At 38.3% G+C, this 72,089-nt stretch overlaps 1 protein-coding gene across 8 annotated transcripts; it reads left to right on the top strand.

Moving 5' to 3' along the window:
- Positions 1 to 5,821: 5,821 nt before the first annotated feature.
- ITGB8 (integrin subunit beta 8) lies at positions 5,822 to 54,391 on the top strand. 8 transcript variants are annotated; one of them, XM_053938041.1, is made up of 15 exons: positions 5,827 to 6,417; positions 21,155 to 21,240; positions 23,862 to 24,036; positions 26,492 to 26,738; positions 28,301 to 28,466; positions 31,171 to 31,329; positions 36,078 to 36,173; positions 36,268 to 36,357; positions 38,963 to 39,097; positions 41,980 to 42,385; positions 43,486 to 43,711; positions 45,225 to 45,328; positions 46,429 to 46,592; positions 53,901 to 54,026; positions 54,267 to 54,391. In XM_053938041.1, exons 1-15 carry the CDS (start codon positions 6,288 to 6,290, stop codon positions 54,351 to 54,353), a joined length of 2,397 nt encoding a protein of 798 aa, XP_053794016.1. In that variant the 5' UTR covers positions 5,827 to 6,287; the 3' UTR covers positions 54,354 to 54,391. The 8 variants fall into 8 exon arrangements, 7 of the variants coding, with proteins under 7 accessions (XP_053794040.1, XP_053794062.1, XP_053794016.1 ...); XM_053938072.1 differs by lacking the exon at positions 5,827 to 6,417 and adding an exon at positions 20,469 to 20,557; XM_053938065.1 differs by lacking the exon at positions 38,963 to 39,097 and having other exon boundaries at positions 5,822 to 6,417.
- The last annotated feature ends 17,698 nt before the right edge of the window (positions 54,392 to 72,089 follow it).

Genomic DNA, 72,089 nt, shown 5'->3' on the forward strand with positions numbered 1-72,089 from the left:
CTATGTTGGCTCTCAGCACTGAGTGGAGATTACATACCTTTTTCAAGTACCAGAGAGACAGGTAGGACACAGGCAACAAGAACAGAAGGAAATGGGTGGAGGTAAAAGAAACACATGGAGTGCCAATGTTCTGTGGACAGTCTGAGCTTGCAATAATAACAAAAAAAAAAAAAAAAAAGTGTGTGACTTAATAAACTTCACAGTGGCTGTTGTTTCTCTGTAGAAATAAGAGTGCTATTTGTGCATGTCACAAGCTATTCTGTGAAATGTGTGTTTTCAGAGTTCAGTTGACTCAGTGTCTGTGGATCTATACTTAGATCTATCAATATGAAACCTGGTCTTCACCCATCCTCCATGGAGCTGGAAAACATCGCTTCAAAGAAGCTATGACTGTTTTCAGGTGGGCTGCAGTCCTTTGTGAATATAAAACTAATAAAAACAATATGCTCTTCTTTCTCTGTTGGTCACTGAAGGAAAACAGGAAAATGGTACACAGATTAGTAACACAGGGTCAGGTCTTCAGCCCTTCAGCCAAAGTCCCACTGAAATAAGGTTAACGAAATAACTCATCTGTTCTTCTGTCTTTTCCTTTTGGAAATCAAGCCATGGTGCCTATAAGCCCATGAAGTAATATCTGGAAAGTATTAATGACAGCATATAGAAGAATCCCAGGTAATTTTATACTTCGAAGATAGACCACAGGGGACCTTACCTCTCTCAAATCAGAAAGACTCTCAAAACAGTGTATTTGTCAAAAGAAAACACTTCTGTCTAAAATATCAGTTCTGTCACATAAAAATACATAGTGGAAGTACCAAAAAAATCTTAGTGAAACATTGTTCTTTAAAACTCTTCATGTGACAACAACTGAAATGTTCTTCTTTCAAAATACATCTGTTCAACTAAATATACTACTGGGGTTTTTTAGTAATTACTTCCAGAAAGAGATTTTAAGACCATTTCAATAAACAACTTCAGCTTTGACCACTTGTTACAATACATATTTTTATGGTTTTGAGTATTCTAGGGGGACTACATAGATAATTTCTTATGCTTCCTTGTGTCTAGAAAAATCATCCTGTTCTTTCTTAACCAGAGGACAGAGACACCTTCATTGAGGCCCCCCCCCCCCCGAGAGCTAATTTACAGATCAGATGTCTGAACTACAGATCTCTTTGGAAATAAGTGTGTAAAACTTAAAGCATTGGGCTTAACCTAATAAACCCTAAACAGAATGATACCTTCTCTGTCTCAACTGCTTGCTGACCATTTCTGTTGAGAACCCATCTGCATTTTTTTTTTTTAATAGTCTGAAATAGCTCAGGTTTATTGTCTTATAACACAGTCTTCTTCAGTGAACTTATCAGAAGCATTGAACATAAGAATATGCTCTGGGATTTCAGGAGGGTTACATACTTTATTTTTAATATAAAAATTTTACAATTGAATTGGTTATATAAACAAGAAAGAAAAGTGTACCAGTATGATATTGCAAGTAATTTTTTCAGAAAAGCAGAATGGAGAAATTTCTGCCACACAGACCAGAAAAGAAAATCATTTTATAGCTAAAGTTTTCCAAATAAATTAGGAATAACAACAACATTTAGATGCAGTATACAAAAGTCACCAGGCTGAGTATATGGAAAATAAGTAGTGGCATTCCACCTGTCTCTGCATGACATTGACCAAACTGTTGACACAAAGAGGGTAAATGCAAAAAGGTATTGATTCAGATGTTCATGCAGGCCTACTAAAGTTGCAAACCTAAGTAAGGTTTGTAAATTCCCATAAAATGTCCACCTGAAATCAGTGTAAGCCTTCTCAAAAAAAAAAATAGATTATTGGACAATGTGGATTACTGTTTTATGGTAAAATGGACCATTTTCTCTTTGTGCCATGGACATCAGGAAGTTCAGTAGCATGGGCTGGTAACTAAGGTAGGTATTAATGAAAAAAATAATGAAAAATACTATTTTGGGAAGTAAAGACTTTTCGAGTTTGGAAACTGGCATTGTCAGTTCTTACAATAAGAACTGAGCCTAGGAACTAAAATCAATGTGCACAGTTTTAATATCTTATAAGGAAATGTATCACATTTTCATCAGATTTTCTTTTTCAGAATCAGAAAATAAAAGCACATTTTGTTAAAAGGAATGTGTACTGCATTAGGCAGCGGGAATTATATATAGAATTTTTCTGCATATAATAAACAGCATAGGTGGATTGTTCATAGTTTGCACTTCTGAGGAAGAGGCCTATGACTTCTTGGCAATTGTTTTTTGGAAATAGTCATTGATTTTGAATTGTTCATTGATGGGTTATAATGGATGCGCACAATACACTGACTTTTTTATATGAAACAGATGCAGTTTTAGATTCAAATATTGCATAAAGAAATTAATCCAAATGATAGCAAATGCAATTGTATTTAACAGACATGCATATGATTCCTTTAGTTAGTTATACTGCAAAAAAAATCAGATTTGCATGTCAGTGGGGTCAAGTGAACCCAACAAATCCAAAACAATTACTGTACTCTTGCAGGATTCTATACTATTAAAATAGGGAAGTTGGAGGAAAGTAGAACTAATTTAACATTACCAAAATGCTTCTTATGGGGATTTTAATTATGTCTAAGATTCCATGATAACGTAAGAAATCACAAGATTGGATAAATAACACTTTTTATTTTAAAAAAGCTTTGATATTAGTTGCAAAACACCATCAATTTTCCCTTTGCAGTCCTGGTTTGGACTCTCCCCCATGAAATGGCACATTAAAGAAGGTTGGAAACATTCAACCAAAAAAGGAACATGGTTTTTGTAAGAAAAGTTTTGGGGTTTTTGACCAGCTCTAGTTAACATTCATTGTAGATGTAATATTTTCAAAGCTGTTTCCTGAAAAAAAGAGACTATGCACCAACAATGTGACAGACAATTGCATTTTGTTTCAAATAAGCAAATGTAAATACTGGAAAAGCCACAGTTATAACACTTCAAGAAATTTGGGATACATGTAGTATAATAACACATGTAATTCCACCACAAAAATTTGTAGAATAACTTAGGCTGGAAAAAGTCCCCTGAGGCCCAACCATCCCTCTGCTCAAAACAGGTTCAATTAGTTCAGTCTGCTTGGGAACATGTTCAGCTAAGTTTCAACTCTCTCCAAGGACAGAGATGCCACAAACACATTGCTTCGAGGTTTCACAGCCCTGTGGATAGGACAACGGATTGAGACTTTAAATCCATTTCCAGTGGTGTTAAATTCCTTGTTACAGGATTTTAAGAGTTACTTACTCTCATATGTGACCTTGGATGATTCAGTTTCTCTGCAAGCCTAGAATTATTATTCAAAACTCCCGCCTAATTAATTGTATTATTGCATGGTAAACACTGTCTAAATAACAATAAATTCAAAGATGCTATCACTGCAAAGTAGATGTTTTTAAGTCCTTGGATTCCACCACAGGAAGAATGAAGCTAAAGAAATAGGGCATTTTACATAAAACAGCAGAGCTGTTTTTAAACTCTTACAGCAGCCTCTATACATTGAGGCCTAAACCCATTGGTATCTTCAATTCTGGACTTTTTTACTGGTGATTTTATTCAGAGTGCATAGTTCTCACCCAACAATGGCATCCTTTTCGTTATGTTTTCAGGGTTTAAGTTAATGACCAGAGTGGTTTCATTTTGGTAACCTTATTATCAGATTTTATATGAAAATTATCCATTTTTATTTTTCCACAATAAACTGCAGGTATTGTCTTTCTGCCCAGAATACAAAATCCTTGCATGACGTTTTCATCAGAAGTAGTGCATGTAATGACTGATTCCCACTTGTATGATGAACAGCTTTTGCTTAGAAATTCAGAAGATAATTCATGCTGTTGAGGACATAGCCATTTTCTTTATGCTGCTTATGCTAATTTACATTCTGAATAATAAATAGTTTCATACACAATATATCTGTATGGGATATCAACTGTATCATTCCTCCCATCAGAACCACTTAGACTATGCAGGTGAAAAATCTAAAATAGGGAGATCCCAGTTTCTGTCACTTTTGCTTCTGCTGGAATTTTGTTTAAAGATATTTCCTTGAATTTCTTGATGTATCATCTGAATCCTTTTTTTCCAGATACATTTGAATCACCATAAATTTGCAACATTATGATCTATAAACTAGACATTACAGGACCCAACAGGAGTAAATTGAGTTTAGTTCACCTGTCACCAGTGTATCTTATTTCAAATAGCACCCAACTGAGTTCTCAAGGAACATGTAGCTCTCCACCTACAGTGTTTGAGATTGTGACCTCTGAAATCATAGAGCTTTTAGGTTAACAATGCCACAATATTTGAAATCCTGCAGATACTACACTTCTTTCTGAATGTCATTGCATATGGCTTTCTCACATCCCATATCCCCATTTGGGCTGTGACCACTCAAGGAATGACAGTCAGATGTCTGAAATGGGGGATTTTTCCAAAATGAAGCAAAAAAGATGATACATCACTTAAAAACTCCCAAGAGTGGGACCATGAGATTGCTTCATTGCCAGCTCTTCCTCAGCACTCTTGAACAAACTCACCATGCTCAGCTTCTGACCTCTGACATTCAGATACTAAACCATCCATAGCTTCTCAAGGCTTAGCAAGGGATCTGAAAAGGTTTCCGCAGCCCTTCATTCGTAAAGACAGTGAAACAGCACATTATTTACACTGGTTGCATTTGCAGTATTTATAAACGTACCCTGCACAGACAGACTTGGACACAACACAGAGATGCTTTTAAGATCCTGTGCGCACTGTCGTGTGTTGCCGGTATCAGAAATGAAGGATGCCACCCGGCTGGCCATCAGAGACCCGAGGTCGGCACACCTACCCCGTAACGCAGCCGGGCGGAGGCCCGGCCACCGGCGTGTGATAGGGTGAGGTGGCCAGGTGGGTTTTACCTGCCGGGAAAACGCCTCCACCCACAGCCTCCGCGGGGAGCGGAGCCCTCCAGACGAGCACAGGGACAGGAGCTGCAGGGAGCTCCTCCGTGGAGCGGAGCTGGGCCGGGCGAAGCGGCGGCCGAGGTCGCACCTTGGCCCGGTGGGGCTTTCCTGGCGCGCACGGCGCGGTACTTTCCGGACACGGTTAACCTTTGCGTTACTCCCACTGCACCCGGAGGGGTGGAAACTCCGGGCAGAAATGATTCGGGGAGAGCGGTAAAAGAGGAGAGGTGCTTTTAGGTAGTGAAGTTTTGCCGGCCAGCACCAGGGGCCGGTGCGCTCCTGCCAGCGGGACGCCCCGGGGAAAACGGCGGCATTCCTGGGACCGGTGGGCAGCGCCGCGACTTACGGAGGTGCTAAAGGCGAGGGTCGCACAAGCAAGCGGCGGTGGGGTCACATGCAACGAGGGCCGGCCCAGCCGGCGGGGCGGGGCGGAGCAGCTGCCACAGGGCCAAAGCGGCGGGCGAGGTGCGGCGGGGGCCGGCGCCGCAGCGCTCTGCCCGCGGCCTTCACCCGCCTCCCCGCCTGTGGGCAGCGGCCGTACCGAGCTCGGGCAGCTGCGACCGAAGCCGCCGCCGAACAAAGGCGCGGGCGGCCGCGGTGACTTCACCGCCGGGCCCGCCCCCGCACTCCCGCTCGCGGAACCTGCCCCGCTGCCGTCTCCTGGCAACCTGCGGGGACCCGCACCCTCCGCGCTAGGGCCGGACAGCGCCGCGCAGCGCCGCCGGCCGCGGTCTCCTGCCCTCCCCTCCCCGTCCTCAGCAGACCCCGTCCCCCCGCGCGGAGACGCTGCCCCGGCGGCGCCTCGGGACGGCGGCGGGCAGCGCCCACCTGCCCCCGGCGGGGGCGGGCAGGGGGCGGCCGTCCCCGCCCCCCCCGGCAGCCGCCCTCTTCGCCCGAGGGAGGTGCGGAGCTGCCGCCGCCGCTCCCCGCGCGGTGCCAGGAGCCTCCCCGCGCCCCCCAGGCAGGGCGGGCGGCGAGGCGCCCCTGGCACGCCGGGCTGGAAGCGAATGGAGGGAGCAAAGCTCCGCGCTCGGCCGGGGCCTCTCTACCGCCGGGGGGGGGCCGGTCCTGGCGGGACGCGGAGGCGCGGCAGGCGCTGCCCCCGAGATGCGGCGGCCCCCGCCCGCCCCTCCGAGCTCCCTACCTGTGCCGGGCCCGCCGCTGCCCCTCCCCCGGCCCCGCCGCCGCCGCCGCCCCCGCGGGGGCCGGGACTGAGCGCGCCGCGGCGCCGAGACACGGCCCCGAGAAGAGGGCGAGGGAGCGGGAGCAGTGCCGGCTGCGGCGCATGATGTGGGTGCCGCTGCTGGCGTGCCTCACCGCGGGGATCGTCTCCGTGCCCAGGTGCCAGCGCGGCCCCGGAGCCTTCCTCGGGGCGGCCCGGCTGCTGGCGGCCGTGCCGGGACTCTGCCAGCGCTGTAAGTGTCCGAGCGCCTGGGGCTGCTCGCCGTGCCCCGGCTGGTTGGGGCTGTGGCCGGGTTTGGTTCTGGCGCGGGGTCGTGCGTGGGCGGGGGGGCTTGCCGGGGCTCGGCCGCTGCCGTGGGGCACAGCGCTGACAGCTGGGACCGGCCGGCGCCACCGGCACTCGCCGGCCGGGCGGGCCGAGCTGGCGGGCGGACGGTACCTGCAGGGAGAGCTGGGCTGGAGCGGCCGGCTCCTGTCCAAACCTCACACCGCCAGGGCCAGCCCGTGATTTCACTGCCCACGCCGGGGGCGTCCCGCCTTTAGGGAAGCCATGGTAGCTCCCGGGGAGCCGGCGGGACTATCTCGCTCCAGGGTGCTTCGGATCCTGAAGTGCACCCTCCGCAACACTCCGTGAAGCGGCACGCGAACCGAAGCTAGGGATGAACGGTTCTTGGGGATGGTAACACTCTGTTTTACGTCGTTCATATGGCATGCAGTGGCAGGGTTAAATAGGGATAGAGCTACGAGAGGATTGTCTTCTGTTTACCTTGGGATAACGTGCATGTTGACAGTTCCCCGGGAGCTGTGGTTCTGGGGTGAAAAAGGCTCAGGTAAATGTGGGTAACCCCTCGCGTTGTGGAATTGCTTCCCAGAGCCCCCAGCATCAGTTTTAATGTGTGCTGGCTGAGGGGAGTCTGTGCAAATGTACCTTAGATAGTGCAGCAGTTGACAGAGCAAGCAGGTTAGTCAAGTATTTCATAAAGGATCTTATTTAGCTGACAGTGATCATACAAACAGATCTGGTTGGCAGTCATCTTTCTGTATTTTTTCTGCTTGTGGAATAATTGGCATTTCCCAGCTTAAGCCTGGAGCTGATTTAAAATGTTAACATGTAACCTCTGAAACTGAGATTTACAATGGGAACAATGTATTAGTCTTAAATTCTTTATTGCATATGTGACAAATTCATGCCTAATTCAGTAGGATTTGCCCAGTGCTATTAAAAACAATGGAATAATTTGTTAACTTTCATAGGATAATTTATTTTACTTTTTTGGCTTCGTACTTTGAATTCAGAACCGAACTAAATGTCAATAGGAAAAATAAAATATATTATTAAATTTCTTATGAAACATGACATCTTGTATGTAGTATCCCAGATTTTTTTAAATCCAGTGCAATTGAGTTGAAAGGCTAATTGAAACTTTATGAAGAGGATGGTTCTGTGCCTGAATGCAGTGTTGTGCTTGCTCGTGAGTGTAGTTCCTGGGTACACACTACTGCAAGTAAAGCATCAGAACAGAATGCCACAGGGGGGAGGTTGTGCATGGAGCTTTTGTGCCAAAGGATGCTTGCTGTCTTTGTTGTGCTTCATAGTGAAAATATATATGGGCGATGCGTCATGGGTTATGTGTTTATTGTAACAACAGCTCTCAGATTGTAACTCACATAGACCTTGTTTTTTCATTTGAAACCTCTGCTAATTCATGAAAGCTGAAAGGCACACTGAATTCTTTCCTTCATACATAATCACTTTACAGGCTACAGCCGCAGTTGAAGCAAGAAGAGTGTTTTGCTTTGTTTGTCTGTGAATGAACACGTGATTTTTTTTGTTATTATTAATGTTGTTTGTGATTTTTACATTTGGTTGTGATAGCCAGTGCAGCACCACCTGGATTCTTTGAATGTCTGCAGGCTGCTTTGAGAAAGACTGGGCAGCAGCTCCATGTACAGATATTTGGCAGCACGGCTTTGTTCAAGCAGCCACTCCTCTTTGCTTCTGCATCGACAGTGCTGGGCATGGAGCAAAGCATCATGCTGTTCCTGTGCCAGCAGCAAGTCCAGTTTATTTATGTGCAGAGTTGGCAGAACCTGCATATCTCTTGCACTGAATCTCCAGTTCTAAAAGAGACTGGAATTAATATGAAATGTACATGGAACTCAAATTTATTTCATTCTTGTTGAAGCATTTGTGGCTCTTCTAATTGAAACATTAAGAGCTTGATACTACTTGAGGTATTTGTTCTGCAAGCTGTAGTTTGAGATGTGAGTCATTGCCTGGGGATAAGTAAAGGTAGAATTTGGCATAGGGTTTGCAAGGAGCGCAAAAGCAAATCTCACAATGCTGTAAATTTGTAATTCCCAAATTACAGGTTCTGTAAGCTCAGATAAAAAGAGTAGTGTTGCTGCCTTCTACAAAGGGTCCCTTGTTCAATAAGTCTCACCAACATGAAATTTGCAGTTAAGTAAGCCAAATGTAACAAATACCTGACATAAGAATTGAGCTAGTTCTGTAGGGATTTCTACAGATCCCTACATTTATGTTTGAACATTAAACCTGACAAACTCGTAAAGATGTAAACCAGTGAACTGAATAAAAGCTGGATTCTACAGCAAGAGCATGTGTATGCATTGTGCTAACAATTGAGTAAGTGCTCACTTCAGTGAAGGCAGTTCTCTTGCCTTGTTCAGAAACCAACTGCTGAAACTCTTATTTTTTACCTGATGTATAAGCACATGGGTTATATGGGGCTTAAGTACAGAAGAGTGACTGATTGGTCAGGGTTAACAAAGGACATTGATTCAAATCTCTGCAGTGTCCCAAAACCAGTTATAATTAATATTAAAATCAGAAAACTAAGGTATTTGGTGCTTTCCAAAATACCCGGGGAGTTATTCCTCTATGAAGCTCAAGTAAACAGAATGTACTTGTGGTGTGCAAAGAGGGATGGGATGGAATGAAATCTTTATCTCTGAACAAAAGTTGGAGAACAGTCACACAGCAATTCTCTTAGGTAGTTGTGATTGACAGGTCTCTTTAAATACCAACTTTAAAAGTTTGTATTTTCAGTCTTCTTGAGAGTGTCATTTGGAAAGACCACTGGGGAATCATCATGAAGGGGTCAGTTGTTAATTGATTTATGCCAATAGCATGACTTGCTTAATTAATTTTCTCCCATCAAGGTCTTTGGTGCTTCACCAGTCTTGTCACATCAGATTTCCATGTGATCCCTCAAGTAAGAAAGTTTTATAAACCATTACTCATGTTACTTCTCAAAGGAATGAGAAAAACTATTCAAACCACCCATGGAAGATTTTGAAAAGAGGTGATGGGAAATGTCCCATGATACACAAGCACACAAAAAAGTCTGAAATAAAAGATACATCATGATAGCTTTAATTGGTGTTTGTCTGTGTGTACCCATGTGGCCCATTTTCTCTTGAGGCTCAGTGGAAGAAGCTGAGTTGTATGGGATACCAAACACTGAGCCAATTCAGCTTTTCCTGAGGCTTAAAACAATCCAAGAAAAAGAGAAAATCCATTTTTCATTTCCTGAGACTGCGTGGGTGATCTCCTGCCTAGGGCTAATGGACCATCTTTGGGAAAGCCAACCTTTTTGGAACCTTTGGGAACCAGCCTTTGGGGAAAAACAAGCTGGGTGTTTGCGAGAGCTGTAAGTTGCAGTTCTGAGGAACAGTGAGGGAGAGGTTTGTTTATGTGCGCATTGCTTAAGGAGCATATTTTGCCAATAACATGCCTACATTTGCTTTGCAAATTGTACACTTCTCATAATCTGTTGCAATTTCATATCTCTTCGGGGTTCTTATGTGGTAAGGTATTTTTTTTTTTATTTTATGGTTTTTACAAGTTGAATGAAACTCAGTTGCATGAGTAGTGTTTACAGCGTTTTCATGTTACATGTGTTTGAGATGAGGCTGGGAAAAGAGGAGAGGGGCAGTTTATGAACTAGAAGAGCAATAACAATACTCTTGATGCTCTGGAAGGGTTGCCTCTGTCATTTTGGATATGCTGTTGCTGAGGAAATTTGTCAAGGCAGACTGAAGCTTGCATGCATCAGAAATATCTCTACAGTTTGAAGAGGCAGTTGCCTCTTTTCAGGCCTTTAAACTTTCAAGGAGTGGAACTGCAACAACTGAGAAAGCAAAAATTAGACCCCACTAGTCAAGAGGCCTAAATGAATAAATTTGATTTTCCATGCAATCTAAGTTTAATTTACTTCCCCAGACCATTGGAAAGATGTCAGAATGTGAACTTCATGGAAGCTGAAGAAAATCTTCATTAAATGACCCCCATTCCACAAGCAGACATTAAAATGTCAGATTATAACCTCCCTTATACTTTATAGAGCACTTAAATGCTGGTAATATTTTTCAAATCCCTATAAAGAATTTGTGATGACTTGTCCATGTTGTGTCTTGAGTTTGGGACATTTAGAACTAAGTACCATAGGAGAAGAAAAATTGAAGATATTTTATATACAAATTGTGTAAGTTGACATGGGCTGCTGATAGTTATCAAGACCTTTTAATAACAATTAACAGCTGGACCAGAGGATTTAAAGGATCTTTTCCAGCCTAAATGATGCTATGATTCAAGGAGGTACTCCTGAGCCTACATGCGCCTTTCTTATCCTCATCTCTGAAAAGTTTCCCCCCTTTTATGAAGGTGAAATCATTCAGGACAAAAACTCGAAGAACAGAAGCCTCAGACAGGTGCATATAAACTTGAGTTTTTCATCTATATATATATCAATATAGAGGATTAGTGGTGGACTTGGCAGTATTGGGTTAAGTGCTGGTCTACGTGATCTTAGCAGTCCTTTCCAACCAAAATTACTCTGATTTTATCCTATGATTCTGTGAACAGATCTGATGTAAGAAACATTAACCTTAATGTGTAAATTAAATCTACCTGTAAATTAAATTACCTACATGATTTTTTTTTTCAACAATGTATATTTTAAAAACTGAATATAGAAAAAGTGTACTTTCTTAGATCAGGATAGGTGTATCTAAGGCAGTGATTGGGATTTGATGAGTTCTGTCAGGGTAAGAAGAACAAGTGGAATAGCTTGGTGTTCTGACCTTTAAAGTTTGCTCAGTGTTCTTAAAATATATTAACGGCACTAAAGTCATATGTTATATTTTCAAAACTTATATATGTGAACTATTTAAAGCTTTTACTGTAACTGGTAATCCAGACATCTTGGTATGAATTTGACTTCTCATGATGAATTTACTGAAAACAGAAAAATGGAGAAGGATATCGTTTCCATTTTGTTAATAAACTTTCTGTGTTTTGAGGGGTTTTTTAATAAAATTCTTAAGGCCTTGGTGTTTCTCATTCTACTTCCATCCTCCTTTTCAGCAAAATCTTGTTTTCAAAGTTCCTGTATCTCCTCTACTAATTGCTGACTTCTGTCTAACCAGTGGAAAGATGTAAAATTCTTTCTCATCTGCTTAAGCAAACATAATTTTTGATGGACATAGTAGGATATGGTCTGTTATTCTTTTCTAAGTACTTGAACTCCATTAATTTTTTCCTTTTGGCAGTTTATATAAATGGACTTGGGCTATTTAGTTTAACTTTTGGGAAGGAAGTGAGGCTCTAATGAATTAGTTCACTGTACACTGTAATGGAACCTTTCTCCAAGAAGAAAAGTAAGCTTCTTGCCAGCCATTCAGGATTCCCCCTTGTTCTGGTGGCAGAACAAGAATAACCCCTTGAGCAAAATGTAAGTGTTTCAGGATGATGAGAATTTACAGCATTAGAAAGCTGCCAAAAAAGCAATTTCTAGCTGAGGCTAAATTGGCCTAAATTGAAAACTTTGCAAAGCTCATAATTGACTTTTTCCTTTATATGTTTCTCTGCTTCCCATGACTTCGTTGTCATATGCCTGTGGTAACTTCTTGGTATTTACCCATGGTGACAATAAGTCTGAAGTATTTATGGTCATTGAAAGATACTGAGACAAATATTTTAACTATGATTATTGGAGAAAGAAATTTCTGTAGCTTTAGGCAGATTGAATGATATTCCTGGATGTTTGATTTTCATTTTACTTCAGGCCTCTTTTCTGCCCACTGATTTGGGAGTTATGTGTTAGCAGCAGTAGTTCATTGGGTTCAGATATTGAAGACTTTAGTATTTTTGGTGTTTTGCAATTGTAGCAGTGTTATGAATGCAGCTGTATGATGTATGGTGGCATCACAAAAGTAGTCCAAGTCTGATTAAACCAGTAACTGCCCTCTCCAAAATAAATTCTGTTCCTTCTTGATGTTCAAGGGAATTAAGCTAAGTGAATTCTGTTTGTTCTATACTTGAGAGTACAATTTATTTCCATCTTACCTCTGCAGGGTGGAAAGGGTTAGTACTGTGCTGAGGACAACTTACTTCTCTCAGGTGGGAGCTTCTTCCTGGAAACAACCAAGTTCCCATCTTTTTCTTCAAACAAGACTACCAGGAAATAAGAAAACGTGTAACAATTTACACAATGGCACAAATGGCACAAAGTAACTAAATAAAACTAATGACATCAGCAAGCAGGCTCTTCCAATCTAAGCAAAATTGTTGGAGTGCATTTTGCTGTTAAAAATGTTGTGGCATTACTTCAGAACATTAAATAAACCACTACCTGTTTAAAGCCTAGAATTTGCACGTTTGAAGTCTGTCCCTTAGAAAGTGTTTAAGCTGCACCTGCAGACCATACACATATCTGAATACTTCATTGAAATAGCAGAAGGAGAAGCTTGCATTCAAACAGTTTGTGTGCACCTGTAGTTTACTTATAGTTAGTATGTGAGTCTGCATATTTTATAGCCCACTGTCATGTTTTGTGTAATCTTTGCCCCCAAATTATAAAAATTTAACAGGCTAATCCTAAAATAGAGGTTGGCCAGTGTCTGTTCCTAGACAGGTGCGTTGGGTTTTGAGGTTTTTAATTATGAAAAAAATCCCAGAAAGTTTTTTACCAATTTGTCTCAGGGACAATAGCCATCTTTGGAGATTGAAAATCTTCTTGAAAAGCAAATTACTGAAATAACAAATACCAAAGACTTGGTATTCTAGAAAACATTAGCATTTTTTAAATAGCCCTCTTGAATAAATGCTCCTCCCAATCTTGTGGACTATGTAAAAGTCCTCAGGGAGTGGTGGTTATCCTTTCTGATACCAGTCTTAGCTTTTATTTCATATTCTTGAGGTTTTCTCATTGTGAGTGTAAACTAAATATGTTCAATGTTTTATTTTAACTCTGACCTGTCCTCCTAATCCACACATGTACAGCTTTTGATTTGTTTCAGGAAAATCTTCTGTAAAAACACAATTCAGTTTATCATTTTGTGTTCAGAACTGAGGGACTTGTTTCCCTAGGTTGTCAGCTTTGGGAATTTTGGTCTAAACTACAGAATAGGTTTGTTCCAAACCACCATGTATGCAGATAAAAGGGAGTGAAGTAAGCTGTTTGCATTGCTATGGACTAAGAATCTATCAGGTTGTCTTTGGTGACACTGTGTGGGAAGAAATAGCCCTGAGCTATTCTTAGCAGTTACTGATCCTCCGCTGGGTATGTGGATGAAGAGACAGTGCCAGGATGAGGTCATGCTCCTATGGGGCAGAAAGCAACAATTTGGTGATGATTAGATATGTAATAAAAGGATACATCAGAGAAACAATTGGGGGTTGAAGGCCTGGTTTGAGGAAGTAGAGCTATAGAAGATGGTGGGAGACAAAGCTTGGGCTTGTCTTTTATTCAAGGTTGGTCTTCTTAAGCAGGCAGAAAATAGTCATTTTTATCTACCTTTATAACCATCATGACCTCCTAATTAGGTAAGACTTTATAGAATACACAGGAACATACCAACCATTCTGGGCTTTTGATAGACTACCTGCTAGCAGTGCTTACTAATACAAAAGAAATTAAATTAGCAGTGATATATGGCAGTAGCCATTCCGTGCTGAAGCATGACTGTATTCAAGCTGATCAACTCCAAGGGAGCTTCTAGCAGCTGTAGATGACTGGAATACAATGATTCCTATGCCCATGTTCTATTCAGGGAAACAGAATTAACACAACTCCACACATCTTGAAGTTTCCTTGAAATCAAGTGATTAAAAAAAAAAAAAAAGAAAAGAAACATTTTAAGCTCTCTGGTTCTATATGCTTTGCATTTTTATTGGTGTAAAGTTGTGCAAACAGGACCATCAAATCTGTGCCACAGAAGCATCAGCTTTTATGACTGTGGGAAATTAATCTGTTCTAATGATATAATCCTAGTAATTTTTCCTGTATGCTTTTATTTGCAAGAGACAGGATAGGTTAGTTTCTGAAGCCAAGTAGTCTTTGACTCATTGTTTGCAGGCATGAATTGCATCAACAAAATGTAACCATCTCCCAGAAAAGCAGGAAGTTTCATAGAAAGGAGAGGCTACAAGTAAAGTTGGCCAAGAAACAAAAATTATGTTGTGAAAAATTTCAAGGTTGCATTGCTTGTTTTCATTCTGTATTGCGGCTTGGGAACAAAGTCAGACTGGAGTCGTCAATGGCTCTGTCTCTCATAGTCAAGGCCATGTCTGAGGCTGTGGTTTGAATGTTGTGTTTTTGAGTCCTAACTGTGATACCAGTAGCTGCTATGGGTAGTACCTTTTCGAAAATGCCGTTATATACATTTTTCTGAAAAAAAAAACTTCAAAACTGATATATATACATTAAAAACTTGGGTTGCTATGCATCTGTCTGAGGCTTATGTTCCCCAAGTCTGCAGTGTGAATAATGTGCAACCTTCATGTAAGTGCTGGGACTTTTCAGAGATGAGGATAAGAAAGACACATGTAGGCTCAGAGAATATCAAGGAGATATTCAAGGAGTATCTCCTTGAATCATAGCATCATTTAGGCTGGAAAAGACCCTTAAGATTCTCTAGTTCAACCATTAATCCAGCACAAGCCCACCACTAAAACATGTTCCTGAGCATCACATCTACATGTCCTTTAAATACCTCCAGGGGATGATGACTCTACCACTTCCCTGGGCAGCCTGTTCCAAGGCTTAACAGCCCTTTCAGTGCAGATATTTTTTCTGATATCCAATCTAAACCTTCCCTGGCACAACTTGAGGCCATTTCCTTTTGTCTTATTGCTTGTTAGCTGGGAGAAAAGGCCAACCCCCACCTTACTGCAGCGTCCTTTTCAGGTAATTGTAGAGCATGATAAGGCCCCCTCCACCCTCCATTTCTCTAGATGAAACCACTCCAGCTCCCTCAGCTGCTCCTCATACCACTTGTGCCAGACCCTTCCCCAGCTCCATTGTCCTTCTCTGGACATGCTCCAGAGCTTCAATGTCTTTTCTGCTAGCAGCTTTCCAGCCCCTTTTCCCCCCAGCCTGTAGTGCCACATGGAGTTGCCCTGACTGAAATGCTGAAACCGGCACTTTCCCTTATTGATCTTCATATAATTGTCTCAAAGCCTAATATGAAACTCCTTCTCACAGAAGTGTCCATACACTTTTTGGGAACTCCATGTCTATGTGCCTTTACAGAGAAGACTTACAAAGCATTTTCTATCCTTTAGCATCAGCTGTGACTGTTGCTTTCTGCCAGGGCTTTCCCAATGCTGTGTTGACAGAGGTGTCCTCCCCTTTTGTCTGCACTGTTCAGCTGAAATCCAGTGTCAGCTCTCTCCAGTGGCGTCACTCAGACCTTGCACAATGTGCGAAAAAGGAAGATCTTTGTGGTTTTTCCTTTGTGCTTTGCAAAGGCACAAACTCATGCAGGGCATACTTCTGCATTGCTTAGCATTTCAATGGCTTTTTAAGTCACCTGTGTAGCTGTCATTAATGACCCTCATGTTTAAAAGGTACTGTCTTCATACAGTAATGCAAATTAATTTGGAAACCCCAAAACTCTCGGGGGAAGGGGCAGGGGGGGTGTATATTGGCAGAGTTAGGAATGAAAAGTCCCTATCAGTTATCAGGACTTGTTCACTAGTGATTCTCTTCACTGCATTTTAGATGTGCAAAGACTTCTTACTAGATTCTCACCTCTGCCTCTTACCATTTCTGTGACCACATTATGGTTTATCTCTTCCAGTTCCATTTTTCCTATGAGGAACACTGTAAAACTTGATTAATTTGGTTTGGAGGTTTTTTTTAATCTTGTTTCTTTGTTTGTTTGGAAAGGTGTTTTTACTTACATGCCAGGTTTACAGAAGTATTTTTTGAGAGCTCAGAATTTAATCATGTTTTGCACCTTTCTTTTACACATCTTTATTTTCTTAGCAAAAACATGTCTCTGCCAATGCAGAGTTTTAGTTTACTGCTTCTTTTGTTGCTGGCAAAAAGCATTTTAAAATCAGTGTGCAGCTTAGCTTCTTTCTGTCTGAATAGTGAAACTAAAGTGCCCAAAAGTTAATGACGAAGTGAAACAAATTAACAATCTCATATATAATAGAAAAAACGCGAGAAGTAAAAAAAGTTGTTTGGTATTCTTCTCAAGTAATCTTAGAATTTTCTTATAAAGAATAATAAGAGTACAGTATTCAAGTTGAAATCTCCTTTCCTGGGAAAGGTTGAGTACCTACCTGATTTTGAGGTATGCTTTGTAATCTTATTGGAAAATCTGGTGATGACATAGTGTGTTTTTAAGGCATGGCACAAAAGGCAGAGAGAATTATTTCTTGTTTGGAAAAAAAAAAACAAGAGGGGAAAAATCCCTAATTCCAGGACTGGGTTTTAGGATTGGCAGTTAAAGCACAGAGACTCATTTTTTTCCAGTAATCTGAGCAAGTAACTGTCCGACATAATAATCATGGAAAAATAATCCCTCCTCTGTAGCATTTTTATAATGCTTCTCATTGTACCTGCACGCTCAGCCAAAGTGAATGGGGAAGCCATGTGTTAGGTGGGACAGCCACTGTCTGTCCCTCTGCAGGGTCATGTTGCTCTGCTCTGAAGACAAAAAGGTGAAGGTAACCGCAGTATAAAAGCTGCAGCTTTCCTCATAAATTAGGCTATACACAAGTTAGTGAAGGCCTCATTCATTATCTGTGCAGAGGGATAGCCTGGCTGATTGCTGCCCTGGAACAAGATTAGATGCACAATTGAAGGAAAACCAGCTCTATGGAAGCTGGATATTTTCCTATATTCTTGCCTTAATAAGTGTTCACGAGTCTGAGGGCCATGATCAAGGAGTATAAGCTGCAAGCTATATTTTGGTTTTCTCTTTTAATAAAGCAAGTGGTACACCCTCCAAAACCAGCACAAGCATGTACCAACTGTGAAGCTGATACAAATCCAAATTCTTGGCTGTACTTGAACAAAGTGCTGTCTGTTTGAAAACCTGTTTAACATCCCCTCTGAGACGCCAGAGTGCTTTATTGCTATTTCATCTCTGAGATAAATACCCTGATTGTGATAAGGTTACTTTCATAATAAGGAGGCCGGATATAATTATAACATATGGGATGTTTGTCTTGCCTTGATCCCTCTTGTTGCAGAGAGTTTAGGCTTGCCACACCTGTGATCACTGTAAATAGCTGTAGTTGTTGGAGCATGGTTGTAATTTTGTGGAGTAGGCTGGAAAAGTGTAGTTTAACCTGATGCACTTTTTATTATATGCATATGCCTGTGCAGTTCCCAGCACAGAATTTGGCCCTTGTCGAAAATACCTTTTGGCATACATCAGTTCAAACTAAGCCAGTAGAAACTAGCCCTTAGCTTTGGCTGAACAGTAACTCAGTCTTGTCTGGACTCTGTTTTTGGTGAAGTGGCAGGAAAAATCTCAGTTCTTTTTTAAGTCAACTCATAAAAAAATCATTTCTTCCTTTACCATGATTTTTTTAAAGCAACTGAAAAGTTTATACTTCAACAGTTATGATTTTAGAGTAGATTTACAACTAAATAACAAATATTTGATGAATGAAAGCATGTCCATAAATGTTACTTTTATAATGGTCTATGTACTTGGGAACCAGAATAGTGATGTAGACAGAGTAATAAATAAAGAAATTAATTCAACTTTTTCAAATTTCTCTTTATTAAAACCACAAAATTTCAACCTTTTGTTCCAATGGTACCAAGCTTCTCTGTTGCCAATCTGTGACTTCATGTTTTGAAAATTGAGCTCTTGAGACTGGGGAGTTATCAGCAAAGAGCTTTGCATCCAGGAGTACTGTATATCTCATTTGTTAAAATGTTTTATCTGCTGTGATCACACTGAAACTGGATTTTAAAATATTTTTTCTGTCTTAGCAGTCTTCAAAGGCACACAGACCCCCCTGTGTTTTACTAGACGGGCTGTATTAATAAACTAAATCAAGTTTCAATAAATTCAATAAACTAACCATACAGAAAAAAAAAATTGGGACAATCATTTTTCAGTCAGTTTTCCAATGCATCTGGAAAATGGCACATAGACACATATTTTTTTTTTTAGCAAGTGCATATTAAAAAAAAAAAGGTGTTAATATTTTGTTATGTGGTCAATGGCATTTAAATTAAAGTATGTGCTTTGCCGATAGGATTATATGTCTTGAGAAAGGAGTCTCCACTATTATTGCAGGAAATTAATTAGGCCATACTTATTATTTGGCTTACTTGGTTTAATGATTGCAATGACAAGGAATTAATCTTCCTTATTCCTTATCTGAATAGCTAGAAACACAGGTTTCTCATTTTTTCATGTCAGCTATTTATTCTTATCAGAACAGCTCTATCTCTTACAATGAATATTAACTTGAATAGGTAACTTCAAAGTTCATGTATGAATTTTCTCCCTATTTGCTCCACGGTGGTCTTAAAACCAGTGTTATGCTGCAGATCAGCAACTTATATTTTTCCTTGTCCTTTGACACTTTTACTGAATTTATCACTCTTTTTCTTGTAACGCCTTTCATATCTGCTGTCTTTGATACCCAGTTGAAGATGGGGGGGATGTTTGTGTGCTAAGAACAATTACATTCCTTTTATTTTTACTCCTTCAACAACTTTTCATTCTGAGTCTCTGCAATTTATGAATACTGTCTAGAAAGGGATCTGTGGCAAGGTCTACAACCCTGTGCATGTCAGTACCTACCCAAAATCTTCATACTTTTTTCCCTCTCCTGCAGTATGTGGTAACATTTTCTGTGGCCCCCAGGACTGCTCTTTCAGAGTGCAGAACTAGAAGTGCATAAAGTGCAGTTGCTGTCTTATAATTACAAAAAAAGTTTTACTGTGTTAGTGCTGAATGAGCTTGCTCTCATTTCTCATCCAACTAAAACTTGCTGTGCTTGCTTTTATAACAAAAAGAAACCAAAAAAAACTTTCAGATTTTGTCTTGTTCTTTTATTTCTCCTTAGCAACTCCTCCTTTATTTATCCCTACCAACCTCTCCCACCCTTCAGTCAGTTTTCCCTGCATTCCAGCACCTTCCTGGGCTGCTTTTCAACTTACTGTTTATATCATACCTGTAGCTCTCCTTTTAATTTATGCTTTTTTTTCTCACATTGCCTTCATGGCAAAAATTGTCAGCAGCAGTTGATATGAAATAGAAATATCGGTCTGACCTTTGAAATTAATTAAATTGCCACTAATCTACACATTATCAGTATAATGCTGCACTAGGCTTGTTAATACTGTTATATGTGTTGTTGATAATAACTGTACAAACTGTGATTAGTGCCTTGCATCAGCCGTCGTTTTAAGTGACTTCTTGAAAATTAGCTGTTTATATGATGCAGGATCTCATCTTAGAATCCATAGATGAAATCAGCAAAATAAATATTAAAAAAAAGGTATTTTAGTACATATTTTCCTAATACAGCTGTTCACTGTGAGAAGTTTGTCTCATTACCTATAAAGAAAGATGGTTTGCATTATTATTGCAGGTTGGAAAGAAATCATCTGAGACAGTGCATGTCGCCAAACTTTTGGATGAAAACCAAACCTTTAATCAAACTATTTTGATATGATGATGCACGCTATCACAGTGGACCAATTAACATATGTAACCTTCTGTTGTATGCAGAAATTAAATTTAATTTGTTCCCTTTATATTTTCCAATATGACATGCTGAACATGCCACAAATCAGTGTTATTTAACAGCAGTACTGCCGAGCTGTGCATTTTGTGCCCTCCATATAACTCCTCACAGGTGACTTCTGTCTTGTTTAGAGGTGCAGTGCTCTGCAAGAGGCTTGTGCCCAACATGCTGAAAGGATACACTAATGCTGGCATTCAAAGTGAGCTGACCAAGTCCCTTGAAAAGATTCTTCTCAACACCAACTGCCAAAGTTTCATAGGAAAGAGTAGTAACTTAAGCAGTGATCTATAAAACATAGATATGAAAAGGATATAAAGGACTTTGCTGGTAGACATGTAAGTAGGCACACTTTTTGCAATTGTTGATACAGAATGATGTGTCTTCAATCTGTGACACATGTAGTGTTGGATTCACTTCTATTTGCTTCTGGAAAAGAAAATCTTCCTCTTCTGGGAAACTATTCATTGCAAAAATGATTATGCAGAGAGGGAATATTTATAGAAGGTGAGAAAATACTTTGGGTTTCATGAGGAGTGAATAATGAATAATTCAGTCAAGTGTAAATGACTTAAAGGGAAAATGTCTGTGAAATGATAAGCTACCTAGTAAATTCTTTTCTGTTAGGCAGTAAATCAGCAAAATACATGCCAAAGATAAACTTGCACTTCAAAATTATTCTAAATCAGGATCTTAAAAAGTTGGCCTTGTGAATGGAATTTATTCAATATGTGCATATAGTTCTAGACTGTAGATAAAAGAAAATTGTGTTCCCTCACCACAGTGCCTTTGTTCTGTTTTACTTCTGTTTTAATACATTATCATCACTCTTAATCTGGAGAAATAATTTTTAAAATCTAGGTTTAAAATTAGGTATTTTACAATTTCACATATCATCATAAATCATGAATGTTTGGGTTTGTATTTCATTGCAGCGGAAAACAGATGTGCCACTTCAAATGCAGTAACATGCACAAAGTGTCTTGCTTTGGGTCCAGAGTGTGGATGGTGTGCTCAAGAGGTATGGCATTTTGCTTAATTGCATTTGACTTTATATTTTAGCTGCTTGTGATCTTTATAAAGACCTTTAAACTGAGAAAATTATAGTGAGAAATAGCAAGAAAATCTTTAAATGACCCCTAGAGACAGAACCTGAGAAATCATGTGAAATAGATTTTGTTTCCAAAGGAGAAAATGCAATCTTTTATTTGGAAAATTGCAGTAATTTTAAATAAAGTGAGACCTTTTTAATGCATTCCATCTGCTTTGTAGACTGCTTTGGCAGACTTACAGTAGCTTTGAGAGTCTAACAGTTTCGGCTTCAAAAGCAAAATTACTTATCAGTATTTTTTATTAAGTCCTTATCATATATGAAAACAAGTCTATACATATATGTCTACTGCATTTAGCAAAAGGTTGTACTAACAGTGGAGTTGACTTCAACTTCACCTTATATAATGATCCAATCACAAATGGAAAAAATTATGCTTTTCTCATTTTGACACTGGAAACTATCAGTTCTGAGACAGCACAGAAGATAGATCTTAAGTAGCAAGAATTATTCTGAAATTATTGTTACTTTGCAAACTGTAAGAATATGGGAATTTCTGGTTTTGTTTGACAGAAAAAAAATAACCCTCTTGATAGCATGATTTTGAGTAATCACGTCAGAGGAGCAAGCTTTTGAAGAATGTCACTGACAATCACAAGCTCATATGCTCTTTAAGCTCACGTGGAAATTACCAGTGGTAGCTTTCAGGTTAGCAAAGAAGGTAGATAAGTTCCTGGGGTGTGTCTGGCAGAGATAAGAAGTGTAAGGCACTGGCAATATCTGAGATATTATGTCTTGGAATCATTAACTTAGTCTGCCAGAGGTACAAGGCTAAGTAATACAAGGATGGGTAGAGGCATGCAGGGCTTCTTTTCCTACAGGAAGCTTAGCACATGTAGATAGCACAATGGATTACAGTGTGGAGAGATTCATTATTCTGGCCCCGTGTCCTGTCTTGCAAAGGGCAAAGCTTTATCCTTCTCCATCTGCATTTATTACAGAACAGCATTTGCTAACTTTCCAGTGCTATGTAGCTGCAGTAGGTCCCCTTCTAAGTAGGCACATGGACTTGGCTGGTTTCATTTCTGCTCTGCTTGTCTTGCTTCACTTCTCAAGTCAATCTTGAGAGCTGTTCATGGACACCAGGGCTTTGTCAAACCCTCTTAAACGGCTGGCTCACCTACACACCATCCATAGTTATGGAATGGCATAACCCATATTATTGCAGATGGAAATATTATAGTGCAGCTTAGCCTGCCTGCTTCATGAGAAAAATCTTTTTAATAAGATAATCAGCCCTGAGAAACTCTTGAGATGCTTTGAATTTATACTCACACATAGTGGATTTCAGAAAACACTACATCTATTAGTCATTACTGGTTATGAGAGTAGCTAAATTCTTTACACATTTAAAAATTTAGCTTTTTGGAAAGTATACACTAAAAAGAGTATATAAATAGCAGTAACTTAAAAAGTAGTCTCTGTTGTTTTTAATAAGGAAGGTTATAGAAAAAATATATCAGAGATTAGCTACAAAAATAAGCTTTGAAATTTGAAAAACAAGATACAGGACTGTCATTTCATTGTTCAGGGGCTTTCTCCAGTCTTTACAGGGTCTGGATGACTGTTTATTATCTAATACACAGTTGGCTGTATTTTAGATTGCTTATTTTCCTCATTTGCATCTGAAAGATCAGAGATTGTCCTTTGGTTGGTTGGTCTCCAGCTTTGACTCAGATGGACCAATACTTTGAAAGACTACAAAAGATCCTGTCTTTTTTATTTTTTTTTTTTTTTTTTTTTTTTTTTTGTTGGTTTTTTCCCCTGCATGTTCAGAATCATATTAATCATCAGATTAGTGGTCAGGAAGGAATTTTGCTTTGGATCATTTTGGCAAAATTTTTGACAACTTTTCTCTTTCAGTGCAGCAAAGGATGGGCTGCTTCTGACATTATCCTTCTACTAATCACTTTTCTATTGCCACAAGGGCTTTTATGTTGGTGGAATCTTAAACTGTCCACTCCTGTAATTATACATGGCTTCTTCTTTCCGGGAATTGAAATTATGAAGTTCAGCAGGTCTTTGGATTTTGTGTAGTGGGATAGACAAATTCAGGCTGGCTAAATCTAGAGCTGACCTCTGGTGTTCCTACTAAATATCAGCCTGACTAACGTTACCAGTGGATTCTTCTGAAAACTAACCCATTTTGATGTTGTGGGAATGACACTTTCTTGCTAAAATGAGATCATAGCACGGCACAGAACATTTTTTAGTGACATAATAACAGTGTGTCATTTTCCTTTTCTCCAAAATCAGCTTGTTCTGATTGTGCAAGATTCTATTTCTCATTCAAAAAAATTTCTGTGTAGAAAAGGGTCAATGTGGCAATTAGGTTTAACGTCTAATTTAAATATTGCATCATTGCCATTATTAAAAACATATGGCTTCATGAACTTGTTCTATGATTTATGCAATTATAGTGGCATATTTTATTGTTTCAAAGACCAATATTTTGGTTTTCTTCATCCTTTCAAGTTAGTATAGGTTTTTCAGCTCAGATTGTTTTGTACTTTTTGTTTCCTATTAAACAGGATTTCATGGCTGGCACAACACAGAAGGGACGCTGTGACACTGTTTTCAACTTAATGAAAAGAGGCTGCCAATCAGATTTGGTTGAAAACCCCACGGTTCATGTCACAATACCTAGTGACCATGAAACAAATACACAAGTGACACCAGGAAAAGTTTCAGTCCAACTGCGTCCAGGTTGGGTCGTCTCTAACACATTGATATTATAATAAATTTAAAATAAAAGCAATACTTCTAAGTACAGATATTTTGTGGAGAGGCATCTGGAATAATTATTTGGAAGAATGATGCTGTAGCATTGTATTGTAGAATTGTGTGTCTCCCATATTCAAGTATCATCTTTACCAAGAATTGTTTCTGTCAAACAAGCTGAAGGTCAGAATAATGCAAGTAATAAGTGGAAAGGGAATCTTAGGTAGTCTTTCCTGTTTTCTTATGTGGTCTCTTGATTCTTTAGCCACTTACACTAACAATTTTGCCTTACACGTGTATAAACTACGTCTTCTGAAAGTAAGTAGAGTTATAATCCCTAAATTCATAATTTTATACATTTCTTGATTATTTCTTTACTTTCAAGTGCATTGACTAGACAATTAGAAAAATACCAAAACCATTATATAAGAAAAGACTACATTCCTAAAGAAGACTTAGGTGTTCAATGCCTGAATTTTTTTATAACTAGTATATCTCCATTTGCCCTCAGCACAAGTCTAGTTAAATCAGTGTTCATTCTCTGTCTCTAAAAAAGCTGTAGTCAACAGCAGAAGTGAAGGTGATATAAAGGGATGCAGGGTGATCTTTCACTCAATAAAATTTAATTTATTTATTTCTTTTGCAAAGAACAATTGGAAAAAGCAATATTTAAAATTATAATTTTCTGTCAATTACAAGGGAAAAAGGAAGGATATGCATGAGTGCAAAGCACAAAGGATCTCTGGTTTTCACTCTATATAATAATAAAACAGTCAAGGTAACATCAGCACTTCTTCTTTCCTCACTCTCCTTCCAAAGAAGTGACCGATACTCTGCTTTGAGAAATGGTTTGACAACTGAGCTACTGCTAAGCTCTGTCTGAAATCACTTTTATTTCCAAAGGCATACTGGATTCATAGGAAAAAAAGTTAGCTTTCTAAAATTTGGTTTCATTAACCTTTTTTTTTCAGTAAATAATGAAATTAAGTTTGGATTTCCTTATGCATTGTAGAAGTTTTTGCATCAGGGAGGCAGAAGAATGAAATTTCAAGGACTCCATAAGAAAACTTTTTATATACAGATATCTTGCCCATATTTTCCTACTCAGGGAAATACACAGATATACCACTATAGTTTTTCCTCAAAACAGACATTTGATACAGGATAATCACACAAAGATGCTTTTGTTTTGATACTGGGGGTTTGTCACTGTTTACATATACTCATCATTTAGGATTTATGTGGGAAAAAATAGAAACTGCACTCAGTATCTCACTATATGCAAACTGGAGACCTACAAGAGTCGTTTACAAAAAGTAATTCAATTTACATTGGCAAAGAGGAAACATAAATTACAGCACACTGAAATTGTTTTCTTCATGCAAGACCTAATAGAGACAAATCCTGACATTTTCAGATGAATTATGTTCAAAGACCATTGGAAGAAAGTATTTTGCATATTTAAATTTTCTGAGTCAGATCTCTGTACTGGATGTACTTTTGGATAGTTTTTATTGAAAACCTGCGTAGTTCTTCTGTAACATCTTCCTTCCTCCTGTTCTTTACTGTATCTTCATTGCACAATACTGGATTAGATTCTCCACTCATCACATGAAGATCCTAAATTTATTTCTGCTGTGAGGTCACACTTTGGATGACATAAAATGATGGCTAATTTGAAACTGTTCATTCCTGTACCCACTCTGCCTGTACAAATCACTTCAGTCATTTTGCTGACATTATAGAGTATTAGAAAAGCAAAAATGTGAGGACTAGTTTTAGCAGCTTCCAAAGCATTAACATCTATCATCCTGAAATAAGAGTTCTGTTTCGTATATGCCAAAATTTGGAATTTTTTTATATTAAAATATTTTTAAAACAATATGTATTTTGATCCCACGGAGTTTTCTCATCAAATCTTTGGAAGCAGTTTGGTATAAACTTGTATCAGTATTTACATGAGTCTTTGAGGCTGTGCTGTCCTTGTGGTGTGTATGCAGTTTTAGATTCTGTCATATGACAAACTATTTGCAGGATACATTTACATACTTTGAAGTGACAACCTTGAAGTGACTGACCCCAATTTGTATGCAGATCTGTGTCCTTTGTAAGCCACAACTGCTTTTTGTTATAATGCCAAAGGGATTGCATAACCATGAATTTAAAACAAAATGGGGAGAAGTCAGATTTTTACAATAAATTGCACAGTGCTCCTGCAAGAAAAAAAAAACCCAAGATGTTCTATAAAACACCCCTTTGTGGCTTATTTTTGAATGCTTCTTCAAGGTTTCATTTACTCTTGGGAGATTTTCTTGTTTGTTTGTTTTTCTCTTTGCTGACACAAACAACTTTGTGCTGAGGTTGCTGCAAAAATAAATGTATTTCTAAGCATATCCATTCAAAATAGTAAATAAACATGTTTGTTTCTTTTTTTAATCAGGAAGTGAAGCAAACTTTATGTTAAAAGTTCGTCCTTTAGAGAAATACCCTGTGGATCTTTACTATTTAGTTGATGTCTCAGCCTCTATGCACAACAATATAGAAAAGTTAAATTCTGTTGGATTTGCTTTATCTAAAAAGATGGAGAATATTTCTCTTGATTTTCGACTTGGATTTGGATCCTATGTGGATAAAACTGTGTCACCATATATTAGCATTCATCCAGGTAGAATCCATAACCAGTGCAGGTATGTGGTCTTTTTACATTTCCTGTAGCACTGAGATGTGTATTTAATGACAGAAATATGCATTACACCTATTTATTTTTAAAACTCTTCAGAATTTATCCTTGTTTCCTTTTACCATGGTTCTTTGACAAAGTTCCTAAGGAAATGCTGAAAATTGTTTTACAGTGATTATGTCTGAAATACCTGGTGAATGATTTCAGAAAAACTGTTTCTGTACCAAAAAAAAAAAAGTGCTGTATTTTCTTTAGCAAATCAAGCCAAAACCCATGCTGCTTTGGTTGTGTTTTGTATTTCTTTTTAAATTCAACTGTTGTGGTTTTCATTATTTTGGATATGATACCTGGATTCATCACAAAGTTTTTACTTTCTGACCTAGGTACTTTCTAGTGTATGGTCATGTATTCATTAACTCTTTCGTGAAAATTCTACTTTTGTCAACATGATGTGGTTTCTTTTATCACATTTAATGAACATAAGTGATTCTCTGATCTACTTCTATAGTTCTAATGTGGAGGAACTCCTCTTGTAAATACAAAATGTTCTGGCCTGCATTTCTTTGTTCATGCCATGCTTTATATACCTTGGGTTCAACACTTATATAAAGTGAGGGATCACTTCCAAAACCCCCTGGAAAACAAGATTATACACAACAAATTCAGAGCTGTATAAATGATAGTAGTTGGAAAAGTGAATATTAATTCTTCATACTTTCTTGCTTGCCTTTCCTGGGAAGACATGATCCAAAGTTCTGTGAACTCTCTAAGTACCTTTTGTGATTTCAGTGGGTTTTGAATTGGTTCCTAGTAGTGGAATTCATTCTAGAGATGTGACTATCTATGGATAAAGCAGTCATCTAGACTATCTATATATAGTGAGTGGATATTGATTAGCATTTCTAGGTCATGATGTATTTTGCCTAAGAGGAGACATCACTAGCTTACCTACGATAAAAATCAGACTTTCTCCCTTATATATAATTTGAGAAAGTATAATTTGCTGTGATGTTACTGAAATGGATTTTCTCATCTCTTTGATGAGGTAATTATTATTAATATCAATATTAATTTTGTGTACAGTTATATAACACTAGTGGATATAGGAACTTAGATTTTGTTATAGTTCAATAGCCTGTGTAGCAACCTATTAAAATATCTTACTGTTACAGTATGATAGTCCTTTCTTAGGATAATGAAAAACAAAGTTGTTCCATGCTGTAGATATTCCAAAAGGGTTTATATACTCCCTCAGATCATACCATCCCTCTTGTTGCATTTTTTGTTCTGTATGAAATACTACATATATACTGTTAACATATTAACTAAGCTATTATATACACAATTCCATAAAATACAAGATAATATACATTTTTGTAGTTAATTATAACTACTTTCCACTGAACTTAATTTCACATGGAATTGCTCTTTTTTTTTCTGTAAGTGTTTCTTATTCTGCACTACCTACATCTTCATTAATATCAGGATTTTATGGGTTAATGGGGATTCAATATTTCCATCTCCTTCAAAGGAAAAATATGGCTTTTGATTTGTTTTGTATTTGTACAGTGACTACAATTTAGATTGTATGCCTCCTCATGGTTATATTCATGTGCTATCCCTGACTGACAATATAGCAGAATTCAGAAATGCAGTGAATAAACAAAAAATTTCTGGGAATATTGATACACCTGAAGGGGGTTTCGATGCGATGCTCCAAGCAGCTGTGTGCCAGGTAAGGAAGGAGCTTATTTACAGAGGAGTAAAGAAATAGTAATTCAGGCATGATAGATAGATAGATAGATAGATAGATAGATAGATAGATAGATAGTCAGTGTTCCTGAATTCAAAATGCCAGTGCTATGCTTGATAATACTGAGAGTTTTTCCTCCTTTTCCATTATTTCCCCCTTAAGTATAAATTTCCAATTGAAACTGAAAAAGGAGAGAATGAGGGAACATGTTTCAGTATTGCTTATGGATCTTCAATCTCTGGCTTTAACCAGCCTAACCAACATAGGATGGATGATGAAAGCAACTGCTTCTTGGTTGAACAGACACATGTATTAATTTCAGTCAATTATATAATTAGTTTCAAAAATCATTAAAGCACTGCTTGTGTTCCTCAATGAAGACATACCACTTGACATTTCTTCTCTTTAAGAACTTGAAAATTGAATGAGATGTTTTACATATCTGCTTGTGTAGATAGGGAGAACAGAAGAACTTCTATGTTCTCAGCTCTTAGAGATTTCAAATTTTAAAACAGTACAAATCAACTAAAAATTAACTTTTGTATTATGATAAAATTTCATCACAGTCTCTCCCATACAGAAAAGGATAGAAAAGATCTGCATCGATAAGTCTCAACCTGTAGGCATATTAGATAAAGAGTTTGTTTTGCTCTAAGGAGCTATTTTTGGTTGTTTTTCTTATGCATATTAATTCAATACAAATTTTGAAATTTGGCTGATTCACGGGTTTGGTAATGCTCTATAAAATATTCAACTCCCATTCAAATCACATGCTTGGCGTGTTTCTCATCTGTTAGAATGATGTCAGGACAATTGTTTTATCTTGTCCATCTTCACACTATTTTTCTGCACAGTACAATACCTCAAGAATAAAAAGTAAGCCAAACTATGCTAAAAATGAATAGTTTGGTCCAATTTTATTTTCAAATTTTGATGAGCAGGTAAGTAAAAACCACGCTTCATAAACACTGTGATTGAAGCTGTTACAAAAAATTATTCTGGAACTTTGGAAAAATTCCTGAAAATTCAGTGTTTCTCATTGGACACATTCCACACTTATGACATGTGAGTTCTAGAATAATATATGCTTCCAAGAACAATAGAATGGAAACATTCATGAGAATGTGGAGGCTTTCCTTGTAAATGAATTGTGAACTGAAATGGATGGGAAGAATGTGCAATTCATAATGACCATCATGAAGTATAAATTATATTAATGTGCACTCATTTTGCCTACAATAGACCTTTATAACATGCTCCATCTTGCTTTAACCAATACATCATAGTTGCAAGAGGTAGCAGGTTAGGACATGAAGCTACTTTAAAATTGTGATTGCTGTGACATATTTTGGTAGGAATCATAGAATCACAGAATATCTCAAGTCAGAAGGGACCCATAGGGATCATTGAGTCCAACTCCCTGCTCCTCACAGGATTACCTAAAACTAAACAAGTCTCAAGGTGACAAAGTCAAATGATAGAGTCTTAGGAGAAGAGGTTTTTACAGTGCTGGAGGAGAATTTGGAATGATTCAGGACAAATCCTGTTTACAAATGAAACTTATAATACTCCTTTTGAGGGATGCTGTCTAGGAGTGTCCGAGGGATACTGATGCCTAAAGTATGAGTTGGAAAAGACATAATGCCCCTCTGTACTTGTTATTCTTGTTGGCTTGAGAAATTTAATCCCCATTCAGAGATAGTAGAGACTGAGCCTGAGAAGGGAGCTAAATTCCTCTCCATGAAGAAAGGAAGGCAGAGAGTAAGTCACAAAGCGTGGCTGAGTACATGGACTGCATTGCAGGTACATGTTTCACATGGGAACGGTAGAGTTTTTGTGTCGTAAGAAGGGGATAAAATGGAAGCAGTGAGAAAGAAGATGGAATAAGCAAGAGAGGGAATAATAAAAAAGCATATGATGTTTCCTGTGTGCCTCAGAAATTTGATTATAATCGGGGAGATAAATGTCTTAAAAATACAATTTGGCATCTAAATCAATTTAGGCATAAGCTCACCCTGCGGCAGCCTTCGCATCACCGAATTCCTAAAATGCATTCAATTCACCCTTGAGGCTATCAATCCCCTAAGATGGTGAATAAATGTAGCATTTTGCTGCTTAATAAGGAATTTCACAATTTATAATTACATTAAGGCCTTCAAACTTTAGTTTATTGATTTATGATTGCATACTAATGCACTTTCCAGGAAATTGTGTAGGAAAAGGAAATTATAGAGTGATGAGAATATAAATCAAAGTAAAAATAGAACAGAATGCAAGTATCAATATGGATGAATGCATATTTACTGGTTGTAATGCTTCCTAGGACCCTAGAGGATTTTACAAACTATGGGTTTTGCATTTGTACTTAATAGCAACATATGCAATGTGGCAGCTGTTATCAAGCTCACTGTATAAAGCATAGCTGGCATGTATATTGGGACATAGTTCTTTAAAAGGCAAAGAAAATGGTAAATGGAAAAAAAGCAAAGAAATTGGTAGTTTTCAGATGAAGTACATTATGTCTATTTCCACACAAAATGCTTTAAATAGCCTGGTCTAAATGCAGTGCTGCCAGGCAGTTTAATATCTGAAAGTGGTCTTTCATGTTAATTTTTCATTTTGTTGCTGATACTTTAGAAAATAGGTAGCTACTGCTTTCTTATGCCTAATTTTGTTTTCTTTGTAGAGTCATATTGGATGGCGTAAAGAAGCAAAGCGACTGCTTCTTGTGATGACAGATCAAACTTCCCATCTGGCTCTTGATAGTAAATTAGCAGGAATTGTAATTCCCCATGATGGAAACTGTCACTTGAAAGATAATGTGTACATCAAAGCTACGAGTATGGTAAGGTATATGTCATAGATTTTGCCTTCAGAGAGGCAGTGCAAAACTGTGTAAAGGAGGTTTTTAGACTACTCTCAAAGCATTGCTTTTATTTCAGTTATTAAAATAATATTTTTCCAGGTAAGCAAGGTGTGAAATTAAGAACTGGTCTCCTGGCATATTGGTATTCTTTTTGTGTGGACTAAAGTATTTTGGAGTCTGAAAAAAACAGTACACAGCAAAGAAGGATATGTTGTGGTTTTGGTGTGGGTTTTTATTAGCATCTCATAAAAATCACACACATTTTGTATAAAATGTAAGTAAGAAGTGTGTGGTGTGATATTTTGCACAAGTGGAAACTGGTAATATGTAGTTGTACAATCGTGCTCACAAGACAAAGGTAGTGGCTATGGTTTATGGTCAGAGAAGGCACAGGAGCATTGGTTGAAAGGCTTGGTAAGAGTAAACCAGAGGGCATACAACAGCAATGAGCTACATCAAATGGATGGACTAGCACTAAATGCATTCAGATTTCACCGTAGAAAGCCAATGTGTGGTAATACAAACCTCTGTAAAAAGTTGCAGCAAATCTGCTGTAGCAAAGTAACATGCCTTCAACAGATTTTTTAGCTTTCAAAATATTTTCTTCAGTAATAGAAAAAGTAGTCATAAGTGACTGAATAAAGGAATTTTTGCCTAAGAATTGTAGGTTACATCTGCTTTGGGTATTTTCTTAAATAAATATGAATTGTTTATTTAAGAAACATGAATCACTACTTAATTGCAATGTAATCCCCAGAAAACAGAAGTATGAGCTGTGGTACAATTAGAGCACATTGAAGTTTTGTTCTCAGTGCTGGCTGCCCTTAGTTAAAGTGTACAGCCTGTGTTCAGCCAGAGCCAGCAACGTGGAAGTGAAGTCAGTGAGGGCTTGTGTAAGTGAGGTTAGACCTGAATGTAATCCTGGGAACTGTTATTTACAAGGATGGTGGAGCAGCAGGAAGAGGCTGCTGGCTATTGTGTTATCATGAAATATGGGAGGTTTCTGGGAAGCAATGAGTGTTTAGGACCTTGCTGAGTGGAGGAGGGAGATCAGTGTGTGCTAACAGGAAGGTTATTTAGATTTCCGTTTATCTGACGTTCTTGCATTCATATACTGCCTCTGTCACCTCTTGGATATTTCCTCACAGATGTCAGAAATTTTTTTCCATTCTAATCAGTCTATTCAGTTTATTATACTTAGAGCAAATAATCATGAAACTTTTCTTTCCCAATGCAGAACTTTTTCTGGTTTTCTTTCTTTTTAGTTTTCTTAGTTGCAGTGCTATAAATCAGAGAATGTTTGCTCTGCTTATTAAGTCATTGCTAAAGGTACAAATCTTTTTGGCCTTCAGGATTCCTTTGATAATAAAGATATTTTCTGTTTCAGGAAAAAAAAAACAACAAACTATTTATTTTCTGTCCAACTTTGAGAATTAATTTCTGTTGCAACTGGAGAAACTCACCAATAGAAAATACAGACAAAATTATTTAATATATTTCTATGCAGCAGTGATAGATTGATGGCTGACTGGAAAAAAAAAATGTTTTAACTGATGTTCTACATTCTGGTTCGATAGATCATAACTGAACTGTCCCATATGGAAAACAAAACCTCCATGATGACTACCACTGATGTATTTTATGAAATTGGTTGTTTTAGCCACCCAAATGAAATGACCTTGAAAGATACTTAGATCTGTGGTGGCACATTTAGATCCATATGTTTTCTGGCTGCTAACCCCTTTATTTTTTTAAATATGTGCTAATTTTTGCATGCCCACATGTTAACAGTAGGCATCAACTTAGTACTAGGAATTGCATTTCCTGGAGCAGATTTTATGACAACGCAATAGTGTCTGTAAGGGAAAGTGTGCTGGTTTCTTGATTTTTTCATCTCATCCATGGTACATGTGATTATTTTATTCATAAATATCCAACTTCAAATGAATGAGTGAAATCAAGGGGCTGGAATAACTATTTGATATTTAAATGAAATATCATGAAAGTCTGTCAGTCTTTTAGAAAACATAATATAAAACATATTTTTGGGTTTTTTCATATCAGTACAATTTTGTTTGGCTGGGCTAAATTAAAGACTTCTGCAATTACAATTTTTTTCTGCTTTGATTCTTAACTTTGGGTAGTCATGAAAAGACTGTATTTTGGCATATTTTTATTTCTTACTTGTGCCAGTTTAGAGGACTTTGCTTTATTTATTTGAACAAGCTTAGCCTTTATATCAGAATGTTTCCAGTTAGACATTTTTCTGTATGTTTCTTTCTAACTTCTGCTAAGCAGTCACAGAAAGGTCAGCAAAAAAAAATGCATGACAGGAAAGAAATCTAGTCTCTTTTATTTAGATCTGTGCTTGGTTAACTCCCTTTCTGAAATACTTAACATTTGTATTAGTTATCTTCTCAGCTTAACCAAGTTAAAATAATAAAATGAATGATGCAATTGAAACAAGAAAGATGATCTAAAGTTAAAGTACATTTACCTGAGCAGTAGTGGGAAAAGATAAGATGAAAACACATAAAGTAAAGCATGGTTTTCACAGCAAGCAAAGTAAGGCTCCATGAGTGACCACTGGTACCTTATGCCATCTCTTTACATGCTTAAAATTAAAAAGCTAGTGTTGGTCTGTTAATGCTTTGGAGTTTTGGTTTTCTTTAACTCAATTCTAATAAAAATAAGCAAGAAGCTGGACACTCTAGAGAGCTATTGATGACAAGTACATGGAAGTTCAGCCTTCCTTGTGAGCAGAGGTAGTCTGGGGATCCTGTCCCTCCAGCCCTTACATGTCTATGGGTGTCATCTCTTGACTTCAGTAAGCTCCATCTGAGTAAGTTTTTGTTTTATGAAGGCTTGGAAAGCTATTACTGATACTCCTGATTGCAGAGTTTGGCTAGTAGCTGCAGAGTTGCTGAGGAGCCATTCTGCTGGAATTCAGACAGATCTAGTATCATGTGCTAAGCAAGAGGACTGACTTATTTTGCCACCATCACATAATCTCTTGGTACCGCCCCTGTCATTCCCACATTTATGGTGCAAAAGGAGTTTGCAGAACGTCTGGCTTCACTCGTGTCCTGGGACCACTTGGTGTGTCTATGATCTGCCAGCCAATTGCATGTGGCCTGTAGGGTTGTGCAGCGCAGTGGCGGCCCTACCACTATGCTCTGTGCCATGGAGAAGGAAGGAGGGCTTAGCACTGTGTTGTAGGCTGCTCTCTCCAGCTGGAGCTGTAAGAAGACCTGTTTGATACTGTGTTATCCACCTTTCATCAGTTATCTTCAGGAACATAATATTTTACCAAAGCATTGAAACTTTGAGAAAGGAAAGTACCCTGGTCTAATATCAAACTGCACCAATAAACTCTTTTGATCTCTCTGTACATTATACAGGCTCTTTATAATGGTGCAAGATGATGGCAAATGGATTTTGCCCTCTTGCATAAAACTCTCTTTGTCTCAGTTGTCTTGCTATTCACATAATTGCTAGCAGAGCTGTTGACTTGCAGGGTGCTTTAAGTAACAAGGGACAATCTGAGGAGAAAGAAATTGTTCAGGGTAACAGTGTTTGTGCAAGAGAGAGACAATATGGGGCAGATGGTGAAAAATGCCAGGAAAAGAAAGACTACGAAAAGTATGTGGTGGATAAAGGTTGAAGTACCTGACATAAGTGGAGGTGTCCAGATGAAATCTCTTTAAGTGGAATCAGAGGCCAAGGCCCCAGTCACTTCTTTCTTTTTAGTCATGAATTTTAAGTGTTGAATTTACTTCTTGAGAAGTATTCACTTGAGGCTGGTTAATAAGTGGTGAATTTCAGATACAGTTTGGTTTGGAGTACTGGAGCTGAAGGGATCTCGCATAACTCAGGTGTACAAAGCCCACTGGGACCACACAGACACCCTTGAACTTCCCCAGATCTTGGATGAAGACATAGCAACACAGCTCTTGTTCTCAAATCCATGTCAGCTCTCTCAATGAGAAGTGTAGAAGAGCAGGTCATTGGCACAGGACATGCTGGTACTCTACCAAATAGTGCATTACTGAGGAGAGCTGTGAAACTCATGCTGCCATCTTCTGCAAGCATAGGTGTGGTTAAGAAAATGTAGCAGGTCATCATGGTGAGGGCTGTAGTCATCAGTCCTTATGTAGGTCTCGAACACGCCGAGAAGAAAGCTGTCAGTCATAAGTGAGATAAGCATCAAATACTGACATTGCCAGAACCTGATCCAGTGGCTGCATTTGATGCCAAAATACACGTCTGAGAATCAAACATTTTCAATTACCCTCCTTGCTGTTCCCAAAAGCACACCTCATCTCAGTGCTTCATGTTGTACTTTCTCCCTGACTTTTGCACAAGAACCCACCTATCATTCCCTGTTCTAGATGGAACATGGACCACATCATATCCATATTTCTTTAAGCATTAGACTCAGACCAACAAAATAGTACTGTAGAGTTAGTCCTCCCACTGTGCAGTAGATCAACATAGTTGCAACAGATAAGCCTGGCTGATGTCCTGATGATTTTTTTTTTATTGTTTATTAGGAGGGCCCCATCCTGGTTTTGATGTCAGTCTACCATTCTCTGTACGTTTTGGAGTTACAATTGGATTAGAATCAATCCAATTTGATTTATTTGGAAATTTGTAATGTGTCATATATGAAATATAAGATTTTTCCTACTAATCTGCAATCTTCTCTTTCCTGTTGTATTTTGCAGGAGCATCCATCTCTTGGGCAGCTCTCTGAAAAATTGATTGACAATAACATCAATGTTATTTTTGCTGTTCAAGGAAGCCAGTTTCATTGGTATAAAGTAGGTTAGAAACCTGATTTCTTTTTTTCAATTCTGAAGGCACAATATTTATACTTAAAATTAAAACTGTGCATAAATTATTTCTTTTTCATAGGATCTGTTACCTCTCTTGCCTGGTACTGTTGCAAGACAAATAGAATCCCAAGCAGCAAATCTCAATGATTTGGTGGTAGAAGCCTATCAGGTATGATGAGAGTGACAGTGTTCTATTTGTACATTTTTCATCTTTTATAGCCTGAAGTTGGAATGTCCAGGATCTTGTCTTCCATCCCAAGTCCACAAGGATACATTCCCTACTTTTCCTAATGTCCAGGTGGATAGGTGATACTATCTTGTGATAGCTTTCAAAGTCCCAGGCTGTCAGGGTCTCAAAGCCAGGAACAACTGTTTTTTAGTTTCTAAGGATGCTTCTAAATATTGTGTTTGGTTCTCTGTACCTGTTGCTATGTCACTTCAAAAGATGGTTTATTTATTTGAATTTTGGCACCTCAGATCTTTAGTTACAGACCAGACACCACTGTCTAGGCACCATATAAATTCAGAGCAAAAGCCCAATGCAATATCTGGAGAGTTTTGCAGCATAATTTTTAGAAAATAAACAAGAGATGGGAATTTACAAGGAGGTAGTTTGAGAATGGTGGATATCATGAAAAGCAGTATCTATACTGTAAAAAGTAGTGTAATGACTTGGGGGTTTGAGGCATGGAAGTGAAGAAGAATTTTGATAGGGATTTGGGAGAGAACAATGGAAATTGCTTTGTGAACTCTTGCTTGGAGTCACCAATTGAATGTAATAGTTTGGAAAAGAGAAAGTAATAGTATGAGAAATACCATAAAGTCATTTTCCACACATGATTGACACAGAATGGCATTTTGAAAGTGAAACAGGCATGTTGTTAGTGAAGGAAAGAGGGTGTAAGCAGCTTTTAAAATGAAGCCAAGAAATAGACATTTGAGGTACTAGAGCATGGAGAGCCCATAGAGCAGCATCTAAATGAATGTGATGGGTTGCATGGTTGAATGCTGTTAAGTTGCGCAGTTACACGCAAACATTCAGTTTCAGAAAGCTGAAAACTCAGCTACAAAAGTATATGCAAGGTATCCACAGGTATCACTATTTTTTTTTTTTTTAATTAGTTAGGTTTGGGAGACTGAAATTATCCAGTTTACTTGCTTAACTACAGAATCAAGCAATTTGCTTACAGCAAATTTGTTACAATGAAGAGCCAGCCCCCGTGTCTGTTCTTAATTCATAGAGTGCTTTTGCATACATTTTTCTTACTGTCACGTTGGAGACACTGGGAAAAAGGCAAACACATTCAAAAGCAGAGTTTAGGGGTAGTCAAATTGCAGAGAAAGTCTCATTGGTATTTTACTTTCTCTTATAAAATCAAGAGATCTCATTTTAAATATGGAGGTTTGAAGGAAGTTGCTGGCATAGAATTTTGAAAATTGTAGTCCTTTTGTATGACAGTTTTACACTGTCCTTTCTAAATTGGAACACAGTTCTTACCCAGTGCAGGGCAAACATTCAAGAGGAGGAAACGAAATTTTATGAAGCAATTACTTTGTTCAGTATAAGATTCAGTGGGACTTTCCTGGTCCAGCCACCCCCAGTGGCTGACTTTGCTTTAGCTTTATTTTCATTTTTCAGACACTATCTTTCTTCCCATCCTAACCTTCATTGGATTTCACAATTTGAGTTTTTCATCATAATTTTAGGGTTATTTTACTATATAAACACATAGTGAACAGGTCTTGATTGTGTTGCATTCTAGGAAAAGAAGGACGTAGATAAGAAAATAAATTTAGTGTTGATATTCAGCGACAGTGGGCCTCTTGCACTCTTGTTCCAGGCAGGGAAACCTTAGGCTTAGCTATGGAAAACCCTGGCTGAAAATCCCTGGCTAGAAAACCAAAGATGAGTCACTAATTTTCAAAAAGTTACTAAGATAAACATGTGTTAAGATTCATATAATTGCGTTTCCATTTGTAGCAGTAAAAATATCCCACTAAAGTAATTTTTAATAGTAATATGACAGGAATTTTAAAAATCCCTCTGTGCAATTTTCAGCTCATAAATTTGTACAGAGCTTTAATAAATTTTTAAATGGTCAAGGAGAAGTATTTCTTCTTTGAAGGAAGCAGGATTTTTGGTCATGTAGTAAAATACAAGTTACAAAGTAGTTGCTTTTTTCATTATTTTTTGTTGCAAAATCAGCCAGTTGTTGGCCTATATAGTCTTAGCTGACCCAGAAAAGCCAGTAAGAATAATCTCAATAGCCTTTAGATCACCCTAAGGTTTGTTCAGAGAAAAATTTTCTAAGATAAATGCAAAATATCAGAAATTTTTAAAGTGTCATGTCAAGTCAATTAGGAAACTTTTTTGCTGGATAACAGTGGTTGTATGTATGTTTACTGTTGTATTTTAGGTGTGTTGCTAAAAGGCAGCGTGGACTCGAATAATGAGCAGTTTTTGTTGCACATGGTTGTTGGAATAGATTTTCAAATTGTGAAAAATGCAGTCTCAAAACCATGTTAGCAAAGCTGAAAACATTTTTATCTCGAAAACCTAATCCTCTTTATCAGAATTACCAGTTCACTGGTTGTGTATATTTGGAATGTAATTGGGTCTCTACATGGGAAACAAAGCTTTAATTCATTCTTTTATTCACACAGACAAGCTTTCTTCATTTTTAGTCAGACACAGGAGCCATACTTGGTGTTAGCCACTAATATACATTATATTTTGAGATGCAGTGCAATTAAAACTTGTTTTCTGGTTACAGAAACTAATCTCTGAAGTGAAAATTCAAGTGGATAACCAGATCCAAGATCTTCATTTCAATATCACTGCAATCTGTCCTGATGGAAGTAAAAAAACTGGCATGGAAGGATGTAAAAATGTGGGATATAATAAAGAAGTATGTTGATAGTTCTCATTCTTCAAGGAACTGGAAAACTTTTTTTTCTGTTTGGTTGGGTTTCAATGGTGTGAAATCTTCTAGGGATTTACTTAAACTGAAAATGGATTTATGTGATTAATGATCACAGGCTCTCTATTATTCTCTGGGTTTATTTTTCCTGAATCTTATTTTAATTCTCACTAATCCTGTGGAACTAAGGCTCAAAGCTTTTCCTGAAAGCTAGCATCCATTAAAACTTTCCTTCTTTGTCCTCCACTGGGCACAACCACCACATCCATTGTGATGAAATCTGTACGTAAAGAAGTTGAAAGATAATCACCCAGTGGAAAAAAATCACTGGAATTTGTGTTCCTTGGGACTGTACTAGATGTCACCTTTCTCTCTTCCTGCTTTAGTAGTCTTCCTGCACAATCAGGGTTGTGGATAATTAGTTTATTTTATAAATCAAATTAATAAAATAATTTATTCCCATTTGAATTGGTTGCACCTACTGAATGAAACAGAGCGTCATGCACCATGAAAATGCAGGGGAAGATGTCTGGCTGAGGTAAAGAACATGGTTTTCTTCCCAGAAAAACTTCTCTGTGCCTTGATATATTTATTTAATTGCTCGGACTACTGGAGTAATTCTTTTTTCTTGCCAGGAAGAAGTCTGTGTTTCTAGAGAGCAAGGTCAAGGAGTTCTTTCCTGCTTGACATGTACATATGTCTCAGCTAGTGTGAGAAATTGCTTGTGTCTGTGTGTAGAAATAGCAAAACAAATTAAATGTGAGAATTGTAATGTAAATTTCAATGTATTTTATGCTTTTCTGAATTTTGTCTGCATGCTGCCAATTGCAGCTTCTACAGTTTACAGGAGATTTGCTGGTTTTATTCTTAATGCATCTTTTCCCCACTGTTGGTCCCTGGGCATGTCATAAGAAACAGGACTGGAATTTGTTCTGTTTAATGAAAACAAAAATATTTATATCTGTTTCTTTTTAATAAAAAGCCAAGCCAGTTGACTGTAAAAGATTGCATGTGGTCCTAAACCTCTATGGCTGTTGAAAAGGAGCCGTCCTTAAGAGATTAATTTATTTTAACCGTAAATCCTTCTTTCAGTATTTGTTTACAGATAAAATGCTTTTCCTTAATTCTCACATTCCTTTCATTGTCTAATCCTTCTTCCTTCCTTTTCTTACCAAAACACAAAGTGGATTAAATTCTGGAAGAATCCTGTGGCCTCTTCAGGGTGCAAAACTAACTTTGTCTATTAGCGAGTGTCATGGTGTTGTAATTATTTAGTCACCACAGGTTCAATCTATCTACTGCTGTATTCAGAATCAAATTTCACGACTCATATTCACGACATGATTTTCCCTTCCCTCTTGTTTCCCTGCTATTCTTCCAGTACTGTTTTGTACATGAAGATGATGTTTTCTGTCAGAGCTCTGTGTTGAATAAAAAGCACATTCCCTAGCTGCAGCCTGTCCTCCCCGCGTGATAGGCACCTGCTGTATGAATCAATTTCTCTATAGCCAGACTTTTGCCCTACAACCCAAGGGAAGAAATCTTAAAGCATGGAGAGTGTGGGCTACTGAGGGGTTATGTGTGTAGTGGCACATTTGAAAAATGAGAAGAAGAAAAGCAAAGGGTGAGACAAAGCCTGTGTACCCCCTCAATATGACATTAAGTGCATGGTTCTGCACAGCATTCTTCTCCTGTTGTCCGTGTAGGCAGCCGCAGCCCCACTCGCCACAAAGCCGCCATTGTCCCCAAGGGCTGGGTTGTTCTCGTGTGGGGGCGCGGCAGGAGGGAGAGACAGTGATGAGAGATGAATGGCCTTAGTATTTGCGGGTAGTTTCAGCCTCATATGTAATCAGTTTCTTGGGGTTTCTCCTTTTTTATTTGGAAATCTTTTTTTTTTTTTTTTTTTTTGGTAGTAAAGATTAAAGGTACTTGTTTCTCTTGTGTTCCTTTCTCACTTTTTCATCCTGGTTACATTTTCTTTGTGAGGAGATGAGAGAGAGTTGCTTTACATCAGGAAGATGAAAAAATTCAAAACCTTAGAGAGAATACCCTGATAGAAGCATACTGGTCAAAAAAAAAAGCTAAGAAATAATTGTAAAATACAAGATTGATATCTAGTGTGTCACACATGTCAGAGCTGTCAAAAACTTTTAGGGGTGATTGATGGAAACTCTATGGCAATCACCTAACTACCAAAATGATCCTTAGTCCTGTGCCAGAACTACAAGAAGCCGTGGGAACTGCTGCTGTAGTGGGCACTGCTGGATGAGGACCTGGAGGATGGTGGTGATGGCCATGACATGGCCTGGAGCCAAGCACTGGGTCCATGGAATTGGGAAAAGTAACTGCTAACATGTGAGCTATTTCTGGGTTTTAGTAGTGGTAGCCAGGGTCATCCAAAATCCTGTGTGGTTTATATGTGCATGACCAATTCTGCAGCTGACCAATTCCTTTTATAAAGAGTATCTATGTTTCTGTTTGTATATTATCTTGCTCAATCTAGTCTCAATTCTTACCTGAATATTCCTGTGATATAACAGAATATACACATTAAATAATAGCAGGAGGATGGTGATGATATTTCTATTTCCATTTAATTTGTATTAAACTTGTCTTTTGCAATTATGCTTTCTTAACTTGAAAAGTGGACTTCTGTCAATCCTCTGTTGTTAGGATTTTAATTGTATTTGTGATGCCTATCATTACTAACATATCATGTTTGACAAGTGACCACTGTGTATTTTGCTTTTATCATCTAGTGCACATTCATAAACAATATAAGATTCTGTTTTATTTATGTGTTAAAATTTTTAAGCAAATGTAAGCAAGAAAATAATAATAATGTTAAATCTGTTTTTATTTCTCCTTAGGTACTTTTCAATGTATCAGTTACAATGAAAGGATGTCATACAACTGGAGGAAGAAAATATGCCATACTTAAGCCTATTGGTTTCAATGAAACTGCCATTGTCAATGTGCAGCAAAGCTGTGCCTGCCAGTATGGAGACAGCACAGGGCACAAACGAGTGTGGGCTGATGAAACTTCTCCTGACAGCAAACAGTCCCAGTGCAGTGACAATAACTGTAGCTCTAACAGAGACACGCTTCCCTCAGAGAAGTGCAGGCAACACCAGGACCAACCCATCTGCAGTGGTCAAGGAAATTGCATAGATGGAAAATGTTTCTGCTACAAAAACAAGCTAGGCAAGGTGTATGGCAAGTACTGTGAAATGGATGATTTTTCCTGCCCGTATCACCAGGGAAACTTATGTTCTGGTAAGTTGCAGTGTTTATGTCTGTATTTTCTTGTTTTGTTTTGTTTTCTGAGGCTACTTTACATGATGCAGCTGAAAACAATGATATAAGGCTGTCAAGAACAAGAATTGTTTGTGCAGAATTAGTGTGGGAAATGTCCTGAACATCCTGTTAGGAATTCACACTCCTGGGCTCTCTTCACCACAAGCATACACGCTGTCTTCTAAATTTCACCACCATTTTCTAGGGAATACATTGATTTTTTTTCTGAAGTTTAGCTATTTTAATATTTAAATCTCAGAATTTTTAATAAGTAATGATACTGATTTCTCAAGCAAAAAATAACATTATTCCAGGAAGCTAGTTGATACATTTCAGTCTACTGGGAATATGAGATACTGAGAGGTTAGGAAGGGATCATAGCTTCCAGGTGAAGTTCTGATTTTCTACCACCCTAAATCAGTCCTGTGAGTCATACAGTAGCACATCATTTCAAATACTGGTATAAACATGAACACTGTAGGGAAAGCCTGCTTCAGAAAGGAGACTCTAAGTGAAACAGAGTTGTTAGAAATTCTTATTCTTTTTGTAGTCCACTTTATGGTAGGGAAGAGGAAAAAAAGGTAAAAAAGGAAAAGGAAAAAAAGGAAATGGAAATGGAAATGGAAATGGAAATGGAAATGGAAATGGAAATAAAGAACCTAGCCTGTGCACATGAACTTTATACTCCTTCTTCCACTGAATCTTGCTGTTTATTCGAATGGAATGTTTTCTTGCTACAGAGAAGTTTGTTTTGTTTGCCTAAAGACTATTTTCCTGGTCATTGTGTAATTCCTAATCTCCATTGTTTTGATCCAAAGCAAAAGAGCAAGATTTTAGTAAAAGGTTTTAGGGTGACATCATAGTAGCAACTTCTGCTCAACTTAACAATGAACAGCAGCCTTCAGTATTGATCATGCCAGTAACTTCAGTCCAGGTTGTTAACTTAAAAACGAATTAGAAAGTCCAGGTCTAAATTTGCTCTGTTAAAGGTAAAGCACAAGCAATACAAATGTATCCACCTAAAATTTATTTTCTGTGTTTTCATGGAAGCATATGACCCCAGACTCTCTGTGTTATAGGTAATGGTGAATGTGAAGGTGGTAAATGCAAATGCTTTGCTGGCTGGGAAGGTGATCGTTGTGAGTGCTCATCACAATCAGCAAAGCACTGCCTGAATTCAAAGGGCCAAATTTGCAGTGGAAGAGGAAAATGTGTATGTGGAAAGTGTGAGTGCACAGATCCAAGAAGCTTTGGCCGTTTCTGTGAATATTGCCCTACTTGTAACAAATCCTGTGAAGAAAACTGGTATGTTTCTTGTGCTAGACTTTACTTTTTCTCTCCCTAGTGCTGAAACATGAAGAAATATTTCTGCTTATATTCTGTAGCTATTTAGATTCTATGAAATTGGTACAATTCATACTTGATACTTCTCTGTGTAGTTGGATTCACATGGACAATAAAGAGAATTGCATGTCAGCATCTATTTTAACTATTCTTCATATGAAATCTCCTGGGCAGGAAATAAAACCATAAATTTGTGGTTTTAAAAATGGAAAATAGATCCTACTTTTGAATGCCACCAAGTCCATTAATATTCTCCACATTTGTTTTTACACACTCCTTGTGCTTCTCAGCTGAAAGAAAGCGGTGTGGAGCTAGAGCAGTACTTGTGCATTGTCACTGCCATTGATCAGCAGAGCAGAGCTGGCCTTACCCAGAGAGCAACATTCTTCATTGCTCAGTTTCAAAACACTTATAGTCTTTGCCATGCTAGTCTTAAAGCATGGCATTTTTACTTACTCATGTAAAGGAAGGGATAGTGTGGAGGTCAAAATGAGCAAGTCCAGGAGGAGACAAGCTAGACCAGGCTCTCAGTGGTGCACTGTGTGGTCCTGGCACAGAGAGCAAATGAAGCCCTTTCCCTGGGCACAGCTCTTCTACACTCTCTCATCACACATTTAAGGCTCTGCATCTCACTGTGGCGCAGAGGGTGAAAGATCAGACTTCCATTGGAAAGGTCATTGTGCTCAAAACAGAATCATTGTTTATTTGCATTTATTTCAATTACCGTTTATCTGGTGAAAATGCTGGAGAACCAAGCTTGGCCACATCTGGAAATGTTGCTGCTAAGATTTCGCTAGATAAAATGCAGTTAACCTTTCTGGCTTACACTTGTTCAAAGTCACTGTGAAATGTGTGCCTTTAATAAATTCAGAAGATGGCATATCTTCATTAAAAATTCAATTAGGGCTTTTTTGGGGATCTCTTATGACATCTGTCTCCTTCAGGGCTATACAGTGGAGACGGTAAGACTGAGAGCATTGCCTCTCACTTGTCGTGCTCTCTCTCTAAACTGCCCAGCAGTGCAAACTTATTTGGCTTTGTCTTAACATAGCACCCAAAAATTATTGACAAAGCTGTGTTTCCTCTACCTACCTCTACCCTTCAGTTCCAGAGTGCATCCAAATGAGAGTGATAGGTAAGGAAAGACTAGAAAGTGGAGGCTGAAAGCTGAAGAAAGCTGGACCTTAGCTACACCCTTGCATCACAAAAGACAGAGCAGATTGGGTGAAGGTGGCTCAAAGCCAAAGACATGTTTTTATTTGCTACTTCTGACTAGTAGGTTCTGAGAAGCATCAGAGGGATAAAATGCTGAGAGAGGCATCACATTTCAGAAAAAACTAAATAAATGTCGCAATGTTTTTACTAACAACAGGAAAGCATTATGTGCAAGCAATACGTCAGCCTGTTAATACAATCTCTTAAAGGAGAGTGCAGAGAAAGACATAGGTTTTTAATTATAATTTTTATTTTACAGGAACTGTGTTCAGTGCTATCATTCTAACAATGCATCTCAAGTCATACTTGACCAGTGCACAACCTCATGCACTTACCTACTGCATTATATTGATAATACTTCAGGTAAGTGGCATTTTCTAGGTAATTTTAATAAGATATTAAAATCTATTGTGATTAGTAATTGAATATGCCAGTGTTAGAATGTCTTTCAGAAGTATATCACATTACTGAAATAACAAAGAAAGAAAGCAGGAAAAAGAAAAATCATTCATAGCTTTAGGGAAAGTAAAAGATAAATAATAACAGGAAATAAGATTGTCAAGCATTGCTAAGTTCAGTTTTCCCAGCTCCTCGAGAAGTCACATCTAATAGTGATGAATCCTGCCTGAGCAATGCTTAAAGAAATATTTATGAAAATTTGTTATGGCATCTGTATGTTTTATTACATTGACCATGCTTACAGTATTTGACATTACCAGAAACAGGAAAGTAGGATGCTTACCTCAACTTCAGTAATGTTTAAAAGTTCCTTTCAAGTATAAAAAACTGCAGTTATGAGGTCTGTGGAAGAACAAAATGTTTTTAAATAAAATCTCACAAAGTTTAATCACTCCATGCAGCAATTAAAATGCAGGTAAATGGTTACCTTAACATTTATATAAATTAACATTTATATAAATATTTTTATATTACAGTTCATAAATGAGAAAACTAATTGTTTTTTTTCATAACTTTAGTATTAAGGAAAGCTTACTGTGTTAGCCTACCAGTGAGGAGAGCACTGGACAAGGATTCAATAAAACACATTTTCTTTCAAATTTTACCAGTGATCTTCAGTGTTGTCTTAAATTCTCTCTGCCCCAAACATCTTTAATATTTCATCCTCTCTACTTCAGCTATATACTCACTCATCTACAGAGAATTTATGGTGGGCAATACAATGAAGCCTGAGTCTTAGTTCAGTAGATTAAAGGAATAGTTGTTTCACTATTTTTCTGCAGTGGATCTTGATCTGAATTGCCTTTCTTGATATGCCCAACTTTAAAAGCTTGCATATGACAACTTTTCCTCTTAATTTCCCTTAATTTATTTTCATGTTAATTTTTATCAGGCTTGTATTACTTTTGTGCGACATTACTAAGCAGTGGTGGATATGCCTGTGTTAGAGGGATGTGCCTGTCCCATACATTAGGCTTTACCCTTGTGTTTTCCTTTCATTGCAGATTGTTTCTCTGGACGAAACTATTTTAGAGTATTTTCCATAATCTTTATAGTTACCTTTCTGATCGGGTTGCTTGTTGTCCTTATCATCAGGCAGATAATTCTGCAGGGGAGTAGCAATAAAGTTAAATCTTCATCCGATTACAGAGTATCTTCAACAAAGAAGGTAATTGATTTCAGAGCCATCATCTTCAGTAATCTTTTTCTTGCATATAAAAGTTAGCTAATTGCTGATAAAAATTGTATCTTCTCCTTCAAGGATAAGATGTTTTTGCCTACAGTTTGTACAAGAACAGTAACATACAGACGTGACAAACCAGAAGAAATAAATATCGACATCAGCAAGTTGCGATTAAACGAAACTTTCAAGTGTGAATTCTGAAGACTGCAAATGTCTATTTCCATCATGCTCGACTTTTAAGAAACTACCTTTTGTACTCTGTGAGAGTCTTGACTGTTGCCATATGGGTTTGTGTTGTGCATTTTGTTGAATACTGTAACAAAGTGACATGTAAACATATTTCACATTATGTGATTATGTTTGGAACTATAGCTGCTGTATTTTTTTAAATTTTTTTGAAAGAGAAATGTGCGTTACTACTGTTCAGAAACATTAGTGTTGATGTAGCACTTTAGCATATTCTAATTTATTTAGTTATGGCCTAGAATGTAGATACAAACCGGTCTGACAAAGCACTGATCTCACTCTACATGTAGCTAGTACTGATATGCTCTGTGGGAATGGACAAAAGCTGTGATTGAAGTATTAACATTGCTGTATATTATAGCAATAGATGAAACTATTAAAATGCTCTTAAATAGAGTAAATGGTACTTTTATAGTTCTCTCAGTTGACAGATTCCACTGATTTGTCTGCTTATTCCTTTTATCTTTTCCTCATAAAAATGATGGGATTAAATGAGTATTTAGTTCCTGGCATAGGTCTATGTTTTGTATGTATACATACACATATGCATGCACACACAAGTAAATTATATATTTATAGGGGTTTTTATATGGATGATGTCACTTAAGGATAATTTATATCCAATAAAGAGTAATTTTAAGCTCTTTTACTTGTTTAAATATAATGCCCCTATTTTATGCAAAATTTAAGGTGTTTGGAAACTGAGTGGCTACAGAAAATGAGAGTTTCTCTACACAACAGCATAGTCTACATGATAATCACTGCCAGCAGACTACGCCTTTAAAGTCAGCAGCATCAAATCTGTTGCAAATAGATAAATTACACCAGAGCTGTGTTTGGTTTGCTAGCTACATGTCAGTGTTTTGCCACATAAGGATTTGGATCTTTTTGTATGATGTCAGGCATAAGTCTGATTTTACATGTGCTTTTTATCTCTATGTAAATTAGTTGATGAGATTAGGTTTTCTAAGTTTTTTTGTAACCACTTCAGTTTTTTGTGGCTGTGGATTGAGAAATGTGTCCAGTGTGTGATGGAGAAAAGAACCTGCAATTTAGAAGAAAGTGGGGAAAATAAGAGTTTTTTTCTTAAATTAATTGACTTTATAAATATGGATCAGATTCTGCCTTCAGGAATGTGCAAAACTCTTCCAAACATGATGGGACCAATATAAGCTTATCTGAGAGCAGAATGTGACTTACAAAGTAAAGCAGAAGCATGTTTTTTTGGGTTTTTTTTGTTTTTTTTTTTTTTTTATCCCTGAAACCAGCTAGAGTGGTAGAACATGTGTTATTGTTATATGCTTGTTGGAAGCATCAGTCTGATTTACTAACTCTATGCTGCTGAAACCCTATGAAAATCTGATCAACCTCTAATGTACTAAAACTTTGCTGGCAAAAAGAAAAATCATCTCAAAAGACAGTGTATAATTTCACCAACATTTATTACTAATACTAAATACTGTCACTATTTGTCATAGATATGAGTTACAGAAACAAAGCAGGATTTCCTTATGTGCAGTCTTTAGAAATTACTTGTATTTCCCATTCTGTATTTCTTCTGTAAATTCCCACTGAAACCTGTGGACTGTGAGGATTGAAAGAAAAGGCAGGGTGTAGAAAAATGATGAGTATTTTACAAGTGTTAAGTTTCTTGGGTAATGGCTGAAGTGGGATTGAGAAAAATAGTATACAGACAATGGGCCTTTCATTAGTCATAAAAGCATAGGGATTGTTTTTTTTAAAAAAAAAAAAAAAACAACATGTAAATTGGACTATTAAATGTTTTTAAAGCAGTCTCCAAAGTAGGTCCTGAGCATTCTACCATACAGGTAAAATTATCTCATTTAACAAAAAGAGTGTTTCTTTACACTGACCCTGACTTTAGTGTTAGCTTAATTATAGAATCTTAGTTATAGATTAATTCTGTAGTCTACCAACTACACCTTAAACTCTCATTTTCTTTTAAAGTGTATAGGACCATTTTCCTCCTGTGTAAATGAAAAGATTTCAAACAATTGGTTTTTGTGGGATAAAGATAAAAGATTGATAAAGGTTAACCTGCTGTTACCCTTGTCACAATTCATGGCTATTTGTGAGTGGGAAACAATCTCTGGTTGTCTATTTAACTTAAATTTAAAGAATGCTTAGTGCAGTATATCTAAGTATATAAAAAGAGGTTAATTATGTTCTTTAAACAGTGTGATAAACCCTAAAAAAAAGAGACTCCTCAGAATCTATTTTCACCTCATAATGGACTTTAAAGCATGTACTAAAGCATTTACTGAACTGATAGCTATCTTTCTTACATTAGAAATTACTTTTCACTGTTAGAAGGAGTTCAGTTTTGTGGGTAAGGGATAATGGAACTGGGTTCTTGGTGGAAAAAAACTTGAGCTGTAATACCCGTCTTCCAGACACATCACATCCTGCTGCTGCTGCTTTTCTTCTGTAGCACTTGGCATTGGACTGCTGCCTGTGAAGGCCCATGGCCAGTATTTCCTTATCAGACACCTGCCTGAATGTTTAAAATGCTCTGATAAAATAGAGCATGCTCACAGGACAAATTGCACTGTAAGCTGCTTGCTGTCCCGGAATTAAAAAAAAATGTATATAAATTAACAAAAAAAAAAAAAAAAAAAAAAAAAAACAAAAAAAAAAAAAAGAAAAGAAAAAAAAAAAAAAGAGGAAAAAAGCTTTCTTGCATCTCCCTTATGGTTTTGCTGTATTGTGGAAGAAGCTGGTGAAACAGAATAAGCTGCTGCTAATGTGACAGGTCAAGGCTTTTAGAAGGCCCGTGGGGAGCTTATACAGAGCAGGATTCTTGGGAGGAGGCTTTGTTTCTAGGGATGGAATCTATCCATGAGAAACTCTGGCTTTGCTTGGTACTTGTTTCCCTCTGCCTTTGACCATGTTTTTCAGAAGAACTGCTGCAGGAGATGAATAGCTCAACAAAAGCCTCACTATTTAGGGAGCTGTGTTCCCTCAGCACATGACCTTAAATGAGAAAGCAGCCTTTAATTCACAAGGAATTTCTTCAGTGATTGCAGAAGGACTGTGCTTCTTATAGTGCTTAATATGGGAGATATTAAAGACAAATTAGTTCATATTAGTTTTCAATGTATTGTACGTCAAAGATGCTCATAAAAATAGGGGAAAAAATAACTAACCTTAGAATAGAACATTCCAAAGTTCTCAAATAACACTTCTTATACTGGGCTTCTTCAAAAAAAATTTAGAAAGAAGTCCAATTTTACTGCATGCTTATATCCAAAAATATACCAGCAGATACTGCTGCATCTCATCATTGGTTTGGGGAATTGTTTCTAGATTTGGTCCCACAAATGAAGCATGTGCATGACTTTTCACGGCATATTTGTTACTGTTAAAATCCATATGTATACTTTCAAATTTTTTAGCCTTTCTAAACCTTTGACCCATTATTTGCCTGACACTTCAGAAATTGCATGTTTATGTAATTGAAAAGTATGAATTTTACTTCAGATTTTTTTACCTATAAAATGAAGAAATGCTATGAAATAGTTATTTCCAAGCATCATGACTACACTAATAAGATTACTGCAGAAATGTGTGGGAAAATAGCTGTTTCATCCAGAAAACGTGCACATGGTATGCAAGGAATTTTCATTGTGCCCAGCTGAAATTCCCTTACATTTGCAAGGATGTTAAAAATGAACCTTAAAAAGGAAGGATGTTCGTATGGGCATAGTTTACATTTTAACTATTATTTACAACTGGATTTATTTTTTCCTCTCTATGATGTCATCAAAACCTGCTATGTAAAGCATTCTTCTGACTGCAATGGAAAAATATTATTTTCCCAATTTGATCATATATAATATTTATTTCCTGCTTAGTGTGCATGTTTTGCAAACCATGGGAGTAAATGTGTGAAACAGCTTCTAGCAACCCTCCAGCCTAAAATAGACATAGGTTCTGGTGATGCCCAGGGCAGAGACATGCAAGGGCACAGCTGCCTGTGTGGAGACTTCCAGAGGGACAGTGCTGGGGCTCCCCACAGCATCCCTGCAGAAATGGTGATCTGAGATCTCGCTTCGCCTTTTGTCAGGACAGGAAACCTCTTCAAAGTAGGTTGGCTTGGCAGTGGTGGTGCCCTAGGTTTGCAGCACAGGCTCTTGGCCCCATACTGGGACTGCATTGTGTGCAGTCTGAACCCTAATGCTGCAGGCTTTTTGCATCTTTACTCATCAAAAATGCCTGCACACGAGCCAGCAAGGGACAGCCTGTACATGGGGATTCTGCAGACCTCCATTAAACCTCCTGGGGAGTGTTTGGGCACCTGCCCGTTGACTTCCCACCAGCCCCTGGATCTCCACCAGCCAGCCTTAAGGAATGTAAGCAGTGGCTGTAAAGGGCACGTCTCACAGTGCTGAGTCAGTGCTGGATGACTCCTACTCTGCCCCGACTGCGAGTGACATGTGGTGACAATGTCCTGGCTACCATTTTGCAACAGAGGGGAAAGCAGAAATGAAGCAATATTTAAGAAAAACACTAATTTTTAATTCTGAACTTGAGACTGCTCTTATGCACAGGTATCTGTTGGCTCTTACAGAGAATTGAAATTCATGGAGAGGGGGGGAAAAGGTTAAAGTTAACCAGCGGGAATGCATCTTTATTGCATGCCAAATCAGTGGGGTTTCACTGAGAGCAAGCCAGCTGAGAATGGTTGGCATGTCTGGTAGTGGGGGGAAGAAAAAACCTTAAATTTCTAGATTCTTAAGCTTTAGTAATGCTGTTCTAAATTGCATGTTCTCTTTGTTTCCATTTCTGAACATGCTTAAAAAAAAGGTGCCTATTAAAAAAAATGTAAATGTCTGGCATTTGTTAAAATCGTTACTTCTGTCCAAATTCTAACATTTCATCCTGATAGCTATATCATATTTGGGCTGTTTCAGTTGTATTTTGAAGGGAGATGTTGAAAAATGAGAGTCTTTTGCAGAGGCATTAGTGTTGGATAAATTCACTGTGCTGACATCTTCACTCTTACCTACTACTGCTTCAAAAATAATGCTACTTTAAAGTGTCTTACTTAGCAACTGTGTGACAGCTATTAATAATACTACAGTTTTAAACTTTCTATTTAACATATACTACCTTTTGTAAAAAAGAAATAGAGAGAGATAAATAATGTGTGTCTATATTTTATGCATAGAGAATCTTAGTAAGGGAAGAGGTTTTAAATTTGATAACTTCTTACTGCTCATTTTGCATTTTAAATGATACTTTTAAATCACTACTTTTGTTCATCTGGAAATATAATGAATATTTTATTATTTAAAGTAGCATACTTTTATAGCTGTTTTATTAATTTCAGTTGACTACTAACTTCTATTGTGATATTTATTAATTAGTTGCACTGTAGCATATTGAGATGTTTATTTTTCTATCAGAGCTGTAACAACTATGACATAGCATTATTTTAATGCATCATTGTACTTGCTCTCTAAAAAATAAAATCAATATTTAATCCATACTGATTTTTCATATTTTTAATATTAAATATATCTGTGACAAGAAAGAGATGTTCACCTCCTTTTAAAAGTATAAAGCACATTTACTGAGGTGCACCGAAACCTGCAAAGGGAAGAATATGATTGTGTTTATTTTAAAATTGAACAATACATGTCCAAAGAGATAAAATACAAAGAATACCTTGTTGATCAGATGTAGGCAAACGGGTAGATGCACATTCAGGATGAATTTTGAGAAGATGGGAAGGAACAAAACACTATTTATCAGTGTGGAGGTGCAGTTGGTTTGCCTTGCCCAACCCATCTGAAACCTGAATGCACCAGGAGGTGCTAGTACTTTGTGGAAGACAAGAAGATACTTCCTGTGTAAATACATTCTCTAGATTGACAAGTGATTGTGACAGCCTCTCTTCTCATTTCCTCTGTTGGGTGATAGAGGAGCTGGATTTCTGGGAATGGGTAAAGCTCTGCAGATGCCTCATGTATGCTGCTCACTGCACACTTGGGTCACTTCACGAGTACTGGTGAAAACATGTCACTGGTGGGGAAGGTGAGACATTCTGTCCTTGTGCAGAATCAGTCATAGCATTTGCTTTGCACAGTGGCACGAAATTGCTCTTGAAAAGGACTTTAGATATGCCATGTATAAGGACATTTAAAACTTGTTGTGGTGCCTCAGTAAGAGACATCTGTGGCACTAAGATACCTGCCAGATATCACTGGTAAAACTGCCCGTCCATGCTGCTAACATGATCCAGTTTTTGATTTAGGAGTGAGAGAGCTAGAATCAAGTGACAACTGGTGTGTTCTCAATTATCATGTAGCTTAGTGTCCAATAAAAGAGAAACACTAAGAAAAAGTCAAAACTGGAAGGAAAAAAATAAGTCAATATCAAAAGGAAAATCTGTAAATATTTTTCTTCTTTTATCAAAGCAAGGAACATCATCTTAATATATGCATGGTGAGACTATGTCTGAGAAATTTCCTTTCACAGATGCCGTAATCAACCTTCACTGACACCTAGAGCAAGCAGAAGCAACGAGTCCTGTGAACAAAAATACATATTTTCCTTGAAAGCTCTTTATTGAGAAAACATTCATGTTATCATTACTCAGAGTAAACATAAACCTAAATCTGAATTTCAGATGTAGAATTCAAGCATATATCTTGAGCCAGAGCTATAGGCCTCCATTTTGCCATTTAGCAGTAGCTTGAAGCTGAGGTTTTGTTAACACTTAAGTCTCCCATAGCCAGTGATCCTGGCATCAAGTGGTGTTGCATTTCCTGTATGTTGTGAAATTATGGTAAGTGCTCTGTATAAAATCTTTCTTTCTCTCTTCTTTCCTATGTTCTGTAATCCAGTAACTAATTCATGCCTATACCTATACCTATACCTTTAAATATCCAGGTCATGACAGGGTTTTTGACACTGGCATTGTAGTTAGCCAATTTTTACGCACACATACACTGTTGTCATCAAGAGTATGACAGGACCTAGATGTGTCTCTAACATAACACAACTGCTATTTTCTTGCAGATGCCATTGCCAAGGAAAAGGCTTGCTGCCCAGACTCTCCAAAGAGAAAAGAAACCTAAATTACAGCCTCTAAAACTGGAGGAGGAAAGAGATCCTGATTTCAGCCACTTTTTTGACACCAGTCATGTAGGTGTATTCTCTTAAAGAATTTCTCTGCCTGCATGATTCCTTTCATGGTAGCTGCAGAATTTGATCCAATATTCACAGAGAATGGGATCAGGGAGTGTTGGTTTGAGTGAGTATCTGAATATGCCTCATGATAACCAAAAGATGATGATTAGAATTAAGAATAAAAACTTTGTTAACAGACTGATTTTGACTAGTAAGGAGTTAGTCTGACAAGTGGGTGGTTTCTTTTGCTTTCAGGTTCTGCAACAAAGACAAGAACCTTGGAAATGCATTCCTGCTACCCTGGGTTTAAAACCAAGCAGTTTAATGCACCATATGAAGTAAATAAAAATCTAGTTTTGAAGAAACTCAGGTGGTCTGAAGCTGTGATTAGAACACAGGTGCTGTTAGTTCTTCTGGCTGCTGATCTTCTGCTTGGGAGTCTTGGAGTGGTCCCAGTTGGGTTGGACTGTACAGAATTCTTATAAAGTAGGCTGCCAGTCTGATTTATTAGTACTCAAGAGGCCCCAACATTATCATCTGGTTCCTCATTCCAGGGAAACTGTGGTGGGTGGCAGAAATCATAATTTTCCTTATTTTTTGCAAACCATTCTATTTCCTCAGCACAGAGCATAGCATGGTCTCTGATTATTTTCTTGGCCTTGAACTTCATGATTCATGAAGGACAGTTACTGTTTAATAAAGATGATGTGTATGCAAGCAGATAAAACTAAATTATTAACCACAAAAGCATAACAATGCCAAGTTATGTCACATATGCTTATTGAAATGGGTACATGTGATGTATTTCTCTCAGCTCTGTGGCTTGCCAAGTCCCCCTTTTGGGGCTCTAAGCCTCATCCTAAGCCTCTTGTTTATGCCTGAGCAATCTGGAAAGCCCAGGACCTGTTTCTGAGTGGTGTTCCTCTGCTCTCAAAACTGTTCACAGCATAAGCCTTTCTTCCAAACCCCCTTCTGATTTTTTGGGCTTTGACCATAGCCTTACCACAGGCATTCTGAAAGCATCACTGAGGCTGTAAGATGTGTGGCGTGCTGAGGAGTCTGGGGACATGACAGTGGATGGGTTTTTCATAAAATTTTTGGACACACTTTTTTTCTTTTACTCTTCCCTAGACAAAGCAGGAATTTCAAAGACTTAAACAACTTAATCATGGTGTTCTCTGGATTGTCCTTGTCTTCAGGAGTGTTTATGGGTGCTTCTTTCCTTGAATAATTTTGCAGCTGCACCCAGGCTCCTGTGGAAAAAAAAAACCACAACAGCTAAAATAAATACTTCTGTCTTTCTCAGTTTCTTTTCTCCTCTTCTTGTGTATATCTAAATTGAGCTCTACCTGTGTCTTCTTTGAAAATTGCAGACACGGGATCAGAGGGCTTCATCAGGAAACAGCTGATGAGGAAAGTTTTACTTTTGGGCAGAAAAGAGCAAGTCTGTAGTACAAAGCTAAACAGAGCATCTCTGAACTTGGTCAGGTGCAGTCCCATTCCCCTGCTCCTTTCCAGAATTAAGAAGCTGGGGCTATTATCTTGGTGTACTAGCCAGCTCACAGATACCCACAAGAATTCTCCTGCTGTAAGCTTTAAATCACAGCTTCTGCAAGGTGTATGTGACGTACAAACCCAGAGATATATTTCTCCTCTAATATCCCCATTCTGATGACATTTTTTTTCATTTGTATGTGTTTCTTTCTGCATAACTTTGTGTGCGTGTTTATGTGTGTGTGTCTGTCTGCATATTCCATCCATATTAACTTTTCCTCAGCATCAAGAAGTCCATCTCCAATTGCCAAGCAGCCTGTCAATCTATATGCAGGCACAGTCTCACAGACCTTTTTTGTATATGCTTAAAATGGCATTCCTCCCCTAATTTCATATGCATAGCAGGATCTTCCTTTTAAAACTCCTGTTTCTGTTAATGGCTAGCTGCTATCATGTCGAAACTGTGGCTTGAAGTGTTCCCTGATGTCTTTATTTATTCTTTGTGCTTTTATCCTTTTTGGCTACTGTCTAGCAAATTAAACCTAAACACAGAAGACAGACACAGCACCTTACCCAGGGATTTTTAGTTCACAAAAAGGTCCTAATCACGATGTCAAAAATAATAAATTAATTTTTCCTTAGCCAGTTTTTATCTCATGCCTTTGAAAGCTGTAGCTTTTTCCTCATGCATTTGATTTTTTAAAAAAGAATCATTTGGACCAAAGAAAGAAAAGATAATGTGTCAGATCATTCTGCAAATCCAAAAAGTGTCATTCTTGGAAGGAAGATTTATTATTGTGTGACAGACTGAAAGTGTTTCATGCTGTCTAAAATGAAAACCAAGTAGATTAATTTCCAGACCCAAAACCAAACAGTTTTCAACAGTTTTGTCCAAGGTTCACTTCTGTGAAATTGCTGGGCCCTTGTGGTTCATTTGAAGACCCTGTTAGACATGAACATGCTGAGCAGCTTTAAATATCAAATCCATAAGATCCCCTTTGATATCAGATATGTAGCAACAGTATATTTATATATATATATATATATATATATATATATATATATATATATATATATATATAATGTTCCTATATAGTTTAGGAACATTAATGTAATATGTTATATTTCTTCTTTTAAAAAACCCAACTCTTACAGAACTTGTTTGGTGATCCAAAACATAAGTAGCTTTACTTGTTGTCTTAGCTGATGCTCTCTTGGATCACCAAGAATTTCTGCTAGCAAATATGGTGGAGTATTCTTATATTTTCTATTTGTCCCCTTTTTATCCACCAAAATAAAAAGGTTATTTGGACTTAAACTATCTGAAAATAATGCAATGCATCATTTACTGTAATTTCCTGTACTAACCAAGAACTTTACTTGTCTAATTAACTGGCTTTTTGTCAAGTGTGTTATTGTATTCAGGTTTTTTCCCCCTCCTTTTCATTTGTTTGGTTTTTTTAATTTATGTAGGGAACAAAAATTTAACAAATGTCTATCAGCATCATTTGAAATATCTCAAAGGAAAGTGTATTACCCAGTCTAATTGCTATTATTTAAGTGATTTGATACATTTGGTGCCCTTATTCGTATGGAATTCAAGTGTTTTCACCTTGCCAAATTTTACTCCCTTACTTGGTCAGTGCTTGGTTCCTGCTTCTTCCTTAGGCAATTGTCCTTTGAACTAATGAAATAAGGGAATTACTATTCCTCAGCAAGCTTTGGCAAAGTGGACAGTATTGTAATTTTTATATTATTACAGCACCTGGGCCATTGAAGTTTTATTGGATATAAAATGTATAGTCAATTTATACACAGCTGCCCTGAAGTCAGCAGTATAACATACCTGAAATTTCACTAATTCTAAGGGTTATGATGTGAGGGACTTTCTTGAAGAACTTTCTTTTATTCAAGTATTTTTGAGCTTCCCCTTGGAATGATATTTTTAGATGCTTTATTTCCCCCTGGTGCCTCCCTAGAGGTCATTAAAATATGATTACTTCACAGTATTCACAAGAAAGAAGAATGATGCTGTGTCCTCCTTACCTTAGCAATACGGAATGACAAGCGCTCTCACAGCTCCAGAACCATGTTCCAACAAGAGTCCTTACTTTTTATATCAGTACCCCATGAGAATAGCCAGGTTTTTTTCAACCCTGGAGTCCATCTAGCATGGTGTATCTGTCTCCAGCAGTGGAGCCAAGCTGCCATGGGAAGCATAAGCACACTCCAACTGTGTATTACTTCCATGAGGTCCCCTAGCCTCAAGTCATTTTTCAGCATTTCCTACATCTAATTCCTTTGGTAAATCAGTAACCCTCACTTTCAGGTATATGCCATTGAGCTTACTTTAAAAAAAAAAAAAAAAAAAAGAAAAATAAAAAAGGTCAGCCACCAAGTCTGCAACTGCTGCGTGAAGAAGAGCTTCCTCTGGTTTTGAATGCAGCACTTGGAATGCAGGAGCTATAGGCAGCCAAGCAAACAGAGGGGACATTGAACCCCAGCCACTCTTCTCTGGAAAACTTGTCATGTGTCCCCAGGTCACCTTTCCCAGACTGTGAAGTCCAAGCATAGAGAGTCATTTATACCAAAGCCTGTCCTTATCCTTGATCATCTTTGCAGCACTTTTCAGATCCTCTCCTATCACTGACATTCTCCTTTCCTTCATTAAGGATGAAGGAATAGAGCTGTTTTCAAAATTCAGAATGTACACAACCCAACTGTTTACTAGGGACATACTGATGTTTCTTCCTTTTCATTTTATAATGCTTTCTAACATTTTTATTACTTCATTTAATACAGAATTTTCTATTTTTTCTCCTTAACAAAGGTCTTATGCTGAATTATAGCATTCTTTCCTGTTTAGCTCTGAAACCATTGAATGAAGGAAAGATGATTCCTCACAGCTCTCTTGCATACAAGTGCTAGAAGTTCAGTTCCCTTTCAGCTCAAGAAGGATGTCTGTATCTCTCCCTCTCTCTCTCTTTTTTCTCTCCTTCATAACTTCTGTTTTTCAGTGCATAGCATTATTCCTGGTGAAGCAGAAATCTCTGCCAGATACCTCCTCCAGTATTACAGCTCTGCCTTTCTACTTCTGTCTCCAGTTCTGCACAGGCTATAGTAAAGGCTTCACAGAAAGTTCTCGCTGAAGTCCTGGTCTCCGGCTTTTTTTTCCAGCATGAAAATATTTTCCTCCAGAATTTCCTACCTTCTCTCCTCTATGTGTGATTGATGGTTACCTAAATTCTTCCCACTGCAACGCACTACCTCTGAGGTTAACCAGCTTTGCATTTTGTAGGAAAATTGTATGTTTGCCTATATTCCTATATATATGCCTATATGTCTGAACCTTGTGCTGTATCATTTTGCTCCTCTTCCCTTCCTGTTGGACATCCTAATTCCAGAAGGGCATTTGCATTAAAAGAGAGCACATACAATCCAGTTAAGAAAAACCTATTACTGGAGTCATGCTTCCTTTCACTTGCCGATATGACATTCCCAGTTATCTCATCCGCCAGCCTAGGTCTCAGCAGAAGTAAACAGCTTTTTTTAAGACAAAATATTCAGCAGCTGCAATGTGTCCTCAATGAATGTCTCCATTAGCCCACTTCTCTCTGGACCAGCTATCTGACTCTGACATCCATACACACATATGCTGGCTTTTCCACAGAGGTAATGCTTGCATGACTCTCCCTCTCTCCCTGCAGGAAAGGTGCTTCTAGTGCTCTTCTTTCTTTTTGCCTTTTTGGACAGCTACAACATCTGTTCCCAAAGAAGTCTCTCTTGCCAGCTTCTCCTTTTTCATTAACTTCCCATAGTGCCTGGCAGCCAGGAGGGCTACACATATCCTGGGGTGCATCAGGCACAGCATCACCAGTTTGGCAAGGGAGGGGACTGTCCCACTCTGCTCTGCACTGGGGAGGCCTCACCTTGAGTCCTGTGTGCAGTTTTGGGCACCACAATATAATAAGGGCATCAAGCTGTTAGAGTGTCCAAAGGAGGGCCACAAGGATGATGAAGGTTCTGGAGGAGAAGCTACATGGGGAGCAGTTGAGGTCATTTGGTCTTTTCAGCCTGGAGGAGACTGAGGGGAGACTTCTTTGCAGCTACAACTTCATGAGGGGAACAGGAGGGGCAGACACTGATCTCTTCTCTGTGGTGATCAGTAACAGGACTCGAGGAAATGTCCTAGAGTTGTGTCAGGGAGGTTTAAGTTGGATATCAAGACAAGGTTCTTCACCCAGAGGGTGCTTGGGCACTGGAACGGGCTGCCCAGGGAAGTGATTACAACAACAAGTCTGTCTGAGTGCAAGAGTTTGGAAAATGCTCTCAGGCACTTGGTGTCCTGTGCAAGACACATAGAAGATGAAAATGTTATATGTGGGCCCTAAACAGTCCTGCTATAAATGATAGCATCTGCAAACTAGATCATTTGGTAAGCAAGTCTCCCTGAGTTATAAGCTGAATTTTTAATTAGATAAAACTATGAATTGTATGCTGAATTTTTCATTAGATACAATTATGGCAATGGAAAGGATTGTTTCTTAGACAACGGTGAAAATGAGAGAGAGAACAAGAACTTATCTGAAAAAAGTTAAAACCAGGATTATCATATCCTCTACTATGGTGACTATCATCTTAAAAATAGTCTCTTGGGGGTGGTGATAAATCACTATTTCACTCCTAGGTTTTGTTCAAAAGACAAAAGTTTTGAACTTCAAAATTTTGGCAGAGATTCCTCCAGTTTTTGGCACAGCACAGTCCCAAATGCACTCCTACATTTGTTGAATCACAAGAAGTGGAAAATTAAAAAGAAGAAAGACTACTGGGATAAATCTGAAAAGTAAGAGTCATCATGACTGAAATCTGTTAAGGTATTTTCCACAGTATGAATCTCTACTGCTTTTCTACGTGGGGTGTGTATTTAGGTAAGGGTAGACATCTTGACAGGCTGAAAGAAGGGACTGACAGGAGCCTTGTGACACTCAGCAAGAGCAAATGCCAAATCCTGCACCTGGGACAGACTAATCCATTGCACCAGTCTAGACAAGGGTTTGTCTGTTGGGGGGACAGCTCTGCTGAGAAGGATCTGTGAAGCCTGGTGGTAGCAAGCTGAATGTGTGACAGCAGAGAGTCCTGGCACCAAAGCATGCCAGCAGCACCATCTTGGGTTGTATTTATGAAAGCATAGCAAGGGAAATGATGGAAGAAATTGTCCCCATTTTACTTAGCACTTGGTAGTACCACACCTGGATACTGCATCCACTCTTGGGTCTCAGTACAAGAAAGTCATTGAGGACTTTGAGCAAGTTCAGAGAAGGCGTTCTGAGATGGTTAGGGTTGCAGCACTCGCCCAGTGAGAAGAGGCCAAGGGATATGGGCTTGTTCACCCTCAATAGGAGGTGGCTCCAGGGCACTAAAGAGCAGCCTGCCAGTGCCTATGGACAGCTGCTAGGTGATCAAGACAATGGAATCAGCCTCTTCACCAAGATTCATGGTAAGATAATGGACATAGGCTGGAATGGGAGTTTGAGACTGGATATTCAGAAGAATGTTCATTCTGAGGGTAATTAAGCATTCTAAGAGATTGCTCAGAGAAGCTGTAGGGTCTCTGTTCTTCAGTGTTTTTTAAATCCAGCTGGACAATATCTTGGGCAAACTTTTCCAACACAGCGTTGCTCTCCTTTGAACAAGAGGTTGGACTAGAGACCGCTCAAGGTTCATTCCAATCTGGATAGGTCTTTGAGTCTGTGAGATATGTGGAGCCTGGTTAATTCCTAAGCATACATCATTGTTCCCCTCTGCGTTACCAAAATTTGCTTCAAGAGACTTGCTGTATGCTGGTGGTCAGTGGTACAGCTCACTCACAAAAGTTTGCTAAGGATCTGCTAGGAAGGAAAAGCTGCAATCATCATGCTCCTTTACAAAGCAGACAGATACTCTTCATTGAAGACAAAGCTACATAAAGAAGTTCAATTCAGTGACATTTATAGCATACGTTGACTTTGAATGTGTATTCCTTATCCTTAACCTTCCATGGAAGGTTTTTGCCATATGAAGCAGAGAACCATAGTCTGTTCCAAGGCATATACAAATCCTTTTAGCTTCAGTGGGAATAGCATGCACATAGCTGAGGGCATGGCTTGGCCCATGGTCAATAGCCTTCTAAAAGCATTTTTTCCTACTTTTTTTTTCTTGCAATATTCATCTTTTTCCTTTCCAAAGGTTCTGATGTCATTCCTGTTGCTGAAGTTATAGGGCTCAATTTAGTGGGAACATCTTTGAAGTTTAATTAGATTTCTTGAGAAAGACCATGGGTAATTTGAAATACAAATTCACAAGACTGCTTCAGGCTAAAAGTGTCATATTAGACCAAATATTATGCAATTGTTCTGCAATTCATGCTCTCTTCCCACTCATGAGTTGGGTTTGAAAAGCTTGTGGAATATATATGACATATCAGAGAAGTGCCAAATGTTCCTTGTATAGTCCATTCTCATATTTCCTATGGAAAATGTTCCTTCTCACAATCTTCCCTTTCCCGCATTAAGCTGAAGTTTGTCCATTACGCCAGGGTAATATCATCCATGTCCACAAAATTTCAAGGAAAGCCTCAGATGTCCACAACATCTGTTCTGACTGCAGCATCCAAGGTCAGGTACAGACTGCATCCATAGAGCTAGCAAGACAAAATATTATATAATATACACAGCTGCCATCTATGCCCTTTTCCTAGAAATGCAGATTATACAGAATTATCCCCATATGCCTATAAAAACTTGAAAGTTGAACCTTGAAGCTGTTCTGAACTAGTCCTGGCCTTGTTCGTCTGCTCTGGTGTTTGCAGTGGGTGTGAAATCAGCTCTGATTTGCCTTTGAGGGCAGGGGCAGAGACCCAGGAGAGGAGGGCATGAGATTACACAGCATACTCTCCTATGCTTTACTCAGGTGGTCCCTCACAAGGCACACTGGCAAGTACGGGGGAGTGATGCTGTATCCCACTGTCTGGCATCTCAGTATTTCCCTCATGCCCAGTGGCTACTACATCTGCTTGGCAGCACAGAAGTTGGGCTACGGTAGAACAGCATCTTGTTCACAACTGCAACATTTTCAGCACAGAAGATCCTGAAGTGCATTTACAAACCCCAAGTAAAAATTTACTCTAAGTAACTTCATGTCCAACTATTTCTGTCTTCAGTGGAATAGTGACAGCAAAGCTGGTGTCAACTTGTCCAGACGTGACTGTCTCCAAGGGCTGACCCAAAACAACACAGTCACCAAGCTCAACCTAAAACTGGTGCTCCTTTGGCCTCTTTGCAAGTACTCCTGGTAATGGGTCAATATATGATTCCTTGGGCAGAGTCTGCAAGGGCAAAACTAAAATGTGACCAATGGCACACATCCTTGTCAGCAGGTCATGGTGATGACAAACCACATGGTTGCAGTCTATAATACTTTCTTCTTTTAATGAATATGGGGAAGTTTAAGATCCCAGAAGATAAGATCCCACACAGAGGTGGGATGATATTGCCTTAACCCCACTTTGAACAGACTTAATACATGGAGTTATTTGGACCTACTGGATCCTTAGGCAAAATCAGCTTTTTTTTTGGTATCACTGAAATAAGAATTTTGTGGATAAAAATCTTCCATTCTGTACGTTCAGTGCTTATTTCTTATAAAAGAAATTAAAGCAATCATCAAGGGAACAGAGCACATAGAACTTTACTGATGTTGTAACCCACAAACAGCAAGAGATCCTTTTGTGTGAAATAAAACTTATATTTGGTTACAACCATCATTTTACAGCACATAGCTTTGAGATCTGATTCATTATGGCAGAACTCCAGTTTTATAACTGGCATTTAGAGTAACATTAGACTGATGCTGAGATGAATCTGTCTTTTTAATATTTTAGTAGTTTGTTGTTCTTTAACTGTCAGAGTTATGTGATGGAAAAGTAATTTATGTGTTGAAAAAGTAACAGTTGAATGTAATTTTCACAACTGTGAGTACACTAAAAGGAGTGCCCAGAGGTCTTGTACTGCTGCCTAAGGAGTGTGACTATGGACTGAGAACTGAAAATGTTATAAAACAGAAGTTTTGGGCAATATATTTGGGATAATTAATATTTTTCATGGTGTGTAAATCTGTCGTGTGAAGGCTTGAACACATGATAGCTTTGTGGGATGTAAATATGGCATCCATAGAAGGTTCGTGAGTACTGGCATGTTTGTGTCTCTAAATGTCAGATTTTGCTCTGAAGCCATGTTCTCCAGGTCATGCAAATGGAACATGACCACCTGAAAGAAGCCAGTCAGGCCTACCCAGCCCAAAGCACCACAATTGGATCTCCCTGATCTGTCATGCTTTCCTCAACACTTTTTCTAGCAGCTGATTTATAAAACAGGAGGAGGATGAGAGCAGTACAACAGAGTTGTGGGGCTGTAGCCATTAGGGTCAAGCTCAAGAGAAGCCCCATGGGAAAATCCCACCCCAGTTAATGATTTGGTCCCTGCAAACAATGCCCTTATTCTCACAGGCCCTCTGCCCACTGCAGCAGTCCCTGCTAATGTAACACACTCCTTTTTGCCCCTTCTTTTCCTCATTTTAAACAGTCTGAAGAAAAAGAATTAGAATCCCTAACTCATATGCCTTCTATAGGAGATCTGACTTGTGTGCTACAGACTGGTGGTGTGCCAGGACTTCTCCTTACAGAAAAATGAGTTCTTCCTCTATGATCATGCTTTGGGTTTGTGTAGGAATGTTTGGTAATATTAAGTACATGATTTTTTCAGTTTCATCCAGTGGTTTTAGGTCTCAGGAGTACTACTCCTTTCCCCCTTCAAGGGGATCCCTCCTCCACAGATGAACTGGTCAGCTATTCATACAAATACTGTTTATTCTTCTGGTTTTGAATTATGCCTATTAAAGAATTTGCTTTGCTGCGAGAGAGGCGTCCCTGGGATTTGGGACTGGCCATGTGCCACGGTTTCCACATGCAAGCTCTTGGAGCTAGTCTCAGCCTTTCCATTGTGGCTTTGTGCTTTGACAGCCTTCAAGGGTAATGTTACTTATTTATTTTCTCTTTTTTTTTTGATGTGTGTCTGAAACTAGGTATCTGATTGCGCTTTTCAGACTTTAAAACTAGTTTAAAAAGCATGAGTTGTGGATATGATGAAATCTGGTTGCTCTCCACCTACCAGAAATCTCCGCATCTTTCCCTGATAACCCCAGCACACTCCTTCATGTCCCCATTTATTTGGTTGGCAGACAAAGGGTGGAAACAATGCATATGCCCATTGGCAGGTTGGTGTGCCAACAGGCCAGCAACAGCCAACCTTTCGAAAGGGTAGAGGAACACAGTTGTTCCCGTATCTTGTGTCCCCAGGTACCATTTTATCCAAGCACCAAACTGGGAGAAATTTTTACATTTAAGACCTGTAGGCTGATTTCATCTTTCAGAAGTTATGAATGGCAAGTGGCCAATTGAAAATTAAGTGATCGTGCAAATCTCTCTTTCTCCTGCTTTTATTTTTTATTATTGTTTTGTAGGAAACCACAAGAGTTAAATCAGCAGTTCTTAAGCTTTTTTTCCTGTGGTTGATTTGGGCAAACAATGGTGCCCACCCACTTTGCAGTTCTTTCTCGCGGTGTTTATATTTCCTCATGAGAAACCAGCCAAAATTGCTGCTGAAGATGGAGTTGGGAAGGAGAGGTCACATAAGAGCAATAGGCTGCCAGTAAAGTCTATCAAAAGGATGCTGCTGCTGCTGTTGCTATGTATTATTGCTGTACTTCCAAGGTTGAATATCAGTCTTGCATGATTGTTTTTTTCTTGAAATACTATTTGGGTAAATAGGAACATAACCCACAGGAGGTAAAATTCATATGTCATAGCTTTCCATGTTATGAATTATTGACATCTTCTCACTTTTCCTCCAGGGAGGAAAAAAGGTGTGGATCCAAAGAATGTCAGCAAGAAAAAGCATCAAGCAATTTCAGCACACTTGACACCATGAAACAGGCCTTGAAATAGTAAAACCTCTTTTTGAGGGTCCAGAAAGATCAATGGGGAAATTAGGGACACTTGCAAAACTTCAGTGTTTAGGCCTATTAATTATAGTTTATTTTAAAAACAATAAGTTTTTGATCAGGAAGCCCAATTTCATGTGATAGACTTTTATACTTTACATTTTCAGCCATTTTACGTTTTTTTTTCTTTTATTCACAAATTTGATGACACTAGAGTTGCATAAACAAAACAAAGCCCAGTATTGGGAAAAATTGCTCATATAGTTGTTTTTGTTGGTTGATCTATTAAAGTAGTGATGTTAACAGAACATCTTAAATTGCACAGTAATAATCTAGACTTACTACTTAGAGTATGATGGTTTTCCAGTTAGGATTATTACACTGTAAATAACTCCCTTGCATCTGGGTTGATTTGTTTATGCAATTAAATCTGAAGGAAAAACAACCCAGTTTTGCAACAGTTAAATAAAGCAATTGTGCCATCCAGTGGCTACCTAAGTTAACTCATGTCTTCCACAAAATCATTTGTTGTTTCTTTTTTCTTACTCAAAATAATATGTAATTCTTGTAACATGCAATGTTCCATGGCTGCATCCCATTTATATGGATGCATAATAAAATTTTAATTCTATTCAAACTTCCTTTTTTCTACACTATTTAAACTGAAGACCTAAAAGAGGAATAAGATGTGCCATATAATCTTCTGGATCAGTTAGCGATAAGTTACAGTTTATTATACTCCCTATTATTAAATATCATGGACTATTGGCAACTGTGAGCAAATAAAAACATAGCATTTATCTACTGTGACCAAGCAGCAGGGCAGAACCTTTAATGAGGTGTTCCAATGTAACTTTTTGTAATAACAGCTGTGACTGACTTTATAAGTTGATCCATGAAACATCTCTGTGACTGTTTAGAGAGGGCAGACAATATGATAAAATAATCCTACACTATGATTACATTCTTAAATGTCACACTCATCTCTAGAAGATAATTTCTAAGACAGTTCTCTGGAGCCTCGTGTGAGATCTGGGCCTTGTTGCTTGAGTACTGAGTAGATTAGGAAATGTGGCCACAAGTCACAACTTGAAAATATGTCATCATTTCCAAACCAAAATCCACTTTGATCACTTCCAAGGAAGAAGAATGTCCCTGATTACAACATTTTGTAGGTGATCCACAAGCCTGTTTTGGGAAAAGTTTAATTGCACAAATTAACTTACGGCATCCATGTGAAACCTGCTGTTTGGACAAGCACAACACTGTGTGCATGGGTGTGGAGGACCAGGCATAAGCATGTAGGTGTATTTTGTCTCAAATATTCTGGCTGTTGTGACAGGAAAGTTGTGATCAGAACAGAGGGTCCCACAGAGGTGGGGCAGCACGTTGCTGAGCCAATTTCTTTTTCCATCTTGAGACTCACTCCTACACTCCCCTGACTCCCTTCCTGGAGAACTCAGAAGGACTGACTGCACAGATGCAAACAATATGGCTGAGTATGTGTGATGAAATAGGAGGAAAAATCAGTTTTATGTGAGACGCTTGCACCAGAAAAGCTATGAAAGGAAGTGCATCATCCCTCTCACTCTTTCTCTTTTTCCTCTTTTTGTCTTAATCTCACTACTCCAGATCCAAACTATCCATATTGCAGGACTGTCGCAGGATCTAAGGACTGATGATCTTCTTGCTTCTCCTTCTCTTTTCCACCTTTATTTCTCTCCTCTCTTGCTTTGTCTTGTCAAATTTCAACTATCATATTCTACCCCGTACATGGCGCTCAAGTTTGTTGCAGAAGTCGGGAGTTTTTTGAAGCGTGTTGTAAAAGTTTAGAGCTTGATAGAAAACACTAATGAGACTAAAGAGTGAGCTGGTTGCCAGAGCCAAGACAATTATACAGTAAAGTCGAAGAGAGTTCCCTGACAAGTGGACTGGTATCTTTGTTCAGCCTAATGGGAATTTATAACAAATATTGTTCTCCCCATCAAGTTGGTTGTGACCATGGGAAAGAAAAAAATAAGCAGCTGCTCAGTGGAGACAAAATGCAAGCAAAGAATCTCAAACATATATGGTGCTACACACAGTGCTATATTTTGGAAAAGAAACAGATTCTGATGGACTATTCTGGTTCCTTTTCTTACTCAAGTTGTCATCACCTTAAAACATTAACCTTGTGCAGAAGAGTTGCACATCCCAGAAACTGTCACCAGGAGAAAAAGTGCATCATTAAAACAGAGTGGAGGCCTCATGCTGTGGGTATGATTCATGAAAGGACATCTCCCAGTCCCAGCACACAGTGACAGCTTGCTTCTTGTATCAGAGCCCTGTGTTCTCCTGATCATGGCAACAGATTCTTTCAGCAGATAGATGGGCCATTTATTTTCACTTGGGTTTAATTGCAGGTTTTTAGCTCTTGGGCTCTTCATGTAGTCCAACTGTGTAGTTCTTCCAGGAGCAGCACAAACACATGTTGTGATTCCTTGCAAAGCTCTCTCTGTCAGGTACAGCTGCCAAACCATCTTCCATTCTGGCACATCCTCTGTACTGTCCTTCTCCACATTGCCAGCACAGGTGTGACTCATTATATCTCAAACTTATCTGTCAAGTATCAAGCCATTCCCAGCATATATCTTGAATGCAAGCAGCAATTCCCCTATGGCAGGACTTCCAAGGAAATCTCTCTGCAATGCTGCCCTGACTCTCAGGGATGTGAATTACCACCCATCAGTGCCAAATGCACTTCACCATGATGAGATATGAGAGAATAGTTAACATGGTGACAATCCTTTTGCTGCAGAGACACAGGTAGGTTCTCCCAAAAGGAAAAACTTATATCTAAGCAAAACTGTATCTTGCCCTGAAATTTAGAAGTATCTATAGGTTTAGGCTGTCTTTTGAGAGGGCCAGTACAAGAGGAACTTAAAACAACTGGCAAGAATCCAGCATTTTTGAGGCTTCTTAAAAATGAGACAGCAAAATCACTCATCACTTTTGAAAATATTGCTGGAGATGCTTTGTTCCTTATGCATACAAGTTCACATTTACAAAACAGTGATTATTCACACTGTGCCACCATACCTGGAGATGAGATTCATACTATTGCTTTTATTTTAGATATCACTAGCTCTTCCTAATGACAGAGGTAATAAAATTATTATTATAATATAATAAACTATATCAAATATGATGTAACATATATTAAATATATAGAGACCATAATACATGTAACATAAACTATAACAAATATAATACATAGATGACTTATGCTACGTTATATAGTATACAGTCCATTGTATTGTATCATATAATTTCTAATATATACATGTCTATTCCCAGAAAACAGATTAATAACAGTGAAATGCAGATGTTCTCTGCTGGTTGTTTGTTGATTTTGTCTTTTCTAAATTGCTACAAAAAGCTAGAGTTTAAAAAATGAAACAAACAATCAAAAACCCACAAAGCCCAGCATCAAAATGTCAGGAGAGATGAAAAACTAAGACCTTCTCAAGCCAATTTTTTCTCAGCTTCTCAGCTGCAAAACTCTAAAGAGACTAAATGATAATTTTGAATGTTTGTGTTGGAGAAAAGAAATCTTCCTCAAGAGCAAGACCCAGCCTTCCAAGTCAGATAAAAATTCACTGCTCTGCAGCTCTTTGAAGAAAAGTGTTGACAATTGTCACTATTTCACTCCCACTGAGTGTGTGTCTGTTGGGCAGACCTTTGCCACCCTTCCTGAATCACTCCCACTTACCAAATCCAGCTGAAGTTGGGACCAGGTGCAGATAAAGAATTGTGAATGAGATCAGCAGTGCTGTGATAACCATGATCAAAGGAGGAAAAAAAAAAGAGTTTGAGCTGTCTTGAAGAAGCATTAATGAATTTCTAGTGAATAATTTTTACTGGACAGAGGACCTAAGGTAGTACATAAACAGCAGTCCTCATATTTAACACCAAGAGAAAATATTAGTGTTTTAGCCTGGCCCAGTAGTTAATAATAAGCCAAATGAAAGGAAACTATTGTAGGGATATTTTTCCACTTTCACCCTCTTGCTGGAAGTGTTGTCACAGTTTTTTTGAGTCAATCTCAGTAGGGAGTAGATAAGGCTGTGATTATTAGCCCTCTGACTCCTAACCCTGCCCTGTTAAAGCAAAGCTAGAGCTAGTCTGGACCTGCAAACAAGGAAATATTCACTGGGCTGTGCTTTCATTCCACTGGAGTATGTGTAGCTTGAGATAACTCACTGCATTCAGATTCCTGTGTGCTTGATTTTCTTGGTTCCATATTAAGTCACTCCTTTCCCATTTATTTTTGGCTTCTTAAGCCTAACTGCCTGCGTCACTTGTTCTTGGGGAGCTCTTGACCCTAAACTTGGCCCATGAACTCCTGTCACAATTAAAGCTAATCTCTGATAGTTTTGATATGCCTGGGCCACCTTCCAGAGTCTGCTATGTTAATGCACAAAAACAGTGATGAAGCAGGCTCATCTTTTTGAGGGTGTTATATTTGTCCCATCTATGGCTTATCTGTTACAGGATATAACAGCTATGCCTGACCTCTTCTGAGGACATTTTATTGGCAGTGTGCAATGGTCATTTCCACTTATCATGAAGAGCAATTGCCATGTTATCAAGTTCATAAGGAAACTTTGTCAAAGGCAATCATCAGAGATGATTCTCTGTCTTCCTTCAGCTATGAATTCTTCTGCAGTGGTAGTATTTGTGAGCTACTCTGACACAAATAATTATCAATAATTAATTTCTCTCACAGCAGTCACCACCCAGGGGAAGATGCCAAATCTCTTCTTGTTCTGTCTCATTAGTCACGAGGAATGAGCATGTGTGCAAATTGCAACTGGTTCCTAAACTTCAGGCAGAGAGGCAGCATCAGAAATGAACTACCAGAACTCAGCAGCAAGTTTACTTTTGTCTGCGCTGCTTCATGCTCATATCCAGATCTACAGCTACTCGGTACTCTGCTCACTCATCTTTTCTGACCATCTACAGTTAAGGTAAACAGACTTTTTCCCCATTGGTAGTATTGTCATCCCATGTATCATTTTCCTCCTCTGTTTTCCGGTTGACTTTTCTAAGATTCATTTTCACTTTTAGAAAAATTAAGGTTTTACTTGAAAACTTTTGAGTAATATGTTGGCTTAAAGATCAGGACCTAATCCGCAGTTACTTGCTTTCAGTACTGATACAATGTATTGGAGATGCAGCAGTTCTCCAAATTTTTTCTAGTATTCCTCTTTTTCCAGAAATATTTCTGTTGCTGTGATTGTTGATTAATATAATATAATATAATATAATATAATATAATATAATATAATAATATACATACTGTGAAGAGATTTCCTTCAGGATAGTATTAGCTTGTAATAGGTTCCCCACCCTTAATCTTTCAAGAAGTTTGTTCCAGAGCTTCACATTCACTTGGTGCCTTCTTGCACATCTGCAACATTGCTAAAACTTTTGGAAAGGAAGCAGAACAATTAAGTAGACAAGCTGAGGACTGTTAAAACATTGATTGTATTGAAATGTACAAGCTTTTGCCCACCACATCTGCTGCTGGCCTTCCTATGGCAAGGGAAGGAGATTTTGGAGTGGTTTCCTCAAAACCATTCTTCTGATCCTGGCAACCTCTGGTGTGTAAGTGTGGGCTCAAGGTCTGGTTTTTATACATACTTAATCACAATGGGTCATAAATGCACATTGTGTAGTTACAGGTAAAGCTACTAATAGGGTAAGTTACTATAAATGGGTAAAAAAGACATAAAATCTTATTAAAACAGATGATCCTTAGTCTATGTTCATAGCAACAAGACATGGTGTAAATTACAGTCCAAAGTAGTTCCATCACTGCTGTAATTTTCAGGGCTTCTAAGAAAACTTCTTCTGTTGAAATCTCCCAGTCTTCATGTCCAGTTTTAGCTGATTTGATGAAAAGCTATTGACTTTGCTGGGTTTGACTTTTCTTTTTGTTTTAGGGAGTTTGATACCATTTTTCCTGGTTCTGGCCAAGACAGGCTAAACTTTTTGCCATAGCCTGAAGCGGCATGACCAGGACTGAGAGGTTATTCTATGACCCTCATGTCACTGTGGGCAGTGAGGGAAAGGGTCCCTTTCAGGTCAGGTAGTGTTATGCAGTCATGTGTTGTGGGGGCTCGCATGTGGTGAGCATTTGCGTGTGAGTCGTTCGCCTCTTGTATGGTATCAATATTGTCACTAACTTTTTTTTTCTTTCATTGCTGTTTCCAGTAAATTGTTCATATCTCAACCAGTAATCTTCACCTTTTATGCTTCCAATTCTCCTCTCTACCCCACCACAGGGGAGGGAGAGGTCAGAGAGGAGAATTGAGCATGTGGCATATGCTTTGGAGTGTTTTGGTGGGAACTAAATGTGGAGAATACCATTCCTAGACCACAACAGCCTTATTTGGAATTGGTAAGGACTCTGTGATGTGGTGGACAATGGCTAAAATACAAATATTGTGAGGCTTGGCAGATTGATGACATCACACTCCTGCAAATCCACCAAGGCAAGTGCTG

This window comes from Vidua chalybeata, chromosome 1 (assembly GCF_026979565.1).
Source record: "Vidua chalybeata isolate OUT-0048 chromosome 1, bVidCha1 merged haplotype, whole genome shotgun sequence".
Lineage (NCBI taxonomy): Eukaryota > Metazoa > Chordata > Aves > Passeriformes > Viduidae > Vidua > Vidua chalybeata.

Excerpts from the sequence above, each read along its gene's own strand:
- ITGB8 (XM_053938041.1), top strand. The coding sequence starts at position 6,288 with ATGATGTGGGTGCCGCTGCTGGCGTGCCTCACCGCGGGGATCGTCTCC. Across the intron at positions 21,241-23,861 it reads GTGGATGGTGTGCTCAAGAG|GATTTCATGGCTGGCACAAC; the intron begins GTATGGCATTTT and ends CCTATTAAACAG. Across the intron at positions 54,027-54,266 it reads ACTTTTTTGACACCAGTCAT|GTTCTGCAACAAAGACAAGA; the intron begins GTAGGTGTATTC and ends TTTTGCTTTCAG.